The 72089-nt window shown below is 38.8% G+C and overlaps 2 protein-coding genes across 3 annotated transcripts; both read right to left on the bottom strand.

Moving 5' to 3' along the window:
• Nucleotides 1-2158: 2158 nt before the first annotated feature.
• On the bottom strand, nucleotides 2159-4298 carry LOC104600871 (transcription factor MYB30). Its single transcript, XM_010264018.3, has 3 exons — nucleotides 4066-4298; nucleotides 3616-3745; nucleotides 2159-3104 (listed from the first exon to the last, which is right to left on the bottom strand). The coding sequence occupies exons 1-3, from the start codon at nucleotides 4196-4198 to the stop codon at nucleotides 2552-2554; spliced, it is 816 nt and encodes a 271-aa protein (XP_010262320.1). The 5' UTR covers nucleotides 4199-4298; the 3' UTR covers nucleotides 2159-2551.
• A 19993-nt stretch (nucleotides 4299-24291) lies between these two features.
• On the bottom strand, nucleotides 24292-58679 carry RUS2 (root UVB sensitive protein (Protein of unknown function, DUF647)). Of its 2 annotated transcripts, XM_010264016.3 has the most exons (10): nucleotides 58499-58679; nucleotides 58292-58411; nucleotides 56369-56457; nucleotides 55798-55882; nucleotides 55381-55440; nucleotides 53014-53107; nucleotides 37465-37562; nucleotides 37018-37197; nucleotides 24962-25084; nucleotides 24292-24878 (listed from the first exon to the last, which is right to left on the bottom strand). In XM_010264016.3, the coding sequence occupies exons 1-10, from the start codon at nucleotides 58508-58510 to the stop codon at nucleotides 24453-24455; spliced, it is 1287 nt and encodes a 428-aa protein (XP_010262318.1). In that variant the 5' UTR covers nucleotides 58511-58679; the 3' UTR covers nucleotides 24292-24452. The 2 variants fall into 2 exon arrangements, with proteins under 2 accessions (XP_010262318.1, XP_010262319.1); XM_010264017.2 differs by lacking the exons at nucleotides 53014-53107; nucleotides 55798-55882 and having other exon boundaries at nucleotides 55381-55421; nucleotides 58499-58658.
• Nucleotides 58680-72089: the final 13410 nt, after the last annotated feature.

Raw genomic sequence — 72089 nt, 5'->3', positions numbered from 1 at the left:
GAAGTGTTTGTTTGCCATCTGAAAATAATAGCAACATAATTACCTAAACTGAGTGGAACAAAAAGGATTGGTGCCCCTAACACTTCTTGGTACAGAAAATAAAATTGATTAAAAAGAGCCAAATAGAGCGGTTGCGCATGTTTTATTAGGGTAAAATTGATATTTTCTTTTTTACTTTCTCTCAATTAAATTTATTTGAATGGATATTTTCATCTATATATATAGGATCATTTTGCATTATTGTTCGATGTGTGAACATTCTGCTGCATCAATTATTGGAAGCTCTTGGTGTGGCCATAGCTCATGCAAAAAGAAGAGTGATGATTACCAAGGGGATGTTCTACAACATGAATGTTTTTGTTTTCATTTGTTTTTGGAATCACCACATCAGCAAAAAGGGGCTAATTCTCTGGCTAACCAAATTAATGTTTGCAATATGGAGACTAGTTCTAAAGTCATGTTGAGAGATGATAAACTAGGCATTCCTTATTGGCTTGACATCAAGATTTTTTGAGATGTAATGGGTTGGGCTGAGGTTATAAGGGAGACGTTTGTATGTATGGAGGCAGGCTATCTCCTCTCCTGTAATTTTCTTTTTTTTTCTCTTTTGATAATAATCAATAAAAATTCAAGGTGGCTGTCCCTCCACCTGGAAGTTTGGGGTTAAAAAAAAATTAAAAATTAGAGTCAAGATTTTAAAAAGGCTAAAGGCAGAGATGAGGTGGTTGGATGTCAAAGAGGCTAAGTGTAAGTATAAATATAATTTTTAAGTTTTTATTACATATAAATATGTATGTATGTATGTATATCGACACAATTTTTTTCTTTTTATAGCTAATTTATATATTTTTTATTACATATATATTCTTTTTAACATGAACCTTATATTTTTTTAATTTTTATTTTCTATTTTGTTTTATGTTTATAACCTTCTCTATTAAATTAAATAATCCATACATCCAAAGTAAAATTATTTGTAATATTTTATACATTTAAGGATACAATTTATTTATTTTTGTATCAATTTTTATGTTTATATATACATATTTATTTATTTTAATATTAATCATATGTTTCTGGAATTTTGTTTTTTACTTTTTTCATAATTATAACCTTATTTACCAAAATAAAATAAGCCATTTATTTAATATACATAGATAAAGATTAGATATATTTTTTAATTTCTTTATACATTTTCAGATACAACTTATCTCTTTCATAGTTATGTTAATTTGTATATTTACTTTCTATTAAATTATATTCTTTTTAATATGAAACATTTTAAAATTTTATGTTACATTTCTAAAATTTTTACCTAAATAAAATAATATCTTTGCTTAATTTATAAATGATGAAGAATTAGGGGTTTGTGTCGATCGAATATGAAGGGATCATTATTTGGTGCAATGGTAAAATCTGAGGGATCGGAGGCTAATATAAAATGAATTAAATTAAGGGAAACAGTTGGTCAAAAAGAATAAAGATATTATATTAACAATTTTAATTGTATTCTAATTTGAATTGGGCTGATTCAGCCTTTCTTTTATTGTGTATGGCATCAAAAAGAGAGTCAGTCTTGTACAAAAATCCAAAATCTACGATTTGTTTTGATTCTGATGAGAGAGTAAATTTACTATCAGAATAGAATAAAATGGTTTGTATTTGATAGATAGAAAAAAAAAATTGCAAAACAACCCACGAGGATTATTTAAAAAAATGGAGCTTGATTAAGTAATCCTTCTGAATTGTTTTGCAGATTTTTTCTTTTCTATCATCATAACCCATAGATGTTAATTAGCATACTCATGATGCACATACATGTGTTTTTTGTGCTTTTTGCTTTTTACTTCATTTTTCTCCATTTTTTAATGCCAACAATATTCATAAATACAAGTTCAGAAAAATATTTGTCTTTTTAATCTAAATAAAGCTTTATATTTCAAGCAGTGAATGAATTCCATGTTCATACCCCCCCCCCCCCCTCAAAAAAAAAAAAAAAGAAAGAAAAAAAAAACATTCAATGCTGCATAGATGACCATGATGTAAGGGACCCTAGAGCCTGGAAGCCTTCTGACCAAGTCATAAGCGACAAAGTAGGACTATTTGAATTGAGTAGATTGGGTTCAAGTTCAAAGAATCATAAAGAAATAAAAGATTAGAAGAAACACTTTCCATTATTGATATGTCTAGAGCTTTGGGTCTAACAGCAAAATTAATTTATTTACCCAAAAAGAAAACTCAAAATCAGAAGCTAACATGAATTTAGGTAATGGAGATTTGAAGGGCTGCTTTGTTTTTTAGGGTTACAGAGAAGCAAAGCAATCAATATGTTAGTTTATTTTTATGTATGCAAGCTATACACAAGTTTCCGAAGTCAATTTTTCCTTTTCCCCCTAATTGGGCCTTGAGTGCCTTTTCGTTTCCTGGACGACCAAACTCTGTTTTCGTCAATGAGTCGAGCTTTTGAACAGAATTGTCCCCGTGAAACTCCTTTACTCTTTGCTTGCTAATGGTCAGATACCGGATACCAAGAACTACAAAAACTGTGTGATCAGAATTCTGGCAACTCTGGTAGCTCTCCTGCTTTTATAAAGAGGTTATACCAAAAATCCATGCCGTCGTCCATGTTCCAACCGTAAGCATAGACGGGTTCTGATGGGAATTGTAATTGTTGGTCGGTTATTGTTGCCGGATAATCATCGGACGTGCCGGAATTGTCTGCTGACAATGCTTCAAACCAGAAGCTTTCGTCGATTTCAGGGATAGTTTCCCAAGAGCAAGAGTCGACGTTTTCTTCCTTGATGCCCGTGTTCTGGTTCTCGCCCGTGACAACCGAAGATTCTGTAACCGAGGAGATGTCACTGGAGGATTGTTGTGGGGATACCGGCGGACAGGTCGGGCTCTCGAATCTTGGATTTGTTGGAAAGTTCACGAGATATGATTCTTCCAATTTGCAGGTATCAAATTCAGATATTTCAGTGGACTGCCGCTTGGTGTTCAGGGCGGGTTGATATTGTTTGAGCCTCTTCTTTAGGTGGGTGTGCCAGACATTTTTTATTTCATTGTCTGTTCTTCCCGGTAATCTTGCTGCGATTGTTGACCACCTGAAGATTAAATAAAGAAGATTATATAAGAAATTTGTACTAGTTTAAGGAAGAATCTTGTTTGATATTACTGTAATAACTACAATAAACCGTGTTTGTTCTTTATTAGTTCAGGTAACAATACCTCTCTCTCTCTCTCTCTCTGAAATGAGTAGAAAGAACAATAGCACATGCATGTTTGGACGTATGCATGTGGTTATCATCAATAGTTACAATACTAATTACAAACATACTCCAACTTGTTTTATAAAACTTACTGCACTTGAGAGAGAGAGAGAGAGGTTTCTTGGTATTGACAATTTAATCTTTTCTTTCGGGGTTGTTCAAGGCTTCAAAATATGTAAAGTTTCTTGATATCGACAACCCAGTTTTTTTCCTCTCTCTCTCTCTCTCTCTCTCTCATGGTCGTCCAAATTGTAAATTGTGATCACTCCATGGTATGTTTCATGTCTAATTAATGTTCAGAGATATAAGAAATGAATTTGAAGGAATCTGATCAATGAATACACACCTGTTACCAAGCTTTTCATGAAGCTCAATGATAGTTTCCTCTTCCTCTTTGCTGAAGTTTCCTCGCTTTATGTCCGGTCGCAAGTAATTTGTCCATCGAAGTCTGCAACTTTTCCCACACCTTAACAGACCTGGAGGAAGAAAAAAAAAAGGAGAATTAAATAAAACGCAATAAACGATTTTCTTCAAAAAAATGATGAAAGGAAAAAAAAAAAAAAAACTTTTTTTCTCTGAATTCTAAAATCTTTGAAAAATGAACCAGAGGCTCAATAACAATTGATAACAGAGAAAACCCAATTGTTTCATGAATTCCTCATTCACATAACCAAAATTAAGCATTTTATTGGTTCAACTATTCTATACAACTGCTTCCCTACTTTCCATTTCATGGTGTTCGATCGGAGGGAAAGAATAGAAAATTAAAGGCACCCAGTAAGGAACTTGCAATTACCAGCTTGTTTGGGAAGCGCCCTCCAGTTTCCATGTCCATACTGTTGAATATAATTGATGAGAATCCTATCTTCTTCAGGAGTCCAAGGCCCCTTCTTCAATCCCATCTTCTCACAGCAAGGAGCCCTCACCATCTTTGATCTCAGACTGAGACACCCTTTTCTCTCTTGTGGTTCTTATCTACCTGTGTCTCTCTCTCTCTTTCTCTCTCAATGAGACCTCAGAGAGCTCAGACGTCTTGAAGCCCACGAGTGTATTTATACTACCAGACCCTAAAACCAAAACGTGCAAGGTCCAGGAGCAGCTTGCCATTTCAAAGAGGCAAGGTCGCAATTTCTACGAAATGGGGGTCCCTCATCACTTTATTCAATAATTGTTTATAAAATAAGTATGGGGCATTAGAGATCAATTTTTCTTTAACCATCTTTTTTTCAGCTTTGACAGAAAACAACAAAGATGAGGGCCCCTAACAAATTTAGGGTTTTTTTGGGTAAAAAACAAATGAAAGGTTAGCTAACGATGATATATAAGGCCACATCTTTCCTACGTTCACATGAAAACTTTCGGGTGGTTTAAATTCAAGCATTCTGAGATGGCGCTGGGCAGGGAGTGAGAGAATGATATAGATAGATGATAGAGAGAGAGAGAGAGAGAGAGAGAGAGAGAGAGAGAGATGAGATGAGAGATGAGAATAGGAAAACGGAAAAGCAAAGGAAAAGAGTTCACATTCATACATGTAAAATTGTCTCCATAGCTAGGAAAGAGAAGGGGGGAGAGGGTCAAAGAAAGACGCTTATGAAGAGAAAAAAAAAAAAAAAAGATATAAGCCAAGCACATTGTTGCGTTACTTTGATCAAGTCAGATCAATAATGATTTATAGTATTGTGATCGTCAAACCCAACTGACTTTGGCTTTATGAAAATGAAAAAAAAAAGAAAAAATAAAAAATAACAACTTTGGTCAAACAATCTTATTCTATAGTTTGCCACCTAGCTGTTCTATATTATTGACAGAGACGTAGATGTGGCACACTCTATATCCCACTCATGCAATAAACGTCTTAATTTGAAAATGATTTGGCAACCTGTAATTGTATTTTTATCCTGAAGGATTGAGAAGGGAAGGATCTCTGTCTATTAAGACTACTTACTAGTTTGAATTATATGCAGAAAGGTATAGTATTAATTCCAGTTTGAATCCATTGAACAGTTCAAGTGAACATATATTAAAGTGTAGAAGGTTGGATTGGCAATGTCACAGTTGAACTTAATGGAGGCAATGCAAATAGATGTCTAAACGATCATGACTAATTAAAGCTTTTGACTGAAGGAAAAGAATTGAATGATTCAACCAATAAAGGTTGTAGGGTTTGGTGATGTGTCTATACCTTTTTTGGGATGAGCCATTGCGAACCAGTTAAATTTTAATTTTTCAGATATGAAGCGGTCAGTATGAAATGCTGAAAAAAATGAACAAATAATAATAAGAAAAATCCCTTATATGTTTATGAATTCTTTGCAACTTTTGTTAAGAACGTACTTAATTAGTAGATATTATTAGTCAAATTGGTGTCTTTGAATAATCAGAGATAGTTTGATCCCTGTTGTATATAGCCAGCTTACTGGGTATACCTAGACTGTAGATTCAGTCCCAGATCGCCGCGTTTTGAAATTACGTCTGAAGCTTGCCATGGTCGAAAGTCGAAACCTTCTTTATTCTCTCTGTTGAAAGTTCAGAACAAATGACTGAGCCAGATTTTTCTATTTTTATGGTCGCGACGAAGCACATCTCCATGCTTGTGCATGTGCAACTAGTGTCTTGTTGTTTTGTGGGTAGTATGCACATGGCTTTTAAAACCGACCCGGTGACCGAACCAGTCAGGGGTCCGGTTACCAAGTCGAATGGTCCGACCGTTCGAACCGAATGCTCAGCCCGTTCTGACAAAAAATAAAAATAAATAAAAAACGGTCAAAACTATTCAAACAGTTAACTGCCCGGTTCAGCAATTCGCTGACCAAAATCAATGGTTTTGGGGGGAAATCCGATTTTTGGGAAAAGCAGAACCAGTCACCTGACCGGTTCCTGGTTTTTCCGGTCCGACCATCCGATTCGGTCCGGTTTTGAAAACCATGAGTGTGCAACTATGAATTCAATCTGCTAATCATAATACATTGTTGGCCGCATCCATCCAATCGTACATTATCACGAACATCAGTGTATTTTACATCACTGATATTCCCGGCCTACAACTGGGTGTAGGGGTGTAAATGGATCGAATTTGATTTGGATCAAGTAATATCCAAATTTGAATCCAATTAAAATATTTGATATCCGACAGATATTGAAAATTAATATTGGAATTCAAATTCGATTAAATATTTGAATATTTGATTCGATTCGAATTCAACTAATTAATTATTTTAAGTAATTAATAAATCTATAAAATAAATATTTTATTTATATAAAGTATATAAATTATTTATATAATTTAACTATTATATATATATATTATATAAAACATTTAAATATTTTATATATTATATATAAGACTTAAATAATTAGTCAAATTTGGACATTTATCGAATCAAATCATGTCATATCAAATTCAAATCCGATTAGCTATTCAGTTGAAGAGGATATCCAAATTTGACTGATTAAATATTTGAATTATCCAAATTCGAATTATTATGTTGAATCTCGAATTCAAAATCAGATTTTCAAATACCGTTGACACCCCTAGCTGGGTGAGCATGACCAGCAATGTGTTGTGTAAGGGTGGATTTGAGCCGAGCCGAGCCAAATATTTCACTATTCAAGCTCAGCTCTCCACTAAAACATCAGGTTCGAGCTAGAGACTTGAGCTCGAATTCGGCTTGAGATCAATTGTGAGCCAAACATTTTATTAAAAAAATATACATATAAAAATTATTTTTTATTTGTCATATAAAAAATTAAGAATTATTAAAAATAGTTATTATTATATATAAAAAATAAAAATATTATATATATAATATTTTTATTACATATATTTTTTTATATTTATTATTATTGTACATATATATTATATATATTTTATTATTTACATATATATATATATATATATATATATTTTATTATTTTCATATATATATATATATATATATATATATAAGCTCGACTAAGCTCACGAGCCTCATGAGCTAAGCTTTTTTGGGCTCGAGCTTGGCTTGATTAGCAAACGAGCCTATATATTAGGCTTGAGCTCAACTCGAACAGCTCATCAATGATCCTAATGTTGTGGTCAGCAAATCCGGACTCTAATGGGTCGAGTCTGGTTCAGGATAGGGTGAATCAGTCTTAAATGATCCTAACTATATAAAATAGACCCAGAACCAAATCAATTAATTGAGGTAACTGGATTTGATGCGAATAAACCTGACTATATTTGACATCTTTTATATATAATTGAGGTAACTAGATTCGATGGTTCAACCATCTGGTTCGAACGAATGGCCCATTCTAACAACAAAATTTACAAGCAAAAAATTATGAAACCGTTCTAGCCACCGGTTTTTGGGTCAACAGTTCGACCATCTAGTTTGAACGGACGACCCATTTTAACAACAAAAATTACAGGGAAAAAAATTGAGTGTGTGAGGTTCATTAAGCAGTATCATACGTGTTATGTCATTCGAGTGTGTGACTCATACGACCCGAAAACGGAACCGTTCTGGCCACCGATTTTTGGGTCGATAGTTCGACCATTTGGTTTGAATGGATAGATGAACCGTTCTGACAACAAAAATTAAAAAAATAAAAAACGGCCAAAAAACAATGAACGGATTGATGGTTTGACCGCTCAGGTCAATGGGTCATTAACTAATTCAATAGTTTTTGGCCAGGGACCAGGATTGGGGTAAAATAGAACCGGTTTCCTAGACGGTTACCAATTAAAAAAATAAAAAAATGGTGGTTCGACCATCCGGTTTGATGGACGGCCTGTTCTGACAACAAAAATTACAAGCAAAAATTGAGTGTGTGAGGTCAATTAAGCAGTATCATACGTGTTATGTCATTCAAGCGTGTGACTCATACGACCCGAAAACATAACCATTCTAGCCACCGATTTTCGAGTTGACGATTCGATCGTCCGATTCGAACGAATGTCCAGTTCTAACAACAAAAATTAAAAAATAAAATAAAAATAATGGCCAAAAACCATTGAACGAGTCAATGGGTTGACGGTTTGACTCCCTGGGTCAATAGGTCGTTGATCGATTCAATGGTTTTTGTCTAGGGACTAGGATTGGGATAAAACAGAACCGGTTGCCTGGACGGTTCTCAATTAAAAAAATAAAAAAAAATGGTCAGAAACCATTGAATGGGTCAACGGGTCGACAGTTCGACCGCCTGAGTCAATGGGTCATTGATCGATTCAACGGTTTTTGGCCAAGGACTGGGATTGGAGTAAAATGGAACCGGTTGCTTGGACGGTTCCCAAGCCGAAATGTCCGTCCATCTAGGTCAACAATGGTTCGAAAACCATGGTTTCTTCTACTGTTGGCTTTATTCGAGCGTGTGCGGTATGTTCCTTTTTTTTCATTTTCTGCTTTTGTTTTTTGTTTTTTGTATTTGGTCTTCTTCTTCAAGATCCTCCAAAATAGTTTACGATTTACCACCATTTTATTTCTTCCCTTTTGTTTTTTCTTTGGGTTTTCTTGTGCAATGTTTTTTTTTTAATTTTCTTACAAGACGATTTGCTTTGTCTCTTTCTTTGATTGCATGTATGTTTAGCTCCGTTTCAAAGCGGAACTTTGAACTCAATTTTTTGATTTTTTTCTTTTGGTTTTCCAGTTTGGTGGATTTACTGCCATTTTTTTTTGTGTTTAAGGTCACTTTGGATTCATCTTTCAAGGTTTTAGAATCCCTTGCAATGTCTACCCTTCCCATGACTATGACTACAAAGTTATTTCGTCTAATTATTGACATCTAGAAAAAATGACCCAGAAATGGAACCGCTCTAGCCACCGGTTTCCAAGTTGATGGTCCGACCATCCAGTTCGAATTGATGGCCCGTTCTGACAACAAAAATTAAAAAATTAAAAAATAAAAATGGCCAAAAACCATTGAATGGGTTGACTGCCCGAGTCAATGGGTCATTGACTGATTCAACAATTTTTGGCCAGAAACCGGGTTTGGGGTAAAACAGAACCGATTACCTGGACAGTTCTCGGGCCGAAAGGTCCTACTGTCCGGGTCAACTGAGAGTTCTCGATGTGAAACATAGGACAACTATGAAGTAAAACTTAGAACTATAACTGTATGATCGTATTAATTCTTTTATATGAGATGCTTTGCTGAAACATATTTAAAAAACAAACACATGATAATCTCTTTTAAGTCTTTATGTGAATTTCAAGACTTAGATACTTATAATTGCAAGTTCCTTATTAAAAACCATTATCTTTTTTAATATAACAAATAACAATATTGTAATTCTAGCCCTGCAAAACAGGGCCCCTCTGCTAGTTTATAATTACTTAGCAATTTAAAACTAGTGGCAAAGCCACGTTATAAGATGGGTCCCCCTCCCCACCCCCACCCCCCAACCCCACCCATTTTTTTTTAAATGTTAGTTAAAACTTACAATTACAATCCTTTGTATAGGATACACTTTGGACGAATGTTTTTTTATGATAAAACTGTCCCCTTTTTTATCGGCATGCCATTTGAACACATCCCATAACCTTCTGGTCTTTTTTAATTGGAAATTTACTCTCATTACAACCAGTTATAATGAGAACACTCATTATAACTAGTTATATAACTTGGCTCCCTTAGGCTTAGTTTGGAAGAATATAAATACAAAAATGTACAGTGCAGATATATACAAAATATAAAATTTTACACTCTATGACTTTAAATCAGCCCCCCACAAGATTGTCCCCCACAATATCCCATAGCACATCCCTTCCGTGTGTTAGAAATATCTCTTGATAATAACATCATCATTTCTGATATTATCATTGAGAGATATTCCTAATACATGGCAGGAATATGCTGTGGGATGTTGTGGGGGGCAATTTCTAAACTGAGCCTTGAGAGAAAATTTCTAACTCCGCTACTGCTTGAAACTTTATTTTTGATAATATAATTTTAATAAAAAAGAAGATTGTAAATAGTAAACTGTTCAAGTTCATTTAACCAAAGTCATCTTGTATAATCAACATAATCAATTTGGTTGGTTTGGTTCCATCAGATAGACCTGATACATTTATAGCTGTATGAGCAGCAGATCTGAACTCCTAAAAAGAGAGTTGGTTAGTTTTGAACACACAGCAGTCATTTTGGGCTGAAACTTGTTTCATTAATATAAGGTGGGGACACTTGCATAGAAAAGAGGGATTGATTGATTGGTAGATTTGCCACATATAATAAACTCTCTGCAAGATGGGTTGAGGTCAACCCTAGCCTGTTAAAACCTCAACCCTATATATATTTAGCCTGGGAACCAATCCTAATTCAACACGACTCCATATTGGATTTGTCATTCTCAAGCTTTAACCCGACTCTAATTTTCTCTTGGGTTTTTCACTAGTGCACCTGCTCTAAGAAATGCTTCTGGGTCTTAATCAAGTCATTTCTGATAGCATGACAATATGATTAAACAAAGCTAAATGGTTACAAGGCGTGTTTGGAAAACCAGGTCGAATGGGACATTTCATTTAAGTTTACATTTGAACTTCCAAAGCATAAGTTCATCACCTAAAAGTGACAAATACAATTTCTTTTTCTATCAATTGATAAACCTAGTTAAGTCATTTTTAAATTTTGCAAAGTGAACTTTCAACCTAATTTACAATACAACTTCTCTGATACAGATAGAGAAATACACTTTCTTTCTTTTTTTAAGATGAAAAAGGTGAAATTCATCATTCATAAATCACTGCAATGGTTTCTTTCTATTAAGGTTCAAAAATATTGCAACATACCGGTTAGGGGTCTCTATCAAGGTTTTTAGACCCAGACAACAAACCGGTTAGGGGTCTGGTTCCTGGGTCGAACAGTCTGACTTTAAATCGAACGAATAGCCAGTTCTAACAAAAAATTTAAAAATTGATCAAAATCGTAAAACAGTTCGAATAGTTTAACCGCCTGAATCAACGATTTGTTGACCAAATCAACATTTTTTGGCCGGTTGCTTTGTCCTGGACCGAAATGGAATCCATTCTAGACCAAACTACTGAAGTATTTCTCCAATGAATAACATAAGTTCTGTGTGATTAAATTGTTACTAAACATATCAATTCTTTGGTTGATTTAATTCAACAAAGGTGATTCTATACCCAAAAAAATTCAACAATGGCGATGCTTGTGAGCCCCCTTCATAATGGACGCAATGAAAAAAAGAAAAAGAAGGAACCCATGTTGAATTTGAACCCAATTTTCAACATTCATTATCCAAGAACAAATGATAAGACATCTGCTGGTAAAAGGTCCACACATATCTTTGGTGCATGCATATGTCGGCATGACCACACAAGTGTTGGACAAGAAGTCTGCTTCGTATCCATGGAGGCTCCATTTTTGCCTCCATCACAACCCTTCCATCGCATACAGATACAGCTGCTCTCAAAGGCCTTTTCAGTTCAGCTTTTAATTTTTTTTTTCAGTCAAATAGTATTGATATTAAAGAATGATGACCAGAGAGAGCCAACTCAAATTATTTTGTGCTTGACTTTTATTCCCACCTTTTTTGTATTCAACTCTATTTTTTCCCAATTTTGACAGATATATATATTATATATTAATAATGTGCACGTGAGAGTGAGTGAATAATTACTAATAAATTTAAATTAATTAATTGAAATTATATGAGACTTCGGTTTGACTGTTTGTGTGCGTGTGGAGAAGGGCAAAGTACCTCCTACTTAGCACAAAAAACAAAATCAACAATGTCGACATCCCTCACTCTTTGAATGGTGCATCACTTAATCAGGACTGTTTATCGATCGTTTCTACGAAAAGATGGTCGTTGTTCCTGTTTGATAGCTCCGGCGATGATCTTTATTCTTTACATAACCCAGCCCCTCCCCCCCCACAAGAAAAAAAAATCGCCATGTCTTCGATTTATGTAAATTAAATATTGAATCTCATGCCTTTCTCAAGATAAAGATAAATTAAAAGATAAAAGAAAGTGTTAGAATTTGTCTGGTTTTAAACAATTTGATTTTTTTTTGAGAAACGAAATGTATAATTTAGGCTCAATTTGAAAGAAGTACAAATGCAAATTTGTAGAGTGTAAATTTAGAATGATTTATAACATGAACGTTTTTGTTTTCAATTATTTCTTAAACTGCTACATCATAAATACAAATAAATAAACAAAAACATGTTCTTTTAACTTTTGTAAAAAGAAAAGAAGAGAAACCTTATTAATAATAATCATGAAAATAGCTTAAGCGGATGTAACTTCACCTTTGAAAAGAAAATGACTTTAGCTTATATGCCGGATTGTGAAAAAGACTCTCAAGAAGAATACAGCATCCTAGATGATCTCTAAACTGCAGTACTGCTTCTGATTGATTTCCAAGCACCATTTTCCGTTTTTATTTTTGATCATCAGTTTCAATTGACGTAGCTTACTTGTTAAGTATTAGAGCGCAGTTCGGATGAGATCTGTTTCAATCTCCTAATTCTTCTCCAATTCCCCGTCTCTGTCTCCTAATCTTATTCTATCTCTTTATCTTTTAGTGTTGTATTTTATCTAAACACTTCTGTTTTGTTGTAACTCAACCATGATTATTTTATTATAAATACATAACGTTTGGTTCATCAAGAGACCATCGAACCATTCAGTTCTCAATCTATTATGAGCACTTAATCTCCTCATATATCGAAGAATTTGTTATTTTTTAGTAAATTTACTTGCAATAATGATCTCTATTTTGAATTTCATCATGATTATATTGTCTTGAAGGGTTATACAAAGAGACCAATACTGCAAGGACCCAATAGAGATGGGACTTATTGCTTCCTAGGTAACTTGTGCATCAAGAATATTTCTCCAATTGCTTTGGTAAGTGAACATACTACACTTCATGGTTGGCATCAATTATTGGGATATCCCTCTCTTTGAGTGGTGAGGCAAGTGATATCTAAGTTCGGGCTTCCGTTTTCTACTAGACATGTTCATGGACCAGGCTCGAGCTTGGCTTTTGCCAAAATTTGATTAGGGCCCAGCCCAAAGCCCGAGCCTGACACAGTGTAAGTCAGGCCCGAAACCCTGCCCGTGAATAGGTCTATTTTTTGCTAGCAGTGTTCCCCCTATTTGTGAGGCATGTCAATTAGGAAAGAGTCGTAGGTCGCATCTTTCTTCTTCCTATAGTTAGTCCAGTGATCCATTAGATTTAATTTATTCAGATTTTTGGGGCCTTGCCCCTATCGAGTCAAATGGAGGTTACATATATTATGTACTTTTTTATTATTATAGTAAATTTACTTGATTATTCTTGATGTACAATAAATCGGGTGCATTTAACATTTTTATTAAATTTAAGAGGCATGTTAAAGTGTTGTTTGAGAAAAAAAATAAATGCCTACAATCATATTGGGGAGGAGAATACAGACATGTGTTACCTTTTCTGGCCGAACATGGTATCACACATCGTCTTGTTTGCCCTAACACTCATGATCAAAATGGTGCAACTAAACGAAAACACCGCCACATCATCGAGTCTACCTTGTCTCTACTAGCTTTCTCAACTCTCCCCTTTAGTTTTTGGGATGATGCAGTTTCTACCGCCACTTATTTAACCAATCGAATTCCTACAACTACCCTGCAAGGAAAGCCTTTATTTGCAAAGTTATTTGACACAACACCTGTTTACAATCTGCTTTGTCCATTTGGCTATGCTTGTTACCCACTCCCCAGGCCGTACAATCGCAACAAGTTCTCCTTCATATCACTTTAATGCATATTTATAGGCTATAATGATTCTCACAAAGGGTACAAATGTTTTCATCCTCCTTTCGGTCGGCTCTATATCGTGTGCCATGTGGTATTTGATGAGAGTTATTTTTCGAGTGTTGCTACTCCACCTTCATCGACACCAACTGACCATACTAGTGTTATCATTAATGTACCACCGGTTCTCTCTCCATTGGTTCCTTACTCATAGGTGTCTATAGATCCTCCATAGTTTGCATCTCTGGCTTTATCTACTTCCAATGATGGTGCTTCTTCTTCATCCTCTCCAAATCCTCCACGAGGTACTCAGCTACTACAAGAGTTACTTGATGCCACACAACTAGTTCCATCACCCCCCACTCGCACACATACTATGCTCACTCATTCTTTGACTAACTCCATACTACCCCATTCTCACAGAACTATTCAGTACCCAATTCCAAGAGCACTATTGGCTACACTCCATGATGACTTAACAAAACCAAGTTGTTTTTCAAAAGCCTATAGAGAACCCTATTGGCAAGAGGGTATGTGTCAAGAATTCAATGCTCTTTTTTCTAATGGGATATGGACTTTGGTTCCATATTAACCACATATACATGCCGTCGGCACCAAGTGGATTTACAAGCTGAAACAAAGAGTTGACGGTTCTATTGATCCCGTCTAGTCACTCAAGGTTTCAATCAAGTTTTGGTGGTGGATTTCACAAATACTTTTAGCCAGTGGTTAAACCAGTCACCATTCGAACCATTCTAGCTCTTGCCACTACTCTTGGCTGGCATCTCCAACAATTGGACTTTAATAATGCTTTTCTCAATGGCTATGTATCCGAGGAAATTTATGTACGGCAACCTAAAGGTTTTGAGGACCTAACTTCACCTCATCATGTTTGTAAACTAAACAAAGCCTTGTACGGTCTTCGTTAGGATTCTCGAGCGTGGTACTCTCGACTCAACTCTCATCTCTCCACTTTGAGTCGAGTCTTTTCCTTAAAGGACCTCGGTTCAACTCACTATTTTCTAGGCATGGAAATCACGACACAGCCCCATGGTAGTGTTCTTACACAACAAAGGTATATATTATGTATCTTGAAGCGTGCTAACATGGCTGAAGCTAAACCCCTAACTTCTCCCATGGTCGTCAACTCTAAGCTATCTAGGTCCAATGGAGACTCTCTCTCAGATCCATCTAAATATCGGAGCATTGTTGGTGCACTCCAATACGTCAACATTACATGGCTAGACATCTCTTTCTCTATAAATAAAGCATGTCAAATTCTTCACTCTCCAACCACAGAACACTGGGCTGTCGTCAAGAGGATAGTACAGTATCTCAAACATACCACTGATCATGGTTTACACTTTTACTCCACTTTGGATCCTCTTACTCTCTAGGCCTTCTCTGGCGTTGATTGGGCAGGTTGCCTTGATGATAGGCGGTCTACTAGGGGTTATGTTCTCTACTTGGTGTGCAACTTGATTGCTTAGAACTCTAAAAAGCAACTTACCATCACACATTCTAGCATAGAATTTGAGTTATGGGCATGTGCCAATGCTAACACCGAGCTCCTTTGGGTTCGTTCTATATTGCATGATTTGGCTCAATCTCTTTCTCATGTACCTATTATTTGGTGTGATAACATTGGGGTGATGTACCTCGTAGCAAATCCTATTTTTCATGCTCGTACATGATACATTAATGTTGATTTTCATTTCTTACCTAATCTTGTTCTTAGACACTCTCTCTCAATCCAATTCATCTCTTTCGTTGACCAAGTTACAGATCTCCTCACCAAACTAGTCAGCGGTGCTCGTTTTGCTTCTCTTCAATCCAAGCTTCATGTCCTTTCCAGACATCTTACTTGATAGGGTGTATTAAAGCATTTTAGATGAGATCTGTTTCAATCTCCTAATTCTTCTCCATCCATCTCTATCTCCTAATCCTACTATATCTCTTATCTCTTAGTGTTGTATTTTATCTTAAGCACTTAAGTGTTTTGTTGTAACTCAACCATGATTATTTTATTATAAATACATAGGGTTCAGTCCATTAAGAGATCATCGAACCATTCAGTTCTCAATCTAATGTGAGCACTTAATTTAACTTTAAGTCAATCTCCATTATGATTGACTTTCCTAGTAAAAACATTTCTTGTTTTGGTGTTTGCTTCACCTTAAATAAGGACACTATTTACTCTATTATGATGAGATTTTTTTATTCATTTTTTAAAATATTTACTAACTCTCCTCCAATCATTTATGTTTTACCTTTCTTCTTCCATCTAAATCATAGCCATATCATCCCAACATCTTCATCTTCATCCAAGTTTCAAAGGTATCCATATGATACTCTTGTGTCAGGCATATTGTATCATATCTATGGGCACCAATATGGCTTTTAATGGGAGTTAGGGGATTGAAATGTTTTAAAATGTTAAAAGATGATTTGATAGGACCCCACTCAAAATATCATATCAAAAAGTTCAATAATAATAATAATAATAATGATGATGATGATATACTTGTGTAAAAGACTTAAATATACCTTTCATAAATTGACTTTAACCTACCTTAATTTTTTAAAAGCAGACTTAAATATACTTGTAACCATTAGATTTGACAAGAATCAACTAAAAGACATTTTAAGCCTTCACTATTAGTCAAATTTTCAAAGAGAACCAGATAAATATGTAATCCTCACTTTAGATGATGACCTAGAAGCTACTTAGTTAACAAATAATTATATTCAACAAATGGGATACAATCCTTCTCAAGGAAAATGTTGTCAATAATCAACATAGTTATCCCATTAAAATCTATGTAGTAATCAGATGTAGATTTTTTCAACTCAAGTGGGCCTAACAAGAAAAATTCAATTAAAAGAGTTAAATTAAGAGAAACTTGAAAAATACTAGACAAGTTAATCCTAGACTCAATGACTCATCATCTCAAGATTAGGTATTTTGTGTTGGATTGGATTTAGGTATTTATCATGTTGTATTGGATTTAGGTATTTTGTGTTGGATATAGGTATTTATCTTGGGCTGGTTTGCCTGAGCTTTGCATCGGATTCAGTGAGAAACTGCTCAAACATCTTGGGCTAGCTTGATTAAGCTTTTCAAAGGGAACTAGGATAATCCTTTATCAATAAAATCTATAAAAAATGGGAACGTCAGATAGATGGGTTTCAAACGAAGAAATGGGAGTTGTTAATGGTAAGGTGGAGAATGGGAATGCAATCCATGTCACCATCTCTCCTTCTAGCAAGACATCATCAAGATGATAGGTAAGTAGTATGCGGTTGTAGAAGAGAGAGCAAGATCTTTGAGCGTTGCCATTGTAGAAAGAGGGCAAGAAAGAAGCTATATTCTTTAAAAAGAGGTCTGATCTTTCAAAGGGCAAATTGGGACTTTTAGAAGATTAAAAGAGGTTAATCAAATGATAGGTAACATGCATTTTCTCAAAAGTTTTGTTTTTAAGGGGCAATTTGTTTTAAAACCAAATGATTTTAGTTTTTTTAAACTCACAATAAGAAAAAAAAATCACATTAATGAACAGCCCCATAAAAGATCCATTATTGCTTTGAAACAAGAGATCCATTATTTGATACAAATTTAGAATTTTTATAGAAACTTTGTTTGATCTCCAGCTGAAGTTTGTTCTTCATTAAAATAAAATATTAGTTTTAATTTATTTACTATTTTATTATCTATACAACTATTAAAAGTGTAAATGAGGTATAGGCTCTAGACGTTTTTTACTAAACTACCTTTATTTTTGAATTTGGTCCCTCTTTATTATGAAGGCAATGAATGTAATCTGAACTAATTAAATTCATTCCATTCCTTCTTATTAAGCCCTATATTTAGGGTATTAACTCTCATTCCCTCCCATTAAGTCAAAAATTTAAGATACATTAAAGAAATGAGTTTTGTGGATATTTCTTGACTAAAGCATCCCTACTTATGAATTTGGTCCCTCTAAGAAAATGTAATTTTAAGTACTATTAGTCTCCACTTCATTCAATTCCCTCTCATTAAGGTGTCTATTCTCATTCTCTCTCTTTAGATACTTTATTTGATTTTTTTCTCACCAATAAATTCTAGTTATCAAATCTATATCCAATATTTTTAATAATAGACGTGTTCAAAGCCAACATGAAAAATAAATCATCCTTTTGTCTGGGTGGTAGGTAAGTAGTTCAACCATTTGTGTCGTCAACCAATGGTCTCATAGCTAAATAATAAAAATATAAATCTATACTACTACTATTAAAAGTACAAATGTGTGAAAGTTTTCTTCTTGACTAAAATACCCCTATCTTTAAATTTGGTCCCTATCTAATTTTAAGGGCAATTAGACAACTACTTTTCACCTCATTGAATTTCCTCTCATTAGATCTAATGATTAAGGACCTTAAGGTATTAACTCTCATTCTCTCACATTAAATCCTATATTTAAGGTATTTTTCTTATCAATAAATTCTTCTAATTAGATCTAAATTCAATACTTTTAATAATATCATGTTTCTCTTTATTTAAGTTGACCCAAGAATAGAACTATTCTTCCATTTAGGTGGTCCATAAGAAATTCAAACATCTAGGTCAAATGGAATAACCCATTATGTCATAGTTAAACAAGAAATTTATTTAAATAAAAATAAATACAAACATTACAAAAACAAAAAATCTGTAAAAAAATTTGGACACATCTATAATATTTTCTACTAATTATATTAAAGAAAAATAATTGTGATGAAAATGATTTGTTTTTTATTAAAACTAACCCAAAAATGAATTTTTTTCTTGTTTGTTAGTGAGTTAAAAAGCAACCTTTTGGGTCAAATGTGTTAAAAATTGATTTATAATTAAATAATAAAATTTAAAAAATATCAAAATACAAAAATTATAAAAATTATAAAAAAATTATAGAAAATATTTGAGCATATCTTTAATATTTTATATTAATTATAACAAAAAAAAATAAGTGTGATAAATAAGATACCCTTTTATTAATGATGAAAATGAAATACAAAATTTAAAATCAAGCCAAAAATTAAAATTATTTTTCTATTTGGTGGAAGGTCAACAATTCAACCTTTGGGTCAAATTTGTCACCCTTTGATGTCATAATTATATAATAAAACTAAAAAATATTAAAATATTAAATAAATTATGAAAAATACATAAATTTGGTAGAAAACATTTGGGCACATATCTAATATTACATATTCATCGTATTAAGAAAATAAGTGTGATAAGAAATATAAAAAATTGTGGAAAAAAATTGGACACATTATTACTATTGTTATCATCATCGTTAAAATCGTAAAACACATACACATTTGCTAGTATTACAAAAATTTTGTGAATTTAAACAGAAATTAGTATGATAAATAAGAAGTATTTTTATAAATAATGGAAACAAAATACAAGATTTACAACTGACCCAAAATAAAACTATTTTCCTATTGAAGTGGTGGGTCAATGGTTCAAACTTTTAGGTCAAATGGGTTAACCCATGATGTAATAACTAAATAATACAATTTTAAAAATATAGAGAGACAAAAATTATTAAAATAAGAGTTTTTGTTAATGAAAAAATATAATAAAAAATTACACTAACTTGAAAAGAAAACCATTTTGGCATCTAATTGGTGGTCAATGGTCCATGGGGATGCCCTTGACCAACCCAACTCTTTGATATTATATATTTGTCGCATTAAACAAAAATAAATTTAAATCCACTAGCACACCATGCTTTATTAGTAAAGAAAGAAATTATCACACAATACATACATATTTATTAGTAAAGAACCAAATAAACAATCAAAGGTCTTAGTCTCAGAAATTGGCTTTATAAAGACAAATATCATGTGGTAGTGATACAATTAAAAGCCTTTTTGAAAGTTGACTGAAGTTATACCAGTCTGTATCTCTTCCATAATTATAACTAATTTCACACATCAGCTGGTTTGTTCTCTTCTCCAGCCTCATTACGAGTTGGATGATCTGCAAAAGCGACCTCTTCTGTTGTTTTCTTGCATTATTTTGAAATAACATCCCACCCTTGAGACCTTTCCCAATCATAACCACCGATCTGGTTCAATTTCTGCAGCTGTACATCGTTTTATTTTCAATTTGAACTGTGTGGATCACATAGAATGGTTATACTAATTATACCGTGTTTGGAAAGTTTCTATACGAAACAAACCATTACTCTTTAAAATTGCTGATCAATTAGACACTTTTTTCATCTTTTTGAAAATTAATGGATATAATATAATCCATAGGTAGAATGGCTCAACGGCAAATGCATGTATAATTGTTTTGAGTTCATCATGAGATTTAAGGAATTCCCAGAGCCCCCAATTCTAGTCATTTGATCACAATTCCCAAGGTAATGAAGTTGATAGACGACGACATAGAGAACAAGAGGGCTTATCCAAATTAGAGTAACTATTTTCACTTTTTCAGTAAGAAATTAATATTTAATTTGCTTTTGGAGATTTTATTTCTAGGACAGGAGAGGAGTGCACACACACAAGCTATTGCTAGAACTCTGAGAATTCATAATCCAGTTGCACATCAGGACCATCTCCCATAAACGGGGAGATCTTCCCAATGAGTGTACACAGGGTTTTTAATTGCTTTCAGAACTCAGAATCCAGCCATAAAGAGAGAGAGAGAGATGCATGTGAAGATAGTTTGCATAACAATTCTAATTTGTTTTGAAATTTCTGTACAATCTTAAGTTCTTAAGTATCAAAGAAAGTGATGATAGTCTTGCAAGACTATTGAAAGATTGTATAGAAACATGTAGCATACTGTTTTTAGTAACTGTAAAAAGACAGGAAGTCACCAAAAATATCTCATACCACACCTTTCCTTATTTCAAAGACATGGTCTGAAAAAGGTTTTCAAAAAAACACATAATCAAACATCAGGATTTCAAAGATGGCACTGATATGGCACCGTTTTTTTTTTTTTTTTTCCTTTTTCTGAAGAAAGGCATGTACCTTCGTTTCAATATGGTTCTTCTAAGGGTCCATTTGGTACACAGTTAGAATTGAAATTGAAATCAGAATCAAAATTCTTTGGAATCAAAATCAGAATGTTCTATTCCCCTAATATGTCTGGTTCAGATAAGAATTGGAATCAGTTGGAATCAAAATCAGTTCGAGTCTCTCTCTCTCTCAAACGGGACCTAAGTTCAATCCAATCCTTTGAGAGCAAGAAATCGATTCTCTCTCTCTGCCCGTTAATTTGGGTCGTCAGTAAAACAATGGCAGTAAAGTATATACCAAGCCAAGACGTTTTCTCCATTTACTCGTTCCAATCTATCAAATAATATATTTTTCATTTGTGTCGATTTCAAGTGAACGAAGACAATTTCAAAGAAACAATTAACCAACCCAGAGTACGGGTAGTATTCCAGGTTGATGGGCCTGCATGACTCCACCTTTTATGTTGGTCCTACGTGCATATTACATTATTTTATTAACCTACTAATTAATAATCCATGGTTATGCAAAGAGACAAAGGCTTCTTCTTCCTCATATTTGCATCGAGTCCTACTTCATTTGTCACGTAGAAAATTTTATTTAATTCGCTACCACACTCCTAATTACATAGACCTCGACTGACCTATGTCATCCCGTTAAAGCTGTATGTATATATAGGTTATTATTTATCTGAAATACTAGTTTTTTTTTTCGCTTCAAATCTGAAGTACTAGTTTTATCTCAACATTGTATATGATAGGTTAGAACTTCTTTTTAAGAATTTTATATGATTGTTTGGATTTAGTGGGTGAGGCCCAATTCCATCATGCAGTGTTTTCTGAGGTTGGGATGTAAACAGAGAAGACGGGGCCCTGAGTAGGTATAGATGGTCAAGTCAATCCCCCCCCCCCCCCCCCCCCCCCCCCCTCTCTCTCTCTCTCATTAGTATCATCTCCATTTTTTCAGAACCCATCTATCTATATTCTATATTAATAATTAAATGTTCTCACTGTAATCCATTTGGATTCATTCAATGAAAATGAAAACAATGGATTGGTTGATTAATGTATAAGATTGCTTTAACAAGACTCAAATTGAGACTATTGACTAGTTAATTGTATATTTGATTGATGAAGATACCCATTCAAAACTTGACTGAAGAATAAAATATAAATGATAATGAATGAACCTATAGTAGCCCTTTTTCTCAACCTTCATTACCCTTGATTAAAATCCACTGTACTCCTATCTTGAATAGACACTTTTTCAACCTTTTCTTTTGCCACCATTTTTTTTATATCTTTTACAACAGTCAAAGAATAAAAGATAGAATCCCTTTTTTTTACTTTCTCTCTTATCTTTTTACCTTTTCTTTATTTTACTTTTCTATTCAAGGTGGGCGATTTCATCTGTCACGGGCAACAACAGACCACATTCATATCTTCTGATCATAAACTTGCAGCCCAGGAAGACTACATTCATATCTCCTGATCACGAAGAGTCATAAGCGATGCGATACAAACTAAAGCTAGACTTGAAAAAGAGTAGAATAGGAAAACGCACAAAATGCAAAGACCATCATAACATTATCCCTCTTGTTTGGGCTATGGATATGACATGGCCCAAAGAAAACCCAGAAAGAATTAACCCAGGAGATACATCATAGGTCACCTCTTCTCTTACATTGAAATGCAGATTTTATGCTAGATAAAAGAGAAAACCACAGGTTCTGAATGGAGCATGTTCGTCCGTGGAAAGTGGAAGAACAATTAATTAAAGTAACGAGTTTTTTTTAAGCACAACCATGTTTAAACGTGCACCCCAACATCGTCAGGCCATTGCTCAGATGCTGTGCTGATTCAGTCCAACTGGCTTTCGTCATGGCCTGATGTAAATTATCTATGAGAATACTGAATACATTGTCATCCCATCCCATGTTCGACAAATCAAAGTTCGTTGCAAGTAGCACTTATTAACTGATTTGTAATTCTAAATTGTAATTCAAAGCAATCATCTGTACCAGTTTGACAAGGTCTTCAATTTGCGCATGCACATCTTGTCATCAGACACTTTCATTTGCTTCCCAGAATTTATGTACATGCAAATTTAATACACATACTTTATTTGTACAGTGATATGCTCAAACCTTACTCTTTAATTGTATGTGTCAAATATTGCATCATCTCCGAAAAGGTTGAATCTATCAAGCTTATCAAGAAGTTGAATCAATCTATCGAACTGATGGATCAGAGAAGGCCATTGGGACCAGGTTATAGCTGGCTGCTGAAAGTTGATAAGCAATAAATAAATAACTTCAAATTACATCTTTGCTCAGTCACCAAAAATGGTCAGCTTGATAATAGTACAAAATAACCTGGTTATTTTAGGAAGAAATATATATTTTAGAGTCTACTGTTTCGGTTACCAGTTGCAGCTCTATGTTTGATTGAGGTGATGGGGAAGAATTGAAGAAATCGATTTCTTATTATCAATGAAACCATCTGAGTGAATCTTGATAAGAGCTTACAAGCAGTATCTGGAGATTGATAGTCCTTCCCATCTCTAACATTCATTAAATTCAGATAATAAAGAAAATGAGGTGCTATGACAAGCTTCCAAAAAGACAACTAGAACCTAACCAAAACGGGCCAAAGACCTATGACAAACTTCCAAAAACATTAAGTTCTCTCTCTCTCCCCACAATAGGGGGCAACCCTCAGGCTCTCTGGCATGTTCTCTTTTTAACTTTTTAACACTAACCCTAACTCAGGTACAAGATTCCGCATTTGGGAGTGTTTTTTTACCTAGTTTTGAAATGGGCCTTTTAAAAAGCACTTTTTAATTTTGGCTGGTCACAAGCTTTTTTGTTCAAAATAGATTCTTAAGGTAAATGGAATTTTTTTCTGGTTTTTCAAATGGGCTTTTTTTATGCAAACTTTTTGAGCCTTTTTACTAAACAATTTTTTAACTGGTTTTTGGCTTCCTCACAGACACACCACCATCACAGCCCTTTTAGCCATGCATTGAGAACAACTCCCATACTTGATTTTGTCATTCGTGGCAAGATGTTCCCAATACATGGCTGCGATGTGCTGTGACGTTGGTATGAGGTGCACTATGTGAAGAGCAAATCCGATTTCATTGGAGAACACCTTTAAAATTTCTAGTTAACTCCCCTCGGTTCTCTTTCTCTTCTGTTTGATTAAATGCCAGAAGTGTTACAACATCCTAAATACATCGTAAAATAAAAATAAAAATAAAACTCAGTCCAACAAGTGCAATAAGGCAATTCCTAATAAAACCCTCCAAACAGTGAAAACAGGCCAACTAAAGAATCTGTAGATCAACATGCCACTCAAGCATTCATAAAGACCATGTCTGAGGAAGTATTGGATAACAGGAGTTTAAAACAAACGAATAAACAAATATACACAACACTACAATGCAAAACGGCTTCCAGTTCCATCAAGAAAACGATCAGTGTGCCACCCTTTGATCTTTAGTTCAGACAAAAATGATGGGAACAACTTGTCCATTTTCACATAAGCCTCTTGCAAGACTACATCGCTCAGCCCATGACCAGACTTCTCCATCTCTGCAGCATATCCAGCAACCAGCCACCCTCTCAACGCATCTTCACCTGTTGCACTGTGCTCCAACACCATGTCAGTCCATTTACTTCCACGGCTTATCAGAAACTTCTCCTCGGGGAACATTTCTCTAAGTTCATTAAATTTGGAAGGTTTAACAACCTTGCGTAACGCCCTGCCCACCTTCACTCTTCCAGCATCTTCTATAACTCTTTCAGGAAATAAGAGATCTTCTCTATATCTCAAGTCTGCAGGGCTCGATACATTTCCAGTCTAGTTTGGTCCAGCGAAAGAATAAGATGATATAACATATAAGAAAATACAATAATAAAAAAGGTCAGTGCTTGCAATCACACCTTAAGAAAATCAGCCACAACCATTGCTGTCCTCTGGGGATTCAATGTGTTAACAGGAGCTGCTCGTATTTCTTCAGCCACACTGTATATGTGTAGCACAGAAAGAAGAGGGCCAACCAGCAACTGAATAGCAAAATTAGAACCATTAGCTCACTTCTGAATCTCATAATTTATGATGCTGAAATAAAACTTATTTCTTCCTTTTTCCCAAGATAAAAGCTCAAAATGCAGTTCTGCTTGAACCATGAAAAGTATGCAACTTGGCCCTAGATAGAAATACCTAATTTAAAGAGAACAGAAGGCATTATTTATACAGTTGAGACTAATATCAAAGAAACACAGACTGTTCTAAAAATCATGATCAAGGGAATTGTCACTATCAAGGAAAATACATACTTAAGATCAGCAGATTGCCTTCAGACTCAACACATGGATTTGAACTGATGAATATCAAAGATTTGCTAATAAATGCATCTAGTTATTTCATAACATGATTAGATGCACTGCCTCCATTTGTATTTTTTGGGGGTATTCATACACATCAATGGGGACTCAGGGAGGTCCACCAACCATACCGCAAAGAGCCTTAAGTTCCACAGGTTTGATCCCCACCTCCATGTGGTGTTGAGAAAAGAGGTAATGGTGATATAAGACCTCTAATGGTTAATCTTTCCTACATGCATGTACTATTCTCTCTTTCTTCTTTTTCTACTCCTAAGAGTAAGAGGAAGTAACTTTATTGATTGTATTACACGTGGCAAAAAGTGATTACACGAGAGGAGGATGCAAATAGATGTACAAAATTTTTGACAACCCTTGCCATAAGAAAATGGCTGGTCTATCAAGGAATTAAGGCAGTTTAGGACTGTTTTGTGAGCTGAATCCCCATGTGAAGAGACTAACTTTTGCTTCAGCAGAGACAACATCCCCTTTGGATCCAAATATGGCTGAAAAGTGCTACCATCGAACAGTAGTCTAAGCTCCCTTTGAAAGGCATATGGAAGACCAGTCTTAGGTGATGCACTAGGAAAAGGCTGGAGAATCTCAACTTGAGGCTTCTCCATCACTATATGAGGTCCTTTCAACACCCTACAGTAAGAATGACAACGGGGCGGGTTCGGGGCAGGGAACATATTCCCCGTCCCCAACCCCGATTGTAAAAGTATCCCCTATCCCCATCCCCGATCCCCGTCGGGGATAAATTTTGTCCTCCATCCCCGATCCCCAACGAGGGGATTCCCCACGGGGACTCGAATCCCTGAAATTTTTTATATATAACAGTATTTATTTGAAAAATAAATTTACTTAAAATAAATAAATATTTTAAATTATAAATAATTTTTTAACTATGTTTTGATATATATATAATATAAATAATATAATATATATTTAATATATAATATAAATCAAATAATAATAAATATATATACATAATCGGGGTCGGGGTAGGGTGGGGACCTCAATCCCCATCCCCGACCCTGATCCCAATCAGGGATTCCTATTAATCCCCATCCCTGTCCCCGCCCCACCAAAACAATCCCCATCCCCGACCCGATGGGGTCGGGGAAGTCGGGTCCCCGCCAAGGATGGGGAAAATTGCCATCCCTACCCTACAGTAGGATTCCTTAATTCTTTTTCTTTTTTTTTTTTGAAGAAGAAGAAGGTAAGGTAAAGATTAATTTAAAAAGGGAGGGGTATACAAGGTGTATAAAAAGAAAAGCTTAACACAACCCCCGCAGGCCCAAAAAACACGGAAAAAAAAAAAACAAAAAAAAAGCTTGACCACAACTACCAGACTCCACAAGAACCCAAAAACAAAGCCTGCCCAACACCTCAGCAGGCCCAAACAGGACTACAACAACAATGGCACTAAAAAACTGAATCTGGAAGATCAAAGCAGTTTACTTGCTATCTTCCTCTTCCTCTTGTACCCCTCCGGTGCTTCATGTTCCTCTAGAGTTTGGTTTTGCAACCACCATGTCATAGAAGTCCGCCAACTGTCTGGATTTCCTGCTCCCAAGGAGATAATGCAAACTGTCAAAGGAGTACCCCGACCAGATGCAATCCAAATCCGAATCCAAACCCAAACCAGAACTTAGATCCACAACTGGACTGCGGGCCTTCAAAACTTCGCTCTCCTTAGCTTTAAGCCATTCGTGCACTTGAACCTCTTCACCAGCTACAAAAGACACCCCAAGCAGCCTGCCAAAGACAACCCCACCTCCAGTTAAGCTTCAGATGCTTCCAATCACTAATGAGAGGATAGGTCCTACACCACCATCTCCAGTACCTTCCTTCCTAGACCCAGTGTTTTAAAAGCAAAAGGCGCAAAAAAGGCGCAAGGGCCATTTTGCACCTGAGGTGCAAGGCACAAGGCGAGGTGTGTGCCTTTTTGAGGCAAGGCGTACAATTTAAAAAAAAAAAAAAAGTCAAAAAAATTTCAAAAAAAAGCCAAAAAATCAAAAATTATAAAAGATAATTAATAAAAATATAAACTTAAATTTTGAAATAAATGTTTTAAAAAACATATTATCTAAAATTAAAATACATAAACATAATATGTAAAGCATATTCAAATGAGAATTTAAAAATGAGATCAAACATAAAAAACATTTTCAAGCATATAAATCCCACAATCTCTTTTTTCTCAATTAAATCAAGTAGCTAATGTGACATATTACATTTCTAATTCTACGAGCCACCTTTGTGCCATGCCCCTCGAGGCAAGACCAAACAAGTCCATGTTAGGGTCTTAAATTCTGAGTTTTCACACAAAAAACTAATGACTTTATAGTTTTAATTGCTTTTAAGAAGATATGTTATTAGGCTGAATGAATGGACAACATTACCAAATATCTTCTTAAAAGCAATTAAAACTATAAAATCATTATTTTTTGTGTGAAAACTCAGAATTTAAGACCCTAACATGGACTTGTTTGGGCTGGCCTCAAGGGGCATGGCACGAGGGTCCGAGGGCAGAGACCCTGGCCCAGCCACTAGACTCAAAAAAATGAAAACGCATCGAATTTTCAAAAGGCGCACGCCTAGGCTATGAATGGACTGCGCCTAGGACCTGGGCGAGGCGCCTACCCTAAAATGCACTTCCAAACACCTACCCATTGTTGTGAGGAAAGTTAAGAGGAAATGTATAGCTCATTGCATTTCCAAACACCTTTCTTACATCTTGTTGTTCCCTTCCTACTATTCTTTCCTAGCCTATATTTCCTCACAACCCATTCCCAAGTACATAACTAAAGCCTTGGCCAAACCAAAGTGGACTGATGCTATGAGAGCTAAACTAGAAGTACTTCATAAGAACAATACCTGGGACATTGTTGACTTGCCTGTTGGGAAGGAGCCTGTTGGTTGTAAGTGGGTTTACACCATCAAGTATTATGTTGATGGGACAACTAAGAGATATAAGGCACGACTTGTTGCCAAGGGGTATACCCAAGTGTATGGGTTAGCTTTGGCAATGAGTTGTGATTGGCCCCTTTATCAATTTGATGTTAAGAATGCATTCTTGACTGGTGAACTAACACCAAAAGTAGATATGTCCATTCCCCCTGGTTCAGTTTGGTTACACTCAAACTCAATCAGATCATACCCTCTTTATTAAGACTAGAGATAACAATTTGACCCATTCCCGTGGGACTCCACGCCACCACCTGCCCCGCCCTGGTCAGGGTTCAGTGCAGGTTTCAAGAAAACCCAATACTCTAGGAACCGGGGATGCTATTTGTCCACCCTGACTCCAGCCCTAAACACGCCCCAAACTATATTATATTACATAATAAATATAACTTTTAATATATGGTAATATATATTATCTTTTATTATAATATTATATATTATATTATACTATATTATATTACAAAATATAATATAGTTCTAGCCTTCTAGGTAGGTTTCAAAAAAATAAAGAAAAAACAAATTTGTAAGTATGCAAGTAGGAATGACCAGGGCAGGGCGGGGCAAATTTGGGGATCCCCATTTCCTGCGAGAACGAGGATAGGGTTGGGATTTCTAGCCCCAGTGGGGTTCGGGGTGGGGCATTTGTGTTCGGGGTCAAGGACAAGACATGCAAAATTTGGCCCTGCCCTGCGCCATTGCCATTCCTAGTTAGGAAGAGAGATACTCAGGTTGCCTTCCTTACTGCTTATGTGGACGATATTATTTACTGGCAAAGATATACAACAAGTTAATGATCTCAAGAGGTTCCTTAATTCTGAGTTTGAGATCAGAGGCTTAAGGGAGTTATGATATATCTTGGGAATTGAAGTTGCTAGATCTAAAGAAGGCATCTTCATCTTCTAACATAAGTATGTGTTGGATCTTCCATTAAGACTAGGAAGCTTGGTGACAAACCTGCCTCCACTCCTATTGATATGAATCATAAGCTTTCAACTTATGGAGAACTCTTAATCGACAAGGGAGTATTTTAGAGATTGTTGGGGAAGCTTCTATACCTTTGTATGACCTGGCCAGACATTTCTTATGTTAAGTGTGATTAGCCAATTTATGCATGCCCGCATGAGGGAAGGGTTTTAAGAAGAGGGAGGGCCTAGAAATTGGCTATAGATTTGCATATCCAACAAATTGGAGATAAATATCACAACATATATGGTTTGCCTAGTCATTGTAAACTGCATGGAAAATGGAGTTTCTTATTTTTCTTTATGCTTATATGTTATTGTTTTCCATACTTAGGTCAACCTGCAGCTGCAGCTGCAACTGCAATAAAATATTTCTTCTAGATCTTCTAGAAAACCAACAATGATGATGGAGGATGAGAATTGGTGATAAAAGCCATCGATAGTGATAAAGGCACTTATAAAAAAAAATAGTGATAAAAGCAACTGATTTTCTTAAGGTTTCAGCTCCTATATTTTTTGAATTTTCTTTTCCCTCTTTTTTTTTTGATAAATGAGAGTAATTTTATTGAAATAAATATCAGAAATACAAGCAGCCTAGGAAGAGGCACGAGATGTTACCTCCCCCAAGGACTGAATCATAAACACTAAACATGCCCAAACCTTGGATACAAATTACAAAGTAGCCCAAAAAAGATCACCCCTTGACACCCCTTGCTTGGCCAGAGAATCGGCCATTACATTTGCTGATCTGCTAACCCACTGGAACCTAACAGTCATATTTCTTGTCATCCATTTAACTTTCTTTAACAGATCCCTGTAGCCCCAACAAACTGTGTCTGGGCTATTCAGCCAGCCCACTACTACCTTGGAATCTCCTTCTACTAACAAATTGTTCACTCCTAATTGACTAGCCATCTGTATACCTTGTACTGCTGCTAGTAGCACTGCCCTTACAGAATCACCTTCACCCACTGGTCCTGAGAAAAGAGACAACATATTGCTGTCTTTATCTCTCAGAATCCCTCCAATTCCGGATGGCCCTGGGTTACCTTGGCAGCTGCCATCAAAGTTCAATTTTACCACCTCCATCCAGTGGGGGTTTCAATTCAACTTGTAACTTGTTCTTAGTGGAGACTGTAGAAGCTACTGTTTCCCAATTTCTCCTTAAGTCATCAAAGGAGAAATCTGCCAACAATTGTGAAGATTTCAGCCATGAGATTGTCTTTGTCAATATACATTCCTTGACTTCAACAATTCTTTCCTTTTCTTGAAATATTCTAGCATTTCTCTCCTCCCATAAAATCCACAAGGTGGGGGGGGGCTCTGATACATTTCTACATTATCTTCCCCCTTTTTGTCAATCTCCCAAGAGCATCTGGAGTGAACAGCAGCTTTACTTCAGAGGGCAAGTTCCACCTGCACCCAAATAAAGAAACAACCCAGTTCCAAATATTGGCAGCAAAGGAGCAGGATATCAGCAAATGGTTACAGTCCTCACCCTTCACTTTACACATAAAGCACCAATTTGGGGACAGACACAAAAAAGGTTTCTTCTTTTGCAAGTTTTCCACAGTATTGATCTTACCATAATAGGCTTCCCAACAGAACACTGCTACTTTGGGGGGTATTGGCCTTGACCAAACCTCTTTAACAGGGAAGATTTGAGGGGAAGGGTTAGAGCAAAGTGCTTTAAAGAAAGATGCGCAAGTGAAAGAGCCAACCGGTTTTAGAGCCCAGACTCTTTTGTCCGGGTTAGTGGGGTCTAGGCACACCGAATCTAGAAGCAACAACAGCTTTGAGACACAATGAAATTCTTCATCCCTTAACCCTCTCTGAAACCCAAAATCCCAATTTAAAGCCAAAGGGCAAACCGGGGGTGAAGGAACCAAGAAATGGGTTTCTTTTTAAAGAGGGAGATAGAATAGAGAGAAGGGATTGAGTGTTCACCCAAGTATCTTCCCGAAAATATGTTGATTTTCTATACTTTTCCTTCTTTTTATTCTCATTAATATGTTGATTTTCTATATTTTAACATGAACTATACTTTTCTTATGAAAATTATAAATAATTATTAAGGAAATATGGTTATGGTACCTAGGGAACTACCCTAGGATCTATGTTTTCTACATAAAAAGCCCATCGCCTAGGCAACTAGGCGACAAGGAACCCCCCTGTCGCCTAGCCTCACCTTGGCACCTTGAAAACTACTGATGACCCCAAGGACTTTTGACATCTTATCCCTCAGGGTAGGATTAGCATTCGCGGTTTAATTCCTATCATGTTATATTTGAAATATTTATTTACTATTATGAAATCATAATGATGTACAGATTGACCCTCAAGTTAACCAAGTAACCCTGGATCCAGTTCTTTCTATAGGGTTTGGAGCTCTTTAGCATTGCCTCAAGCTCTTAATGATGCACTTAAATTAACCACAAACTCTTCCCTAGCATCCAAGATATGGTTATGCACAAGGTTTCTAGCTAGTTTTTCAACATAAAATGCAAAACCCCTAAAGAGAAATAAAAAGAAATGAACACAAGTCTATTATAAGGTTATCAAGATGAATATAGAAATTCAAGCAACCATTCTGGAACAACAACATATGGTGGATGTTGGACATATAAAATGATGCAACTATATCAAGCTTCATGTTCCCACCAAACGTTCAAAAGATAAAATTAAAGATTAATATCAAAATCAAATGGCCATCTTGAACGTGAATGTTTATTATAAAAGGGAAAAAAAGTTGACTTAGAAGTAGAAAGATTACTTTGGGGATCATCTAAATATGATCAATCTGCAAAGGACTAGGTAACAGATCCTTCATTCACCAGGTAATGACTTAGTAAGAAAACCAATTCGCTTGGAAAATTCGTCCAAGTTACATGCAGATCAGCAACCCAACATGGTAAAATTTTCCTTTTAAAGAGTTAATTCATTTTGTGGAATGTTATGGTTATCTCTAGAAGGAATCTTCTGTGTTGCTAACTATCAAAACAAAAAGGCTTAGGATTTGAATACCTAAGTTGTAATTTAGGAAAGTATGAGAACTTTGGAAACCACCAAATATACTGTAGGTATTTGTAAAGATTCTAGAATTATCTATGTGAATTAATTAGTATTGAACCTACATCTAAAAATTGGAAATGTATAATAATTATGTAGGAAGTTGTTAAAGCCTAGATTCATCCTATGGGACCTATATGTGCGTGCTCTTGTAATGGTTTGATACTTTGGTAGAAAACGAAATCATGTAAAAGAAATAAGTGGAATAAAAATAATTCAAGAGAAGCTTGTTTTCAAAACTAGCAGTTGAAGTCATTCATATGTCATATCAACAATGGGGCCTAGGGAAGCCTTATGGGAGATGGAATTGGGTATGGTGACCATGGTCACCACTTGGGACAGTTTTGATTACTGTACATATCTATGTTAGGACAGCCCTATACATGTTTCCAGAGTCATACATCCCCAAGTTTCCACAGCCTCGTATTTCCCAGCTCTTATTAAATTAAGCTTTTTTATAATAAATAAAAAAGAAAATTTATTAAAAGAAAAAAAAAAGAATTACAAGAGAGGTGATAAGATATCACCCACAGGCAAGCAAAAAGAAACCCAGCAACTTTCCCTCTTCTATGCAATCAATCTAAAGCCCAAACAAAAGAAAAAACCCAATCCCACACCAAATATAGATAAGACCATAAATGGGGAAAAAAACACATGCCTAAGATCCATCCTCCAATAGGGATAGGTATCGCCTGTCCTCCCTCTTTGCCCATCTCAGTGCCCTACTAATAAGGAAAAGACACCTGCCCCATTACACAAACTACTACCTCCAATGTGTGAAGAAACATCCAATCTCAACATTTTTATTCCCACCAATTTTCATTTATATTAAGAGAATAAATGACAATAAAAGTTAATGTACTATCCTGTTTATCTATTCCACACCCTCTAAAACCCTTCTTCCTTTGTGCTTTCTCCCTCTCTCCCAAAAGGTTGGGAGATGCCAGTGTTTTAAAAGCACAAGGCGCAAAAAAAAGCACAAGGGCCAATTTGCACCTGAGGCTCAAGGCACAAGGTGAGGCACATGCCTTTTTAAGCAAGGCACAAAATTACAAAGAAAAAGAGCTAAAAATTAAAAAAAAATCAAAAAAAATGCCAAAAAGGTTTTAAAAAAAATCAAAAAATATTAAACATAATGTTAATAAAAAACATAAACTTAAATTTTAAAATATATGTTTTAAAAAACCTATTATCTAAAATTAAAATGCATGAACATAACATGTAAAGCGTATTCAAATGAAAATTTAAAAATAAAAGCAAACATATAAAGTATTTTCAAGCATGTAAAACCCACAATCTCTTTTTTTCCTTAATTGCATTGCTTCGAGTAGCTAATGTGATGTAAAACATATTGCATTCTTGATTCTATGAATTGCCTTTGTACCACTCCCCTTGAGGCAAGCCCGAACAAGTCTATGTTAGGGTCTGAAATTCTTATTTCTCAAATAAAAAATAATGATTTTATAACTTTCATTGCCTTTTAAGAAGATATTTTATTGCAATGAATGAATGAACAACATTAGCAAATAGGGGGTTCTCGGAGCTTCGATGAGCGAGAGAAGCGCGAAGCCCTCGGCCCAACCGTTAGACTCAAGAAAAAGCAAAAAGCACAAAGTTTTAAAAAGGTGCACACCTTGGCTGAGGCGCAATGCGCATTGAAAGGGGTGCGCCTAGGACCTAGGCGAGGCACATACCCCAAAATGCACCTCGCCTATGCGCCTAGGCATGCCTTTTAAATAGCGTGCGCCTTTTGAAAGGGGTGCGCCTAGGACCTAGGCAAGGCACATACCCCAAAATGCGCCTCGCCTATGCGCCTAGGCATGCCTTTTAAATCACTGGGAGAAACAAAGAGAAAAGAACCACTTTGATTGAAAGATTTTTAGATTCTACAACAAGAAGAAACAAAGACGAGGACCAAACGTTCTCATGGGTGACGTTTTGCAATGTATACTGACTCAACTTGGAAGCTGCAACGTGCGATGAAGACCCATATCGTTCATCTCTTATTCTTCTGGCATTCTAGTTAGAAGTACAGAGGAAAGCATGCATCTTGCATTTTCAAACAGCAGACCTGTACTGTCAAGGAGACTTCAAGGTTGGGTTTTGCATGAACAAAATCAGATTTAGACAGCCCCCTGCAATATAAATTCGCTTGCCTAAAACTTCTTAATCTATTGAACTGCCATCACCAAATATGAAACTTTAATTAACGAGTTTATGCTGATCATCGATAGACAGGTCTGAAACCCAGGTCAGAAATAGAAAGTTTTCTTTTCTTTTTCTGTATTCTGTATTCTGTGGTGGTCTAAACTAAACAGCATCTTGATGATGGGGTCTGTGGAAATAAAGTTTTGAGTGTCCTAATGGTGAAGGGGTTTCAGTCGCAAAGAAAAGGAACGGAAGTTTTGAGTTTATGTTTCATTCAGGGAAGGAAAGAAAGGCAGTTACTATTTACCTTTCATTTTATTTAAATATTATTTAAAATTAAAACATTGTGTCTCCACCTTTGAACATTGATGTGGGGGCTCATGTAATAACACACATGTCATTCCCTAAATGGAAGGACAGAGACGGGCACAGGGGGGTGACAGATGAACCTAACCCCCCTCCAACAAAACCTTACCACCCTCCACACCCACTAAAAGCCCATCCACATCTCCCAATATCAATCCCAATTAATCAGATTTTCCTGAATGTTGAACGCAATCCTTTCTGCTTCTCTTATTAAGTTTCTTCATTTTCTTCACTTTCTTAATGGGCCCAATCCCAAACAATCCCATCTTCAATCTAGCAAAAACCTTCAACACTTGAATAGTGCATTGATTTCTTTGAGGTGTGAACTTTCTGACTGCATTAGGAATTTTCTCAAAATCCTTCGGGTCAAAACATTTGGCATTAATCCTTTCTATTCCAATACTGAATTCCTTTCAAACATCTGATCTGCTGCCAACACACCTCTCCCTTCAGGCCCATCCCCCTTCAGCTCCAACTGCTCTCACAACCTGTCTTGAACCTCATTGTTAGTGCAAACTGCCACATGAAGCGACCTTTCCTTTTCTTTACCCTTCCAAGGCTCCAAAGGTCTACCAAATTTTTCTTCCATTTGCTTAAAAGATTTCCTTGTACTTCCTCCTATAAAAAACAAGCCCAAAGATTCACTAACCTCCACCTCAGTATTAACTATTGCTTCCAAGTAAATAGAACCTTCAACTTCATGAGTTTCATCAATGACAACACCTTCCTCCAATTAGGACCTTCGATTCTTTCTTGCATTTGTCTTTTGATGACATTTGGAGAAATTGGGAAGTGATGGCCAGAAGCTCTTCCAAAAAAGAAAAAGAAAAGATTTTATGGAAACCCCCAGCCAAAGACTTTGTTAAACTAAACTTTGATGGGAACAGTCAAGGCAACCCAGGCCCTTCAGGCATAGGAGGGGTGTTGAGAGATAAAGAAGGAAATATCATTGCAATATTCTCCGGTCATGTGGGAGTGGGGGATTCCATTAGGGCGGAACTGCTTGCTGCTATGAAAGGGGTACAGATTGCAAGTGAGTTGGTTTTGATAAATCTGGAGATTGAAGGAGTGACTCAAAACTGGTGATAGGATGGTTGAAGCATCCAAAGTTTATAATCTGGTGCTTTAGGGATGAGATGAAGAAATTTAAATGGCTAATCAGAAACATGAATTTGAGAATACTTTGGGTTAGGAGAATGGCTAATGCTATGGCACATGTGTTGGCTAAACAAGTTGTAAATAGGGATAATTTGTATTGGGCTCAGCTGTAATTGACTTTTGTAATTTGCTTGTCGTGTGAGAGGTGGCACCTTGTGCCTCTCTATGGAATGCTTGTACTACCTATTTTCAGTTTTCTTTAATAAATATTTACTTTTACTTATCAAAAAAAAAGGGAAAACACCTTCCTCCAAAGACTCACTCAAATTATCATCATCATCTTCAGCCTTTGTGTTTCCACCTTCAATTCCTTTTTCTTCATGACTTCACCCTCTGTTAATGGTTTTGTTCTGCATTTCCTTTTTTTTTTTTTGCTTAATACATTTTTACCTCTTTCTTCTTGCAACCACAATACCCCAGCTCCAAACCATCCTCCAGATAGTCTTATTAAACTATGTCGTTGAATGCTTACTGAGATAATGTGATCAACATAATGCTTGAAGACTTGGATATACCGCAAGAAGATTTCTGTCAAAGGCTTCCATTGTGCACTGATCAAAAAGCTACAATGATATGAGAACACTGTGAAAGTGTCAGGATCCAAGAAAAAACAAAAAACTATCTGGTTGTATTGCCTCAGGAGTTACTAATCTATTCAACTTAGCAGATTGGTGCACGAGTCAAGTTCTTGATCTTTAAAACACTGCAAAAGTGATTGCCTGCACACTTAGTACTTTCAGTTACATAAGAAAATACAAAACTGAACACTTACAACTTAACAGGCTAATCATTAGCAATCTGCATGATTTATAAAGCTGGCCATTAAATCATCATCTACCATTAAAATATCATAAGATGGTACCCATAGAGGAGTATTTTGGACATACAAAGACAACTAGTGTCAGCATCATAAAAGTCCACAAACCAGATCATGTGTACCTTTCCTTGCATTGAAGAACAAACAGTAGATGCTAATTGAATGCCCACTCCTAGTCCCACAACATTAAAAAGAGTTGAGATGGCCTCTCCTTTTGCAAACAGGTCACTGAGATTGCCTTCTTTGGCAAAAGAGGAGTATATAGGTAACCTTGTTGCTCTCGCAGCCACAACTGCCATACCCTGTAATGTTCATAAATAGAGAAACATTAAAGTCCATTAATATAAGTTATTATAGAGAAAAAATCCGAAAATTCAAGTGACTGATGTAAAAAGTGAAGATGACAGAAATCAAACAAGTCATTTTCTTTTCTTTCAGAGAACATCCAAATAGCACAGGTTCTTAACAATCCAAATGAAATTTCAAGAAAACATGATAAAATTAATCAGCAACTGACAATACTAGAGTAAAAAAAGGAGGAAAGCTCAAGTACCAGAAATCCTGGATACCTTTGCAAAATTTCCAAGGCCAGCCATTTCAAGGAAAAGTTGTGGACACAATGGAGAGAGAACCTCTAAGCCAGTACCAAGATCATAGAGCACATCAGCTGCAAGTGAAAAGCGCATTCACTAGTAATTATCAGAAAAAAAAAAGCATGTTCATTAGTACATACATACATATGTATGTTATATATCAATGATATGACCAAGGTTTTTAAAAGGATACAGATGAAGGCAAGTTAGTTGGGCCTGGAGAGACAAGGCATAAACCTCAAATTATTCAAAAATAAATAATAGATAAATAAAGTTACTGACCATAAGCCTATGCTAAATATCAGTAACAAAAGATTTGATGGTGTATAAATTTTCCATTTAACATTCATGTAATACTCAAATACTCAACTAAGCCATGTCCCAACATATGGGGTTGGATACATGAATCTTATTCTGCCATTCCACTCTATTCACTTCTTCAGTGCCATAAAAGGCCATTACTAATGTTGGTTCCGGCTACTTGGGGACTGGATATGGTCCTAACCTTTGGCTTTTTTTGGCACAAAGTGGCCGCTCTCAGACTCGAACCTGGGTTCTCACACTAACAGCCCAAGAGATTTTTTTCACAAAAGCCGTTATCAATACTTATCGTATCCATTGTTAAATTATGGGCCCTCAAATCATTTATCACCACTTCAATACATGTTTTTCCTATCCTGTCCCTATCTCTTCTAGACCCTTCAGCTAGCAACAGATTACTTCTTCTTGCTGGTGCTATAAATGGTCTTCTTTGCGCATAAACAAACTATAACCTGTTGGGGCCTCAAATCATTTATCATTACTTCAATACATGTTCTTTCTAGCCTGTCCCTAGCTCTTCTAGACCCATCAACTTGCAACATATCACTTCTTCTCGCTAGTGCTGTAAATGATCTTCTCTACACAAACCAACTACCACCTGTTGGGGCTACTCCTAGGTTCCTATGAATATGTCCTTTTCTAGTTTTCCCACTTATCCATCTCAACATTCTCTTTTCTGTTACACTCATTTTTTTTACATGCTATTTCTTAATTACCCAATGCTCTGGCTCCATTTTTTTGGTAATAAATAAAAAGAAAACTTTTATTAAAAGAAGAGAGAGAAGCAAACAGGTGACAAGATATAACCCCCAAAATAACACCCAAGGCCCACCAAAAACAACCCTTCTGCCCTAGATTTTAATTACAGAATAAAAAGACCCAATACCTTTAATAGACCAAAAGAACAAAGCAAAACCCTAAACCCAAATCAGACCCAAATCCTTTAATAGACCCCACCCCGAATAAGGTCCTTGCCATAGCATATCCCTCAGGAACCTTCTCCATATCTTTCTTCAATCAACGGATACTTTTCCTCCAGGTCCTTGAACAGCTTCCTTGTCATTTCTTCCCCTCCCAACACCCAGAGTCCTAAAGCCTTACTTACTTGAACTGCACTTTCTACTACCTTGTCCACATCTACTTTCTTCTCCCTCCTCTTCCAGCTCCTCATCAAAATTATCTCCCTCTGAGAGATCCTCCTTTTCCCCAGCTAACTTCTCTTTGTCTATGTTGTTTTCCCCTAAGCCAACTTCCTATTCCCTTCCCTCCGCCTCTCTTTGTAAGGGTTTTTCTGATTGACTTGTATGGATCCGTCCTGCAACCTCTTTTTCAAACTCAAGCTTTGACTAATCACAGGCGCTACTTCCAGCAAAGATCTTTTCTTTACTTTTAGTCTTCAAAACCTTTCTCTTATATGTTCTCTTGAATTTGCTACAAGGTCCCCAAAAAATCCTTCATTCAACCAATGAAAAACTTCTGTTACATGTACTAATTGTTCATTGTTTGGACTTTTGACCTTTCTCGACCCAGCCTCAAACCTCAAAGGTTTTAACGTTCCCTTCTAACAAAACTGGAAATTTTCCTTCTTTTTCCATCTTCAGGTCACTGGCACCAGAGATCACATCTGGATCTTCAGCGGTCAAAACTGAAGTCATTTTTAACTTAAGTAATGGTTTCCTAGTTTTCCTCCCAAACATTTGCAACTTCCTGCCCCAAGTGCTTCTCTTGCTCTATCCTGTTGTTATGTCCCTCCATTTGCATCTCCCCTGAAGTATCTCTAGTGGATGCACAACAATTCACCTCGAGCAAAATGCCAGGAGACGGGTTTTTGTTCATGGGCTCCAGAGATTCAACCTTAACTCCTTCGAGCTTCGTAGAAATGGACTTTTTGAATTCTACAGGCCTTCTCATCTTCAACACCAATGAAATCCTTTTTTTCTTTCCACACAAGGTCCTGTTTAATAGTCTTATCCACTGTAGGCTCATTCTTGCAATAGGATTAGAAGAAGACGATGAGAGACCCAAATAAAGTATCATGTAGCCTTGTCACAACTTCGGCCTTATCAGGCTCAACAATAGAAGGCCCACCTCTTGAATCAACCGGCCCATTCCCATAATCCAGCACAAGTAAACCTGGTTTCAAAATTACCGGTTCAGTACCAACTGACCCAGTGGAACTGACTCAAGTTAAGGCTCCATTTCCAATCTAGGCATTAAATGCTCCTCCTCAACAGCCCTTTGCAACTTGGAATTAGACTTTTCACCTTCCTTGTAGCTGGCAATCTGGGACTGAAAACCACTACATGCAACCTCTGCAGCCCTTTCTAAGTAAGGTTCCTCTCCTCACTCCTTTTTTTTAATAAGTAAAATTCATTAGAAAGAAGGCAATACAAACCTAGCCCGGTGTTAAGGCAACACCTACAAACAAACTCAAGCATTACAATTTGCCCAAAGGCAAAACAAAATAATTATCCAAATTACAAATTGAGCCCTAAACTTCCAAAAAATGACCCCAACTATCCTCTTGATTAATTGTCAAGCTTGCCTAATCTACCAAGAAGACTTGCAACCAATTCAACCTCCTTCATCTTTCTTCTCTTAGATCCTCTGACATTTCAAGGCACCATCTCCATCTTAAATTTTCAGCCTTCTCCCCCTTTCTTATTAATTCTTCTCTGACCTCCCTTCACTCTTCATCAACAAGTTCTTCTTCCCTTCTCCTTCCTCCCATACCTCACCCCCTTCCCCAACAGATTTCTTTTTGTTATATTCTTCCCTTCTCTTCTTTCAAATTGTTCAATTGCCTTCCACACCAACCCGTCCCCCCTAGAATGAAGAGGAAAAGAGACTTCCCAATCACCACCTGTCTATCCACTAGTTGATCAATACCCACCTTCCTTTTTCTTAGTGTTCTCTTCCCCCGTAACCTATATAGTTTCAGCCCCCACAATCTCCTCACCCCCCTCCCTCTCTTCCTTTTCTTCCTCCTCTTGCTAATTCGAACCTTTCCTTTCAACCTTTTCCCCTAAAGCTCCTTGTACTACCAATCTTCTCTTTCTATGTAAACCCTCTGTTGATTGTCCTCCACTCTTTTTCTCTTTAAACTCCTTCCTCCTTCATCCACACCATCAAACCCCCCATCACCCAAATCTTCTTCCCTACCAAAGCCACCCCAACCCATCGAAGCAAGAGGAGAAGATGGAAGACCATTAGAAACCAAGCAAACCTTACCGTTCAGTTGCGCGATAATTTCCAAAGTTTTCACTCCAATGATTTGTCTGTCAACACTCTTTGATGTCACTCCAGATATCCCTAGACTTCCACTTGTAATCTGAAGAGCTATACTCAAAGTAGCAAAGAAGAGAAGAGAACCACAGAACTGAAGAGAATGTCGAACTATACTAGGCAGTCGACCAGTCTTTTATTTATAGAAGAATATAGTACAAGGTACAAGAAATTACTGGGATGCCCCTGATTAGTGATGGGACACCCAGATGACTTAAATCACTAAACAGGATTAGGCCCATTAACACAGGCCCAGTTACAAGATAAGTTAAACATAAGACTGGGCTAATAAGAACTCTTATCAGCCGAACATCACTCTAACATTCTAACACTCCCCCTCAAGCTAAGCATGGATATCAATCATGTTTAACTTGCCAAGTATGTCCCTGAACTTTGTTGATGCTAGCCATTTTGTTAATACATCTGCAATCTGCATCTCTGATGGAGTATAAGGTACACAGAGTTCTCTAGAAATAATTCTCTCTCTGACAAAGTGTTGATCAATTTCAATATGTTTTGTCCTGTCATGCCATACGGGATTGTTGGCAATGTTGATAGCAGCTTTATTATCACAATACAGCTTGAGAGGACCCTCAGTCTTGATACCAAGCTCATTAAGGAGAGTCCTAAGCCATAAGAGTTCAGCAACCCCGTGTGCCATAGCCCGGTATTCTGCTTCTGCACTTGATCTAGCCACAACATTCTGCTTCTTACTGCGCCATGTGACTAGGTTTCCTCCCAAGAATGTACAGTAACCTGAGGCTGATTTTCTGTCTCCAACAGACCCAGCCCAATCAGCATTAGTGTAGGCTTCAATTTCAAGTCTGCTGTTTTTTCTGAATAGAATTCCTTTCCCTGGGCAAGTCTTCAAGTATCTGAGGATTCTTTCCACTGCTGTCATATGAGGGGTCTTTGGTGAGTGCATGAATTGACTGACAACATGCACTACATAGGCAATGTTTGGCCGAGTAAGGGATAAGTATATCAGTTTTCCTACCAACTTTTGGTACATTTCCTTATCACAGTATTCTTCACCCATTGATTCTTGTAATCCATGGTTTGGTTCTATTGGAGTGTCTGCTGGCCTGCACCCCATCATGCATGTTTCCTCTAGGAGATCTAGCACATACTTTCTTTGACATATGTAGATTCCTTCTCTTGATCTAGCAACTTCAATTCCAAGAAAGTATCTCAGATTTCCCAGGTCTTTGATCTCAAATTCTGAAGCTAAGAACTCCTTCAGCCTCTTCATCTCTTTCACATCATTTCCAGTAATCACCATATCATCCACATACACAATGAGTGTTGTAAGTTTGTCATCTTGTCTCCTTGTAAACAATGTATGATCTGCACTGCTTTGAGTGTACCCTACTTTCTTCATGGCCAAACAAAGTCTCTCAAACCATGCCCGGGGAGATTGCTTCAAACCATATAATGCTTTCCTTAGTTTACATACCTTCTTTCCAACATCATATCCAGGTGGGGGTTCCATGAATACCTCTTCATGAAGATCACCATTTAGGAAGGCATTCTTCACATCCAGTTGATAAAGTTCCCAAGAGAATTTTGCTGCTAGTGACAGTAGAACCCTGATTGTGTTGAGCTTTGCTACTGGGGCAAATGTTTCCTTGTAGTCAATTCCTTCCTTTTGTGTAAATCCCTTTGCCACAAATCTGGCCTTGTACCTCTCAATTGACCCATCTTCCCTGTGCTTTACTGTGAATACCCACTTGCACCCAACAGTGCCTTTCCCTTCTGGCAGGTCCACCAATTCCCACGTCCTTGCTTTCATTAGGGCTTTCATCTCCTCATTCATGGCTCCTTTCCACCTTGGATCAGATGCCGCCTCTGAATACCTGGAAGGGACACATATAGAGGAAAGAGCAGACACAAAGGAATGATAGGCAGGAGATAAGTGTGAGTAAGAAACATAATCATCTATGGGATGCCGAGTGGTACAAGAACGAACAGGCTTACGGAGAGCAATAGGAAGATCCAAATCTGAATTGAGTGAGTCAGAATTACCTTGGATTGCAGAGACGGATTGATCTGAGTTCAACTGGTTGTAATCATGAGGTTGAGGGGCCTTCTTCCTTCTACTGTATGTAAGTATCTCTTTCTCTTGTTTACTGGAACCTTCAGAAGCATCAGCCGAATCTGGAGAAGCAACTGGCACAGTGGAAGTCTCACTAGGTTGACCCGGAATGTTACAGCTAATAGTAGTGGAAGGTGATGAAATGGGAACAAAAAAGAAGGGAGAATGAGAATCCTCTTCCAACCCACTACTCTCCCCCTGAAGAGGATTCAAAGAAGACTGGAAATAGGGTTGAGACTCAAAAAAGACTACATCCCTGGTGACATATTTTTTCTTGGAGACAGAATCATAACACTTATACCCCTTCTGCGTAGAAGAGTACCCCAAAAATATTCCCTTTGTAGCCTTAGGATCCGGTTTTGTCTTCTTTGGATCTTTCACATGTATGAAGCATGTACAACCAAAAACCCGCGGGGGAAGAAGAAATTCTGGAAGAGTGGGACACAAAACAGAGAAAGGGATCTTCATACCCAGTACCTTGGATGGCATCCGATTTATCAGGTATAATGCAGTGAGAACAGCTTGAGACCAATATTGCTTGGGCACATTGTGCTGGAAAAGAAGCGCTCGAGCTATCTCCAATAGATGCTTGTTCTTGCGCTCAGCAACCCCATTTTGCTGAGGGGTGTAAGCACATGATGATTGATGTAACATGCCTGCATCTTCCATGAATGAGTTCAGGGATCTTTCAAAGTATTCAGCTGCATTGTCTGAACGGAATTGCTTGATCTTTTTATCAAATTGTGTTTCAACCATTTTGCAAAACATCATAGTTATCCGGGGAACTTCATCACGTCCTTTCAATAGATAAATCCAAGTGCACCGAGAATAATGGTCAATAAAACTGATAAAGTAACGGAAGCCATCAATGGAAACAATGGGTGAAGGACCCCAAACATCAGAATGAACCAAATCAAAAGAGGCTTGGATTTCATTACTAGAAATTGGATACATTGATCTACATTGTTTTGACATTTGACACACATCACAAATTAAACTCTGACTCGGAATGCCCTTACATAATTCAGGAAACAACATTGCTAAGGAAGAAAAAGACAAATGACCTAGCCTAGCATGCCAGAAGCTTGCAAGGCTGAGCTGACATCTTCATCAAAATAGTAGAGGCCCCCATACTCATGACCACTCCCAATCGTTCTCCTCGTCAATCTGTCCTGGAAGACACAATGAGAAGGAAAGAAAGTTATACTGCAGTTCAAATTTTTCGTAAGCTTTGAAACAGACAACAGATTTGAGGTAAGACTAGAAACATGTAGGACTGATTTAAGAGAGAGATCCTTGCTTAGGTCAACCACCCCCTTTCCAGAGATGGTGGAGAGGGACCCATCAGCTACTCTCATCTTATCCTGGCCAGACAACAAATGATATGTAGAGAATAAGGAGGACATATGTGTCATATGGTCAGTGGCTCCGGAATCAATCACCCAAGAGGTAGAATTAATGGAACTAGATGCACTAAATGCAGAGGTTGTACCTGATTTGGCAAGAGAGGTGGAAGCTAAAGAATTGTTCTTCAGACGGGCTAATGCCCAACTGAGAACCTCTACCTCACTAGCTGTGAAGCCCGAAGTACTTGGTCCAAAGGAGTCGGCAGCCTGCCTTGCGGTGGAAGATGACACTGTCTGAGTACTCTATGAGTTGTCACTACTGTTGTTGGTGGCAAGATTCCCACTTGCTGTGTGGCCCTTATGTTGCCTTTTGTCCTTTCTCAGAGCAGCTGGCTTCAGATGAGGGTACAAGACCCAACATTTCTCCTTTGTGTGTTTCTCACCACCACAATGTGTACACTTGAGAGACTTCTTGTCTGAAAATCTATTCCCCTTAGTGGAGACTAAGGTTGAATGTTCTCCAAGTAGTTCTGTTGACTGTGTCTGGGAGTCAACTTGCATCTCCTTTCTCCTTACTTCTTCATTCCTCACCAGGTAGTAGACATGGTGAAGTTCAGGTAATTCATCTCTCCCTATAATCTGTGACCTTATACCTTCATATACAGGGTCAAGTCCTGCCAGAAACTTGAAGGCTCTGCCCTCCTCAATCTGCTTGTCATGCCTCCCCTTATCATTAGCATTTTCCCAATCCAAAATCAAATGGTGGTCAAGCTCTTCCCAGAGGCCTTCCAGTGTTGCAAAGTAGGTTGCCACAGACATGTCTCCTTGCCTTAGGGCTGCAATGTCTTGGTTCAGCCTGTAGATTCTAGCATTGTTCTTTTCCTGACCATATGTCTTAGATACTTTCTCCCAAATTTTAGCAGTTGTGGGGAAGTGATGAACAGTTCTGGCCACCCTAGGAGTCATAGAGGCCAGCAACCAAGACATGATTGTGGCATTTTCCTTGCGCCACACGGTGTATTCAGGACTGCCAATTTCTGGTTGTTTCTTGTCTCCATCCAAATAGCCCGTGAGCTCACGAGAGGTAATGAACAGCATTGCTGAGACAGACCACTCTCTGAAGTTATACTCATCTAGCAGCACACTTGTAATTTGCAAGCTATGCAGATTAGGGTTTTCCAGGTTTGAGGACCTTGTAACAGGTCTGTTATCTCTAGAGGAAACTTCACCGAATAGTGAGGACATCCTGACTTCAGTCCAAGAGTTGTTCACAGTGCTGATAGAAGTGTTCACAGTTCGGGTACTGTGCAGTGCTGTTTAGGACTGGCCGAAGTAGCAAGTAAGGGGCTGTAACTGAACCAGTTCACAGTGCTAGTAACTGAAGTTACTTCAGTTAGGGCTTGTTCTGCGACCTGAAGTAACTGTGCTGTGCAGTGCAGTAACTGAAGTTCACAAAGTAGGACTGATAACCGACCTGAAAAAAATTTGTAACTGAAGTTACCACAGTTCTGCGCAAGTCTTGCTGGGGCACGAAGCTGCAACTGTAGAGAAGGCTAAGTCTTTACCACTTGTTCTGCGCAAGTCTTGCTGGAGCACGAAGCTGCAACTATAGAGGAAGCTCTCCCCCTTTCGGCTAGTGCTAGGACTGCTAAAATCAGTCCTCAACTAGGTCTGTCCTATACAGACCTCTCTTAGTAGCCCAATAGCTACTATTTGCTGGAGATAATCTAGTAGGACATCTACTTTTGGGTCTTACTTCCCTTGAGTCCTACAACCAAGAGAAACCCTAGGTTCAAACTTGCTTTACTCTCTTACACTCCTAGGTCTTCACTGCAGCAACCCAGAAAAGGAAGAGAGAAGATGAAAAGACAGCAAGAGAAGAGAGTGCGCCTGCTGAAACCAGGAAGGAGCTAATGCTCTGATACCATGTAATCTGAAGAGCTATACTCGAAGTAGCAAAGAAGAGAAGAGAACCACAGAACTGAAGAGAATGTCGAACTATACTAGGCAGTCGACCAGTCTTTTATTTATAGAAGAATATAGTACAAGGTACAAGAAATTACTGGGATGCCCCTGATTAGTGATGGGACACCCAGATGACTTAAATCACTAAACAAGATTAGGTCCATTAACACAGGCCCAGTTACAAGATAAGTTAAACATAAGACTGGGCTAATAAGAACTCTCATCAGCCGAACATCACTCTAACATTCTAACACCACTCAATGATTCTCTTTCAACATATTCTTTTTCCCCATAGCCACACTTCTCAATTTTGACTAATCTTTCAATCGATTGATTCTTCTACAGAGAAGCATCCATGCATGGTGAGATCTGCTTCTTACTCTTCTGGATTTTATACTTGCTTCGATCCCGCCCTAACTTTACATCTTCTCTAGTTAATGTGTTCTCTAATTGCTAAATCTCATCCAAGTGACAACAATTATATGGAAAAACCCTTATCTCCCCTCCCTCTGTGACCATCACTTTCCTTCCATTTTCGTCCTTCGCAACAACCCAGACCCAATTGTTCTATGCTTCTCCCTTCTCCTTTTGATCATTTCTAGTCAGTGGAGCCCCACCCCCTTAGGGCTAAGATTTATCTTTCCAACAATGCCCCTCACTACTCGGAATCGCCTTCTCTAGTTTCCCCCCTTAAAATCTTTGCCTAATTTCTTAAAGAAGTGGTCACCGTTTTTATTTTTCGGCACCTGGACTAAGTTTCCCCTTTGAAGGAAACTCCTCAGGAAATTTGAATTGGCCCAATCCTGCTCTACCACGTAGCCAATCATCTTCAACCTCTAGATCTTCCATTTTTCTGGCTTCCGTCCAACTACTTGCTTCAATGGAAGTTGCAAGCCAGACATAATAATAGTGTTATCAGTCCAGACTTCCACCAACCTAGGTATGCCTCCTGGTTCCACACCATTAAAGGAGTATGGTTGCTGAATGAAAATCGAATGTAAAGACCCCCGCAAGTTTCCCTGCACAAGTTAAGGTGATGGATAAGTAAACTTCTTGCTTCAAAAGATGGAAAGGAAGCCTGGAAATTCTAACAATGACACCATCTTCAATACACAAATACTTTGCATTGGACATGGGGGCCAGCTCAAAACCAAGATATTCCATAACTCAATTGTAAATTTACAACTCCCAAATCCAACACTTCTTCAACCAAATTAATGAAAGCTTTACATTTTTCAAAAGGTGTGATGATCATTGTTCCCTTTAGTTTTAACCCTCTACTTACCACCTCTGCAATCTTCTTCCAATCTCAAACCTCTTGCTTCACTTCGGCTACCAACATCTTAGTCTAGGTCTTCTTTCCTTCTTAGGCATCCATCTTACCCTTCCAACATCCTCTTGCTACGATTATAGTCTTCCCTACATCTTTCTCTTCTATAACCACATTTTCTTCATTTGATGTCTCATTATCTTTGGCTGTTATGCAAGCTCTCTCATGATACTTTAAGAAACCCTTTAAAATTTTGGGGATTAAACCCCACCCTTCTCCTTCTCTTCCTTCAAGGAAGAATACCAACTACTTTCTTCCTTGCCCGAAAAATTCAAGCAATGCAATGAAGTTACCCCTTCCATTCCTCCTCTCCACTTCATATCTTCTTCCTCCCACTTCCTTAAAACTCTTCCATTCCAAGCTTTTATCCCTATGCAAGGCAACCTCAATAAAGTTCTAGGCCAATCAGACTTTGAACCTACCAAAAATACCCAAGACTTGTTCAGCTCCCTAATCTTTAAAGGGATCTCCACACCTACTCTGGCCTCTTCAGAAATAAAATTTGTTGCTTCAAAATTCACTAGCCTTCTCCACATCTTAATGACAGAAAAGCATCCTCTACCAATGCTTTGCTCCATATGACATTGATAGTCTTATAACCATTTTATAAAATTTCACTTTTAGCCCAATCTTCTACTACCACATGGGACTCAAATGCACCCCTCCATTTTGCCCAACCCACTCTAATTCTATGGGTGGCATCCTCCTCAATCTATCCCTTTTTATGGATTATTAAACCAAAGTAGCAAAAGAGGTCACATTGAGATATCTCTTGATCTCTAATCCTAATTGCACCTTGATTCCCACTCCTATCATTGCTAAACTATACTGGATACATTCTAGTTAAGTCCTACCTTGCTTAAAACCTCTTGTTTCTAAGGCATATGCTCATTAATCTAATTCTGCATCTAATCCCTCTATAGTCTCATCAATTAATACTAAGTCATGAGCAAATAACATACACCATGAGACTTCCTACCAAATATGTTTAGTCAATTCATTCATGACAAATGCAAACAAATAAGGGCTAAAAGATGGGCCTTGGTGAAGTCCCATTGTGATAAAGAATACCTCATATCTCTCTTTCAGGTGTTTTAATATTGCCTCAAGTATTTTTTATCTAATTACTTTTGCTATTATTTATTAATTCATATCAGCTTATTCCTTTGTCACTTGTTAAGTTGAACCACAAAATAACCTTTTTAATATTGTAATAACTTTTTTGTGTCTACATCATTAACTCAATAGTTTTTTTTCTTTTTTGATCAATAACAAAGGCAAAATACTATTAAGACAAATATTAAGTAGAGAATAGGGTACAAGGGGAAGGGATACACTCTTAGCCCCTCCCCAAAAGAATTACATCATAGCCCAAAATAAACTGTTCCTTCCCACCCCTTGTTTGGCAAGTGTATCAGCAAAAGCATTTGCATCTCTCTTGACCCACTTACAAGTCACCTCTATCCCTTCTAGCCAATTAACAACCTTCCTCTTCTCATATATGTAGAACCACCATCCAGCCTCCTCTTCTTTCTGAAGCCAGCTTATAACAAGCTTTGAACCTCCCTCAATTAGCACCTTCCTGATGTTCAGCTCCTTAGCCTTTTTAATCCTTAACTCAATAGTTAGGTTACAGGCTTATAGACGAGTTGAATATTCATATCAGCTTATTCCTTAGTCACTTAAATAAGATGGACCACAAAATAACCCTTTTTAAATATTTTAATAACTTAAGTCTAGACCATTAACTCAATAGTTAAGCTACACTTATAGATGAGTTGAATCCATTAAATAAAACTATAACTCATTCCATTTACAAGGACCAGCACAAGAGTTCCAAGGACCTCTTTATTCTACATTGGGTTTGACAAATAAGATAGTTAAAGTAAACATGGCCTAGAAAGCCTTATAAATTTGGAAACCAAACTTGATTGTTAATTGAGTTGTGTTATAATGATGGTACCCCTTATCATATGAGAAAATGAAGTTCTAGCTTTCATTTTACAGACAGATAAGCCTAACCAAAGAATGGGCTCTATATTGAAGATACGGGAAATGTTTCTAACAGAGGAAGTTTTAATTTCATAGAATCACCAATGGGGTGATGACCGGTAAAGTGCAAAGAAATTGCAAGTCAATTCAAACATGAGGTGTGATTAGAATTTGACCTCATTTTCTTTCCTATTTAACAAGAGTTAAGAGAAAATTAATTTTCAAAAAACAAACCTCACAATAAATGCTAATAGAGAGTTAAATAGGAAATGGTAAATCTTGAGGGAAAAAATAGAAACCTTTAAGGATTTTTAATTGGTCTTTAAGGATTGTGATTATGGCAAAAGATATTAACAACTCGTTTTTTTTTTTGATAAATGAATGAAGATATTAACAACTCTTCCATGCAACTCATTCAACAACTACTAAATTATCCTATAATTGATCCAGTGCCCACTAGGATTATGACCATGGCTTGAAGTATCGATACGCACGAACAGGCATATCGTGTGTTTCAATGCTTTATAACTTTTCTTTTAGTTTTTTTCAAAAATGTCTTAGGGGGTCAGTTTGAGGCTTGCCTACCCCTGAAAGAGCCAAAATTCCAAAACACCCCTTATTTGGGGTGTCGAAAAGCTAACAATACAATACAATACGCCCAATACAAGGTGTATCATATCAAAATTTTGAACCTTGATTAAGAAAATGTTTTTTGTTGGCTTTTGGATTGACCAACTAGAGTCCATGCCTTCAATAATTGAAGCAAGGTGTGCAAAGACATATGCCCCTCAAAAATTGAGGCTGAATGCCTTTTAGATCATCCCTGAGGCTGATACAATAAGCATGAAGCAAAATTGCTCCACTCACCTTCAGGCTTATGCCTCTCAGCTCACCTCTACTGCCCTTTAAAAATATGGGCATGACTTGACAAAATATTTGACACACAGATAAAAAAGGAAAAGAAGTACTATTTCTTAAAGAAATTAAACACTTTTGACCAGTGATTTAAAAGGAACACCTCAGGTGCAGCCTAGGCACACAGGCGAGGCACATTTTAGAGTATGCGCCTCACCTAGGTCCTAGGTGCGCCCTTTCAAAAGTTGCACGCCTAGTGCGCCTAAGCGTGCGCCTGATGCACCTTGCACCTCAGCCCAAGCGTGTGCCTTTTGAAAATAACGCTTTTTTGCTTTTTTTTAACCTAGCGACTAGGTCGAGGGCTCCACCCCCAGATCTCCGTGCCACACCCCTCAAGGCAATCCCAAACAAGTCCATGTTAGGGTCTTATATTCTTAATTCTCACACAAAAAATAATTACTTTTTAAGAAGATATTTTATTAGGATGAATGAATGAACAACATTAGTAAATAGGGGGTTCTCAAAGCTTCGATGAGCGAGCGAATTAAAATTATAAAATCATTATTTTTTGTGTGAGAATTAAGAATTTAAGACCCTAACACGGGACTTGTTTGGGCTTGCCTCGAGGGGTATGGCACAAAGGTGGCTCGTAGAATCAAGAATGTAATATGTTTTACATCACATTAGCTACTTGAAGTAATGCAATTGAGGAAAAAAGAGATTGTGGGTTTTACTTGCTTGAAAATGTTTTATGTTTGATTTTATTTTTAAATTCTCATTTGAATACACTTTACATGTTATGTTTATGTATTTTAATTTTAGATAATAGGTTTTTTAAAACTTAAGTTCATATTTTTTATTAATATTATGTTTAATATTTTTTTTATTTTTTTGAATTTTCTAACATTTTTTTATTTTTTAGCATTTTTAGTATTTTTAACCTTGCTTCAAAAAGGCATGCGTCTCGCCTTGTGCCTGCACCTCGGGCGCAAATTGGCCCCTGTGCCTTTTTTGCGCCTTGTGCTTTTAAAACACTTCTTTTGACCTATTACAAAAGAACCAGGGCGGATTATGTATTTCGCCTCATATCTGTATTTATGTCACAGTGAGGGAGAAACAGCTGAACATATCCTTCTCCATTGTCAGGAAACCAGGAAAATCCAGTATCACTAATTTATGCAATTTATGGGTGGCAAATTTTGTAGAGTTTCAAGGAATTTCAGTGGGAGAATTGCAAAGAAATTTACTGAACATCTTATACTCCTCACATATGATTCTAACTGCCAATCTGGCCCAGTCTCTAGACATGTGTGGGTGACAAAATTAAACTTTGATGGAAGTGCTTTCAGAAACCAAGGTGATGCTGGCATTGGGGGTGTGATCAAGACAAGTTAGTAGTTGGCTAGAGAGATGAATGTGGACAGATTGATAATAGAAAGAGACTTTAAGTTGGTAGTTGGTTGGCTAGCAAACCTAGACACTGTTATTTGGATATACAGGGAAGCTGTTAAAAGATTTAAATAGCTAACATCCAATATGGCTGTAAGGATTCAGTGGAAAAGGAGGTCAGCTAATGGGATAGCTGACTTCTTAGCTAAGCAATGGTGCATAGGCAGCATTTGTTCTGGGCTCAATTGTAATTTGATTAATGTTGAGACTGCATCTTGCACCTTTTCTAGGGAAGACTCTTTGTATTATCTTATGTTTTGATCTTAATAAAGTTTTCCTTCATCTATCAAAAAAAAAATTTGCTGGGCCTTTAGTGGCCCAATTGGGACTGCTGAGTATATAAAGGTAGAGGTGCTAGCTGCCCTTACTGGAATTAGAATTGCTAGAAGTTTGGGTATCTTGAGTTTGGCCATCAAAGGAGATTCTGTAACACTATAGACTGTTTTTTTTCTTTTTTTTTTTTTTTTTTTTTGATCCTTGGAGACTGGTTAGGAGTGAAAGATAGTGATCCTTGGAGGCTGCAGGCTAGAGACATTTCGGAATCAATGATTGTAACTTTACATTGGTTCCCTAGAGAATTAAATTCTTTGGCTGATAGTCTAGCAACAGAATTCTGCCAATGTAATCTGTGGATCTAGTTGTTCTGATTTTAGCTGTACATCATCTCATATTATACCTCTTTAATTTTAATGAAATTACTATATTCTCTCCAAAAAAAAGAATGTGTTTTCAACTCTCATGCAAAGAGAGAGGGAGAGAGAGAGAGAAGAAAAGAAAAGAAAAAAGTCATTGGTTAGGTCCATATCTGCCAGGACCATAGATAGTTGGGATGAGCATTAGGTAACAGCCCCATGCAAAAAGCAAATGAAATGGAGGACAACACAAACCTAGTATCCTCCAACTCTTTGGTTCAGAATCCATTCTTGCACCCATGTTGCTGCATATTAGCTTGCCCACATGTTGCATACCATCCTTTAAAATCTGCATTTCATCAAGATGAACAATAAGGGGACTAAACCAACCTCCCCACCCAAAAAAACGAAAATTACTTAACTACCCTGAGGGTTTCTGATAACTACAGTACCCCTGAGGTTTCTGAAATATATATACTTGTCAGAATGTACCCCCTTAATTATTCTTTAAATTTTCAAAATACACCTTCATAAACAACATGACCAGATGGGTAGGGCCAAAGCTACCTTCCTCTTGTGCCCCTGCAATCTCCTAGAACAGACCAGATCTGTAGGGCCAGAGCTAACTGGTGTTCATCCCTGCGACCTAGCATACCCAACAACTGTAAACCAGCACAGAAAACAGATCTAAGAAAATGAAATACAAAGAATTTCTTGAAAGAAAATCAAAAACTGCTCGCCACTAAAGCTTCCTTTTGTCCCTGTGTAACAACAGAAATACCAATTTAATCTCGCAGTTCACCAATTTCAGCCAGCTGGTTGATTTTATTTTAAGTTATTTGACCATCTTTCCAATGGAGAGCAAGCAGCCTTGAGTCAACTCAAGATTCAGATGAAAAAATTATGCAAAACAGTGACTTGAGTTGAATCAATAATCAGATAAAGTTTCAGATGTCTGAGGACTTCACATCAACCATTTCCTTATCCTTGAATTCCCCTCATTTCTTCTGAGTTTCCATAGCTGCAAGTGCATCCTTCTTCAGCTCCTCTGACTGGGCTTTTGCAATTAAGTCAACTGTTTTTCATACTTTGGCCTCCTAATGCCAAGCTTCTTATTGAATGGAGATGTGTTTGAGAGGAACCATGACAAGATACAGTTTGAGTTTTGGGGAAGCATTTGAGGTAAAGAATTAAGGATTCAGGCAAATATTTATGGTAACAGAAACACAGGTATGGATAGAGAAGAGAGATACAGTCTCTGGTTCAATCCTTCCAAAGAATTTCATTAGTACACCATCCTCTACATTGGCATCATGTAAACATCAAACACCTCATCTTCTTGGTTTCATCTTCAACCTCTGCAAGATAAGGAGCATTGTGTGCAGAGGATAGCTAAATCACCTATTTTGAAGTCTCAGTCTTTTGGTGACTTAAACAATTTAACAGAAGAAGGGGACAGAGGTTCTTCCAGAAATTCTGGGCTGTCCAATACGAATCATAACTCCTTGCAACACCAACAGAGTAACATAGAAAACTTTCTCAAGTCAAGTTCTGCCTCTTAGGAGTAGAAGGCTATGGTGAAAGTTGTTTCACTTCTTCTTGAGGCACAGGCACCTGCACAGTAAATCCAATGTAAAACTGAGATCTGCTAGCTCATCCCCTTAAAACACCACACAAATGTGATCGCTGCTTCTCTTTTTCTAAAATGTATGAGTTTTGTCTTCAGCAGCGGAGTTGGCATCTTCTCCATCATCTCAGAAGATAACTTGAAGATGCAGGTTCCAAGAGAGGAATAAGAACATGCACGTGCAGACATCAAAAGTGGCTTCTTGATCTCTTTTTCAACCTTCTCCACTGCATCCATCATCACTTTTTTGAAGAATAAGGTAATTCATTGAGGGTGGGCCTTGCACAACAGTTGGGTTGCTCTATTGTGACCTGGCTGACCAGGGTTCAAATCTTAGAAACAGACTCTTTGTATGTGCAGGGTTAAGGCTGGATACATCTGTCCCTCCCCAGATCTCACATTGGCTGGAGCCTCGTGCACCGGCCTGCCCTTTAAGGTAAGGTAATTCGTTCAAAAGGAAATCAAATACAAAAGACCCTACAATGAGATTCTGTACCAGGAAAGAAACAGACCAATACACCCAACCCAAAACACAAAACAACTATACATTTCTTACAAAAGGAAAAGTTTGATAAAAAAAAGGAACTTGTGTGCCTATTTCTGAATAGAGAGTGATCTGCCAACCATGAAAACAACTTTCCCAAAATCCATTATCCAGCATCATAGATTCTGCACCAAGGTCATCAGTGAGGCCTCTGTTTAAATAATAGGGAAAAACTGGGTTTTTGAGATATTACAAGTCACGTAATGTCACATTCAAATGGAATGTGACAGAGAACTAACAGAGGGGAGGTATTTGTCCTATTGTCAGAAGCCACAAGGGTAGTTTAAGTCATTTCTGAAACCATAAGGGTACTTTAAGTATTTGCCAGAAACCCTGGGGTATTTTAAGCAATTTTCCCAAAAGAAGAAGAGGAAGAAGAAGAAGAGAGAGAGAGAGAGAGAGAGAGATTATCATAAAATATCTGCTTTTGGACCAAATATTTTGTTCTTACCCAACTTACAGCTGTCGCCTGTGCAGGGGTTGGTCGCAAGCCTGCAGCAAATAACAGTGACTGCAGTGGAGTAAGAACATTAAGAAGCTACTACTCATATTGATGTTGTCAGATCAAATGCACACTACAGAACAATAAAGATAATAGCTATAGAAGAAAAAAAAAACAATCCTGTAACTTGAATAAATAAAATGATGGTTCAAAATAGTTGAAAATATGAAAAAATTATCTAAAAAAGATGAATGGATGAATGAAAGATAGCTATAAATCGTAGAATTTAACAGGGAAATTCAAAATGCATGCCAGATACAACCTATTTCTTGAGAATTATAAACGGAACAAAACTAATTCTACATGCTTTTTTCTAGGCTACAGTCCCTCTATGGGTGTGCAGATGCACAATAGGAAAAACAAGACCTGAGTTGACAACACAGATAGTGCTGCACTTGTTAGGTGTTGAAGTGCTCGGAACTGAGTATATCTAAGGTAGCCCTCACTCACACTGCACAACAAGGAAAAAATAGAAAGTCAAAACCCAGAACACAACCACCATAAGGCAGGGAGTCTTCTAGTCAGATCATAAACAATGCACATATCTTCAACAAGGCAATCTAGTTGGGTCTCCATTCATGGGGCAAATGTCAGCTGTGAAACACTTGCCACCTGTCCACAACAAGCCTTTCTTTGTGGGGTAAGTTTTATAGTAAAAGAAAGAAAAAACTAAAACTTTGAACAAACTATTTTAGTTTGGGAAACCACCAAACCAGTACAAGGTGGGTATGGGGCTGATGTTGCTGAAGATTGAACACCTGACCAAACCAGAGGGCCCTATAACTGGTGAACTGTTTGGATTGGCCATAATCAGTTATCAGTCTATGTGGCATAAATGGGATAGGTCATGCAAGGTAGCTCCTTACTTAACTTAATTAGGAAACCGTCTCCCATGTATATATACTTCAAGCTCATGATAAAATTATGGTGCGGTTACCTGTAAGGGTATCCTGATGGGAAAAATTTATTGAGAAATGATTCAACCATTTTATGGATCACAGGCCTTGACTCATCAACAACCTTCACCTGCAAAGGATATCCAGAGATCCAGCCCAATCAGTTTGTATAAGAGCATCACTTCTGTTTAAAAAGCAATGTTTCTAGAAACAGAAGAACAAAAATGACATATGTACCCACCTGTTTAACCATCTCACGACCATTGTATATCTCAGTCCAAAAAGAATCAATAGAAATATACAGAAAAGCCAAATATTTCTCTATTTTCATGAGAGCAACTCAAACAACATAAGCTTATCAATCAATCATGGTGTCACCAATAAATCCTAGAGAAAATGAATTGAACTAAATATGATTCCTTACCAGATTTGGTTCATGTAAAAAGCAAAAGACACATGCAGAAAGAGTGTCTAAAATGTACTCCCATGGACCCCAAAAACCTTCAATAGTATCTTGGGATAATATACTAGTGCCACAAAGCCATGAACTCAAACAAATAAAACATAGAAGAATGAAATATACTTGACAAATGAGTTTAAACTCTCTACAAATTTTTTGATAAGGAAAAAGAATATTTTATTAAAAAAGAAAATGCATATACAACCTCTGCCGAGACTCTCCACTGCTTCTATATCCTATACAAGAAGCAAGCGTAGGTATCCATACCAGACCAGTTCAACACGATTTTAATCCCCCTTGATTCCTAAAAATATGTCTAACCAAGATGGTTCCATGTGACCGTTTTGTGCAAGGTGCACATACAATTTAGTTTCATAAAATTTGGATTTGACTGTTACAATGCTTTGCTGATAGGCCCCCAAAATACATATAGCCAAACACCAAAAATCAGATGTTTTCAGCTACAGGCCTACAAGTCTACAACTAAGAAAGTGAACACGTTCACCCCAATGGATCAACACTGCAGCCTATAGAGCTACCAAACATGCTCATTTTCAAAGTGTTATTGTGACAAGAATGCCTTCTGATGTCACATACTGATTCACCCAGCAATGCACCATAGGGCAACTATTATAAACCCGAGGAGGTGCTAAGTCTAAGATTTTATGGACCTGTATTCCCTTTTCTGTTTTCTGGGAGATCTGGAAGGAAAGAAACAGAAGAATCTTAGAGGAGAAAAAGAAAAGTGTGGGAGCGGTGGTGTCTGTCATCAGTTCGACAGTTATTGGTTGGGTGTTGTTGATTCCAGAGTTTCAAGGGCTGAAGAAAGAAGATTTTGGTGCTGATTTCTGGAATTCTCTGAATTCATAAAAGGATTGCTGATGTCTGTTTTGTTCCTGAGGCTCAGTTTGGAAGGAGTACAAATACAAATATATACAGTGCAAAACCTTGTATTTTGAACGATTTTGTGTGTATTTGCACTGTACATATTTGTATTTGTACTCTTTCCAAACTAAGCTTGAGGCTCAGTTTAGAAGGAGTGCAATAATGTACAAGTCAAATTGGGATTTATTGTTTGCCCATAACTCCAGTAATATCAATAACAACAAAGAAGAAACAAATCCGGTACTTGAATAGATAAGTGTTATGTTACTCAAAGCACCAGAAAATTTCAACATATATTGAAAGCTGATAGACACAAACTTCAGCAAGTTAATTAGATCTTTTTTTTTTTGTCCAAAAGCACGTTAATTACTTTATATGATGTTTCTATAACCAAAATCCTATTCATAATGAAAAAAATAAATAATAACAATAAAAAACACCCAAACTCGCTCACCCAATGTTACCTCAATGTAAAAATAAAGTAAATAAAGAAAAAAGAAACTCCTACCAAGAATTCCACAAAAATTAAAAAGAAAAGGTGAAACAAAAATGAAACACAATAGACACTAATCTTCGAAACAGAAAAATAAGAGAGAGAGAGAGAGAGAGAGAAACACACAGAGAGACGACCGTCCGCTTGAAACTTATACAGGCGCGAAACATTGTTGAAGGTTTCAATCCAGAAATCAGGCCCTTTTGATTCCTTATCTGGTTCTTTCTTCTTCGGTTGAATCATTGCCTGTGTATAAAAAAATTAAAGAGAGAGAGAGATAGAGAGAAAACAGAAACAAGAATTGAATGTTTAGGATGAAGAAAGTAGAATTACCAGTAGATTCATGGTGGAAGGCCAAGTGAGAAACGACTTGGCAAGGGAGAGGATAATGTGACACGTAAGAGGGTCTTTGAAATCAAGGGATATTTATAGGAGGACAGCTGCTGTTCTGAATCGCGCTCTGTGCGTCATGCGCACCCACCACCTCCGTTCTTCTTCTCTTCTCTGGACTCTGGGTATATATATATATATATCCGGTTAGTATAACTCTCGAAATTATTTATCTATTTTTTTTATTTTTTTATCTTAAAAATATAAAATAGTAATCATTAAACCAATGAGATGCTCTCATTCTCCACAATCTCTTCTCCTAAAATTTATCTTAAACTACCTCCCCCATTTTATCATAAATCATCTCCAATTCTTATTTATCTTCTAACTTATCCCTAATTTATTAAAGAATTTCTCTCCAAATTATCTCTAATTTCTACTTATTCTCTTTAAAACTTTTTATCTAAATCTATCTAAAGAAAGTTTAAACTAAAATTTTAAAATTTATTTAAATATTTAAACAAATTATATAATAATTTTAAAATAATTACAAACAACACAAAAATAATTATAATATATTTAATAATATTCATATTATTAATAGTTTTTTATTTTCACAAAATTCATCATGAAATTATATACTAACAATATAAATTATGATTTTCTAGATTATTCAAATAACTTTAAAATAATTATTTCAATATATCAATAACTAAATATCATAAATAATAAAATACTAAAAATAGCTAAATAATTATAGAGAAAATATTTAATTATTTAAATATTTTAATAACTAAATATCTTAAATTCAAATGAGTATTTTTAAATATTTTAGATATTATTTAAATATTCAAATGACTAAATATTTAACATAATTATATTTTGAATAGTTAAACTAACAAAATTATGAAATAAAATAAAAAAATCATAACATAATATTCAAATTAATAATAATTTAATATTTTTACAAAATTAATAATGAAATTATGTAATAATTATTAAAAACACAAAAAACAATTCTAATAGATTTAATAATATTCATATCATTAATAGTTTATATTTTTACAAAAGTCATCACGAAATTATGTACTAACAATATAAATTATGATTTTCTAGATTATTCAAATTAAATGTTATTCAAATAATAGAGTTTAACATTAAAAAAAAACAAAATATTATTTTGATATTAAAATAACTAAATATCATTAATTCAAATAATGTGTATTTTTAAATATTTAAATAACTAAGTGTTTTAAATAACGAAATATTTAACATAACTATTTTTTAAATAGTTAAAATAAAGAAATTATGCAATAAAAAAAACATAATATTCAATTTAATAATAATTTAATATTTTTACAAAATTAATAATGAAATTATGTTGAAGTCTAGTTTTTCCAATCCAGTTCGGTTTTGAAAACCATGATATAAATCAAATAATATAAATAGGTTAAGGTTAAGCAATCAAAAAATTATTAATTTAAAAATCCACTAAGCTTTCATTAAAAATAAATATTAACAAAACTTAGTAAATATTAAAAATGTGTTTCAATTCCACTTAAAAATCCAACTTAACAAACACTAATAAAAATAAGAAATTTAACTATAAAAATATTAATTAATAGCTTTAATAATATTATAGATAATTTATGAGTTGAGACCTTAATAAATGCTAAAAAATATTAATTAAAAATCTAAAAAATTCTGAAAAATCTAAACATAATTAAAATACTAAAAATAATTAAAAAATATTGAAAATTAATAATATTTTATATTAAGAAGGGTATTTACTAAAAATCTAAAATTATTGAAAATTAGTTGTATTTTTTATTAATTATGGTATTTATTTAGTTATTTAATTTATTTTTACTGAAAGCAAATGCAAATTATTTTTGTAGTGACTAATACGCAAAAATAAACAATGAAAATACTCATATGCAAAAATTACTGAATAATAATGAAAAAACACCAAAAATTAATTAAATTTTCAAAAATTCTGAAAAACCTAAAGCTTAATTAAAATGTTAAAAAGAATTAAAAAATTAAGTTAACTGTATTTTATTACAAAAAAATACTGAATAATAATGAAAAAATAATGCATTTTAATTATTAATAGTAATTGATGGAGCGCAATCCGACTGGTCCTAGCTGTCAACGATTCTGCCTCTGGGCAGAGATACGGGGAACCTGAAACGGAGAAGATGAGGAAGCTCTGAGGGGAACCCGGTATGAATGCTCCGAAGCTCAAGTTAGAATTCTCTCAAAGGCAGGACAAAACCAAATGGCGCAAAGTTCACATACCTTGTTCTCGGGGGGGTGGGGAGCCTTTTATAACCACCTCGCGCACTCACTTCTAAGCTTCTGTCAGGTCGGGTATGATTACCCCTGGGCCCCTGTCAGTTCGGGTGTCGTCCCCTCTGCTGGACAGGACCGCCACTGCTCTCTTTGTCGGAGCCGTCTCTACGACTGGCGATGACGGTGGCAGGTGGCGGTGGCAGGTGGTCGTTGAAGTGTGGCTGTCAAGTGTCAGATCCCAAGTCAGTCAGGTGCGCCGCCCTTGGATACGGGCCTCCTCAGTGTCAGGTATGGTACGTTTGTTCAGCTCGGCATTCTGGAGGCAAAGTGCTGGAGTGGTGAGCGAGGTGAAGTTTTGAGTTCGGATAGGGGAGTGTCGAACTGTCATGAGGCGGGCCAGTTCGGGTCACTGCCTTGTGTGAGGCTCGGGGCCTAAGGGAGAGTTCGGGCTCCTAATAGGGAGTTCGGACTACTGGTTCCTCCCTTCGGTGCTCACGCCTTGGGTGCGCTGCTGTGCCAAGCTGTTCATCTTTGACACGTGGAGTGATTACGAGGTCGGGCCAAATCTTCCTTCATCAATTGCCCCCCATTCCTCGCGCTAAGGGTCTTGCCCTGGTGCGGGGAGTTCGCAAGCTGGCAGTGGATTTGTCCCGTACTTCGAATCTTGGTTGACTGAAAGCGCGAAAGACACGCCGACCTGCCTACAAATGCTGATAGACGTGGCAGCATGCTCCTTATTTCAAAAATTCAAAAAGCGCGCCGCTGGGAGATGTGACAGCAGGCGTCTTTTCAAATTTGAAAACGTGCCGCTGCCGCCTTTAATGTGAGGAGACGTGCACTGGCGTGCTATCAGTTTCAAAAAGACGTGCGCCGGTGCATGTCAGTTTCATAAAGACGTGCGCCAATCACGTCTCGGTCTCAGGGGACGTGCGGTCAACGCGACTGCGGGCCATCAGATCGGCTTTGATCTGCGCCGTTGCTTCTCGGTCACTGTGGTTATAAATAGTGGGGGACCCCAGTCGCTTTGTCACTTCTGTGCTGCCTCTTGAGCTCGCGTCCAGGTTTCAGCTCGCGTCTGGGCTTTCAGTTCGCGTTCAAGGTTTTTTGCTCGTTCAAGTTCTCCTAGTCTCGTTCAAGCTTTTATCCGGGTGAGTACCTTCCTGGATTCCACCTTCTTTCTTTGATGTCTAGCTCGGATAGATCAGGCAGCTCTTCCGGTGAGTCAGATGCAGGTTCCACGAACCGAGTAGCATCCCTTGATAGTTCCAGTGAGCCGGAGGTAGAGCTCGATGAAGAGTTCGAACCCGTTGGTCGAGTCGCCTCGGGTAGTTTGGCGTCCACCTCTCGTCGAGGTCGGTCGTTAGACAAGTTTGGCCCCTCGACCATGACCCCCGAGGGGCTCCAATCCCTTATTTCCTATTATAATTTGCCCGGGGAGTACGCTTATTTCATACCTTCGGGTAGCTTTCCTTGGTAACACGGTCCTAATGAGATCGTGATATTCCGGGAGCAGCTCGCTGCGGGGCTGCGATTGCCTTTCTATCCCTTCCTTGTCGAGATCTTGAATCACTTCGGCATTACAGTCGGACAGCTTCACCCGAACTCAATTCGTAATTTGGTGGGGACCATCTCTCTATTTTGCGAACAAGGCTTCCCTTTAGATTTGGAGATTTTCTCTTCCATCTTAATGCTTAAGAAGCAAGCGGGTCTCATCCCCGGGCGTAGGCGAGCGTACTACCTGTCTCCTCACCCGGGTTTTAAGCTTTTACACGAGCTCCCTAATAAGGTCCCGGCGTGGAAGCGGGACTACTTCAGGGTGCGAAGTGTGCTGGGGTGGCCGTTTCAGACCGGGTGGGGAATGGCCGCCCCTGACTCCGGGGTTACACTTGACAAGGAGACGGCGAAGGGCCTCCAACAATGGGCGCGGCTTGGGCTAAAGTGCCAATAGTATCTGACGGAGGCCAAGCTCATTGCGGCCGGCCTGAGTTTGGGTAGGTTCCTTACTTAGAGGTTCTATTTTGCTGTCTCTTGCTTCCTTCTGATGTCGAACTCTTTTTTGCAGGTGTGATGGACTCAGGAGGGGCCCGCGGTGGGCACTTGTTTCAAGGCATGAAGAGGAGGAAGCGAGTCGCCAAGCGAACTCGCGTCGAGCTGCCCCGGGATGCGGAGCCCAAGGTTCTAGACTACCCATCAGAAGATCCGCCCAGGGAGCCCGAGATGGCTCCTCCAATGCAAGAAGCAGCAGGGGGCCCGTATGTTGAAACTACTTACACAGGGGCTCCCACCTACACTAGGTCTGCTTATACGCGAGCTGGGCCCTCGGGCTCGGGGGCCCTAGGGGAATTCAGGAGTGTGTTGTCGCCGACCCATGCTCTTCAGAAGAGTAAGGAGGCCATTTTTCCCGATGAGGTCACGGCGTGGACTGATCTCCCTCTGCACCAGGTGGCCTGTCGTGCTGTTACTCATGCCATGGTGGTAAGTTTGACTTTTTATTGAGCTCTTCTGCTTTTATCCTTCTTGCTGTTGGTTCTTTTAATCACTTGTTCTTTCCTTTTGGTAGGTGAACTCTTCTATTCACGCCTTGGCGGCCCAAGTGGAAAGGAGCTCGAGGCAGGTGCGAGCTACCGAAGAGGCTCCTCGCGCTGCTGAGCGGCTGCTCGTGCTGCATAGTCCAGGCAGGTGAGGTCTCAGAGAGATGCCGAGGCCATGGGAGTCATAGTGAAACATATGGCGGACTTGAGGCTGGATCTGCAACATCAGGTCGAATATCTTCAGGAGGACATTAGAAAGAGGACGCAGATCTTCTCTTAAGGTATTGAAGATGCCAAGAAGAAGGCTGTCGATGATTACATCGCCTCACCGAGCTTTGACGACCTGATGGTGGATTCGTACCGAAGGGGTTTCAAGTTAAGCCGGTGGATGATCCGGAATACGTCCCCCGAACTTGATATCAGTGCCATATACACTTCGCGCATAACTCAGGAGATGGCCAATGCTGCGGATGGTGAGCCAAATTCCAAGGGCGAGGCGGGACCTTCGGGTGTTGTTGAAGTGCCTTCTGATAATGAAGAAGTAGCTCCGGGCCTGTAAATTTTTTTTTTTGAAATGTACTCCTTTATTTTGAAATGGAACGTCTTTCCTTTTGGCTAAGTGTTGGTTGTTCTTTCTCCCAAACTGAACGTATTTGTCGAACTGACCATACGTCTGGTCTGTCTCCTGCCTGGTTTACCGCACTCGCACGGCCAGTTTTGGTGCTCTAAGACGCTGGTCCCCATTAGTTTGTTCTCCTTTTCACCTTTGGCTTTTTCTTGGCTTGCCGATGCCGAGGTTCCTTCGTTAGCTCGGCATCCTAGTTGACGATGTTCCACTTCGCTTGGTGGTGTATAGGTAGTATCGCCTTAAGTTGACGATGTTCCATGCTCGGGGTACTTGCTTACCCTCTAAGGTTTCGAGCTCGTATGCCCCCCCGAGTGCTTTCTTTACTCTGTACGGTCCTTCCCAATTTGGTCCGAGTTTGCCCACGCCGGTTCGGGTACCATGATCTTACGGAGGACCAGGTCGCCGACGCGGAAGCTCCGCTTCTTTACTCTGGCGTTGTAGTACCGAGCTACTTGTTGCTGGTAGGCCGTTGTTCGGATGTGCGCGATGTCTCTTACCTCATCCAGTAGGTCGAGGTTGGTGCGTAACTCGTCTCCGTTTGTCTGGTCATCATATGCCTATAGTCGCAGTGTAGGTATTTCAATTTCTGCCGGGATTACCGCTTCGGTGCCGTAGGTGAGGTTGAAGGGGGTCTCTCCTATGGCAGTTTTTTCTATGGTTCGGTGAGCCCATAGAACACTTGGTAGCTCGTCTGCCCACAACCCTTTAGCTCGGTCTAGTCGTACTTTCAGTCCGCGGAGGATGGCTATGTTCATTACTTCTGTCTAACCGTTTGCCGGCGGGTGTGCGACCGATGTGAAGTTCTAACGAATTCCCATATCTTGGCACCATTCTTGGAACTTGATATCCTCGAACTGTTTGCTGTTGTCGGAGATCAGTACCCGAGGTAGCCCGAAACGACATACTATGTTCTTCCAAAAGAAGTCCTGTATGTTTCGGGCTGTGACTGTTGCCAGAGGTTCAGCTTCTATCCATTTTGTGAAGTAATCTACTGCCACCACTAAGAACTTCCTCCCCAGGCGGGAATGGCCCCAGGAGGTCGATGCCCCATTGCGCAAAGGGCCATGGACTGGTGAGGTACTTGAGGTCGACGACAGGCTGATGGTGGATATTGGCATGCTTCTGACACTTGTCGCATTTTCTGACGAGCTCGATGGCTTCTGCCTTCATCGTTGGCCAATAGTATCCTTGTTGAAGTGCTTTTTGGGCGAGGGCTCTGCCCCCCAGGTGTCCGCCGCACAGACCTTCATGAGTGTCGCGGAGTACGAGCTCGGCTTCGACAGGTCGCAAGCAGCGCAGGTAGGGGAGCGTGTAGGACCGTCGGTACAACCGTTCGTCTATCATGACGTATTTGACTGCCTGGCGCTGCACCCTCTTGGCTGCATTGCCGTCCGCAAGGAGGGTCCCATCTATCAAGAAGCTCGTGAGTGGGTCGATCCAGCTCGGCTCTGCTTCAAGGACGGGAGCGACCTCTGCCCCACCGAGAATGCTAGGCCGAGGTAAGTCCTCTATGTACACGGTTCTCATGGTGTTGTGACTCGTGTTGGCTAATCGAGACAGGGCGTCGGCCTCAGTGTTCTTTGACCTCGGGATTTTCCTGATGAAGTGTGACTGGAAGTTGAGCAAAGCCTCCTTTACTTTGGCCAAGTATGCGATCATAGTGAGCTCGCGCACTTCGTATTTGCCCGTAACCTGGTTGACCACGAGATGGGAATCACTGCAGATAACTACGTGCTTTGCTCTTACCTTGTGCGCTAGGTTCAGTCCGGCTATCAGTGCCTCGTACTCCGCCTCGTTGTTGGATGCCGCGAACTCAAAGCGTAGTGCGTATTCCAATTTTGTGCCACTTGGGCCGCGTAGCACTATTCCAGCCCCGCTGCCCTGCTGGTTCGAGGAGCCATCTACGTGAAGGATGCAGGGCTCCTCATCCCAGTTCGCGTTTGGCCTAACCAGGAGAGATGCCACACTGGCTGCTACTTCATGGGGTTCAGACTCTATTGGCTAAGGAGCTTCGGGCTCGCCCGAGCTGGGGATCTCGGGCTCAGCCGGCCCAGGGGCTTCGAGGCTAAACGTGCACTCGGCGATAAAATTTGCTAAGGCTTGGGCCTTAATAATAGTTCGAGGCTTGTATTGGAGGTCATACTCGCTGAGTTCGATGGCCCATTTCGTCAGTCGACCGGAAACCTCGGGTTTGAGTAAAACTTGCCTCAGAGGTTTGTCAGTCAAGACGACGATAGTGCGAGCCTGGAAGTATGGGCGGAGTTTCCGGGCTGCTATCACCAGTGCGTATGCTAGCTTTTCTATCTGTGGGTACCTTGTCTCTGCTCCCTGCAAGATTTTACTAACATAATAGATGGGTTGTTGGACCCGATCTACTTCTTTGATTAGTACCGAACTGACCACCTCGTCGCTTGCCGAGAGGTACAGTTCCAAGACTTCGCCCTCCTCGGGCCGGACTAAGGCTGGCACACTAGAGAGGTAGCTTTTCAGCTCGTCGAATGCGAGCTGGCAGTCTCGGGTCCACTCGAACCCTTTGCCTTTGATTGCTTTGAAAAAAGGCAGGCAGCGGTCTGCAGACTTGGACATGAAGCGGCTCAGGGCGGCTATACGACCGTTTAGCCTCTGAACTTCTTTTACTTTCCAGGTGGTCTCATGTCTAGGATGGCCTTTATCTTGTCCGGGTTGGTCTCAATACTGCGCCGGTTAACAATATACCCTAGGAACTTGCCCGAGGTGACACTGAAGATACATTTGTTAGGGTTTAGTTTCATGCTAAATCGACGCAGGATTTGGAAGACAGAATCTAAGTCTTGTATTAATTCATGTGAAAACTGCGTCTTAACTACCATGTCGTCTACATAACATTCTAATTGCATGCCAATTAAGGGCCGAAACAAACTATTTACAAGTCTTTGGAAGGTCACCCCAGCATTTTTTAATCCGAAGGGCATGACCTTGTAGCAGTACAGGCCGAACTCGGTTATGAAGCTGGTTTTTTCCTCATCGGTCCGATCCATCCTGACTTGGTTGTAGCCCGAGTAGGCATCCAGGAAGCTTAGCAACTCATGTCCCGAGGTCGCGTCTACTAGGCGGTCAATTCTGGGAAGGGGGAAGCAATCTTTTGGGCAAGCCCGATTTAGGTCGGTGTAGTCGACGCACATGCGCCACTTGCCGTTTGCCTTTTTCACCAGCACTGGGTTGGCTACCCAGCTCGAGTAATGAACTTCCCTTATGAAACATGCTGCGAGGAGCTTTTTGATCTCCTCATCAACCGCCCTCCAGCGTTCTGGGGCTAAGTTGCGTTTCTTCTGTCTAACGGGTCTGACTACAGGGTCAGTATTAAGTTTGTGAGTTATAAGGCTGGGGTCAATACCGGGCATGTCGGCCGCAGACCAGGCAAAAATATCTAAATTTTGAAGTAAGAAACTCACCAGTTTGGTTCGTAGCGGTTCCTTGACGGAAGCACCGATCTGTAGTGTGTGAGTTGGGTCTGTAGCCGAAGTCGGGACTGCGACCGTTTCCTCTGTGGGCGAAGCTCGCTCCTCGCCTTGCTCTGTAGGCCGCTCCAGTTCAAGGTCGTCGGCCGCCTTGGTTTTTCCCTTCAGGGCAGCAACATAACACTTGCGGGACTCAAGCTGGTCGCCCCGCGCTACCCCCACACCGAAGTCTGTAGGGAACTTCATTGCCAAATAGTACGTGAACACCGTTGCCCATAGGATATGCGTAATTGGCCGCCCTATTATGGCATTGTATGGGGAGGGGGTCGCGACCACCAGGAAATCGTGGTTGAGTCTGACCGGACAAGGCCATGTGCCGACTTCCACAGGTACTGTTATCTTTTCGATAGGCCTGACTTCCTCTCCGCTGAAGCCCACCAGAGGAGTGCTTGCGGGCTTCAACTCGCTTTTCCGCAATTGTAGCTGGTCAAATGCCGACTTGAAGAGGATGTCCGCCGAACTACCCGAATCCACAAGTACGCGCCTGACTTCGAAGTCGCTGATCCTGAGTTTTATGACGAGCGCGTCATCGTGGGGGTAGTGGACACCTCGCGCATCGTCTTCAGTGAAGAAGATCGGTTCTTCTGTCTTTGGCCTCTTGGGAGGGTTTTGTTCTTCTCGGGCTGCCTCGCGAACTGACGTCCGGGCTGCTGCCGAGGTACATTCTGCTACCACCGAACCTCCCACTATCACATGGATGGTTCTCTGAACTGGCCTCTCTTCCGGAGGTTGTGGCAACACTTCGGCTGGTCTGTTGCTGGATTCGGGGGCATCCTTTTCGTGCTCCCCTTGCCGACCTGCCTTATTGTTATTATTGTTATTATGCTGTACAAAATTTCTCAAGTATCCGCGACGGATGAGTCCCTCTATCTCATCCTAGAGATTATTACATTGTTCGGTACTGTGACCGTGATCTCTATGAAAACTACAGTACATATTTTTGTTTCTCTCGTTTGGATTCCCTTTTAGGCGAGGTGGCCACTTGACGTATGGGGCGTCTTTGATCGTCATCAAGATCTCAGTCCACCTGGTGTTTAACGGCGTATAGTCCGTCCGAACTGCTAATGGTGCTCAGGACGGTTGGCTTGGCTTCGCCTCCCGGGCCGTGTTTCTTCTATCGCCTGGGTTGGAGGGTTCACCCACCCTTTTCCTTTTCTCGACCCCGCCTTCGGTTTTTTGGTTGATCTCTTCCTCTGTTCTCATGAACTTGTCTGCGAGCTTGAAAAATTCGGCCACGGTCGCGGGCTGGCTGGCTACCATGTGCCATTTAAACTCCTTGTGCGCTACTTCTCTCACTATCACATGGATGGTTCCCCGAACTGGCCTCTCTTCCGGAGGTTGTGGCAACACTTCGACTGGTCTAAGGCTGGATTCGGGGGCATCCTTTTCGTGCTCCCCTTGCCGACCTGCCTTATTGTTATTATTGTTATTATGCTGTACAAAATTTCTCAAGTATCCGCGACGGATGAGTCCCTCTATCTCATCCCGGAGATTATTACACTGTTCGGTACTGTGACCGTGATCTCTATGAAAACTACAGTACATCTTTTTGTTTCTCTCGTTTGGATTCCCTTTTAGGCGAGGTGGCCACTTGACGTATGGGGCGTCTTTGATCGTCATCAAGATCTCAGTCCGCCTGGTGTTTAACGGCGTATAGTCCGTCCGAACTGCTAATGGTGCTCGGGACGGTTGGCTTGGCTTCGCCTCCCGAGCCGTGTTTCTTCTGTCGCCTGGGTTGGAGGGTTCACCCACCCTTTTCCTTTTCTTGACCCCGCCTTCGGTCCTTTGGTTGATCTCTTCCTCTGTTCTCATGAACTCGTCTGCGAGCTTGAGGAATTCGGCCACGGTCGCGGGCTGGCTGGCTACCATGTGCCATTTAAACTCCTTGTGCGCTACTTCTCTCTTGGCCGCCGCGAGCTGAACTGCGGGGTCTAATCGTGGTATCTGTAGGCACGCTTCATTGAACCGCTTGATGTAGCCCCGGATGGATTCTCCTTCTCTCTGGACTACTCCGAAGATGCTTTCCTCAGTTCCGGGGCACCGCTTGCTGGTAACGAAGTGCGCGGTGAAGACCTGCACGAACTGGGTCCAGCTTCTTATTGACCCTGGGGCTAGGTTCCTGTACCATGTGCGGGCTACCCCCCTGAAGGTGGTGGTGAAGGCCATGCACATGCATGATTCACTGGCCCTGGCGAGGTGCATTTGGGACTGGAAAGCATCGACGTGGTCGTTGGGGTCAAAGGACCCGTCATACTTGTCCAATGGTGGAAGCTTGAAGCCTCTGGGCATGGGGACTGCCAGGAGTTCCGATGTGAGGGGGGAAGGAACTGAGAGAATCGGGGCAGCTTTTACTCTGTCCGAGCTCGTCTCTTCCTTACCTCTGAGTTCGGGAAGGACACGGGTGGCAGTTCGGCGACTTCGTCGGCGCCTGCATTGTTGGGTGGGCCTGGTACTGGCACCGCTGGCCTCTGTGTTGCCGAGCTCGATGGGTCCAGAATGTTGGTAGTCTGCTGCTAGGGCGCTGAATCGGTTCTCTGTGAGCGGGAACTCAGGCTTGGAACGCCAAGGTGCTGATTTCGCGGGTGAGGTTCCCGACCCGCCTGCGAGCTGCGAGGCGGGGGTGATTCTTTCCCTTCGGTCTGGGGATGAGGCCTGGCTATTGGGGGAGTTCTGAGGTTGGGAGGGTTCTCCTCGGCGAGGGCGTCCATCCTGAGGGGAAGCCTTAACTGGCTTCAGAGCGGGGTGTCGAGGTGGAAGTAGCGGTTGGTTTAGAGGCAGTTGGGGGAACTGCTACTGATAGTGATACTGGGAGATGTTGTGCAGTACTTGGTGCTGTTGGAGCTGATGTTGCTGGAATTGTTGCATTTGGGGTTGCATTGCCTGCATGCATTGCATCAGGTCGTCAAACTGGTTCTGGCGGGTCGCCAGGGAGACAGCAGTTGTTTCGATAGGGAGTGGAAGGGGAATGCTCATGGCAGGAAGGCTTACGGGTGCCATTGTTTGTGGCGCATTCAAGCTAGGGATCCCATCCACCGGAAGGGGGATGGTGAACTGCCTGACGCACACCACGGGGACTTGAAGTTGTTCCCCGGTGGTGTTTGTTTCCGTGCCATGTCCGGCGTTGCTGGAAGAAGCCATGAGTGTTGGAGCTTTTGGAGAAAAGAGGTTATGAGAGTTTAGAGGGAGGCTTCTAGAAGCGTATTGCCACAGACGACGCCAATTGATGGAGCGCAATCTGGCTAGTCCTAGCTGTCAACGATTCTACCTCTGGGCGGAGATACAGGGAACCTGAAACGGAGAAGATGAGGAAGCTCCGGGGGGAACCCAGTATGAATGCTCTGAAGCTCAAGTTAGAATTCTCTCAAAGGCAGGACAAAACCAGATGGCGCAAAGTTCACATACCTTGTTCTCGGGGGGTGGGGAGCCTTTTATAACCACCTCGCGCACTCACTTCTAAGCTTCTGTCAGGTCGGGTATGATTACCCCTGGGCCCCTGTCAGTTCGGGTGTCATCCCCTCTGCTGGACAGGACCGCCACTGCTCTCTTTGTCGGAGCCGTCTCTACGACTGGCGATGACGGTGGCAGGTGGCGGTGGTAGGTGGCCGTTGAAGTGCGACTGTCAAGCGTCAGATCCCAAGTCAGTCAGGTGTGCCGCCCTTGGAGACGGGCCTCCTCAGTGTCAGGTATGGTATGTTTGTTCAGCTCGGCGTCCTGGAGGCGAAGTGCTGGAGTGGTGAGCGAGGTGAAGTCTTGAGTTCGGATAGGGGAGTGTTGAACTGTCATGAGGCGGGCCAGTTCGGGTCACTGCCTTGTGTGAGGCTCGGGGCCTAAGGGAGAGTTCATGCTCCTAATTGGGAGTTCGGACTGCTGGTTCCTCCCTTCGGTGCTCGCGCCTTGGGCTCGCTGTTGTGCCGAGCTGTTCATCTTTGACACGTGGAGTGATTACGAGGTCGGGCCAAATCTTCCTTCATCAGTAATATAATTAACAATAATTATTTTTAAATAGTTGAAAATTACATTTAATTACCAAAAAGTTATATTTAATTTTCAGAAAATTACATTTAATTAGTTTTAGCCAAGAAATTAGCAATATTTCTAAAAATATGAGAATTTCCAGAAATTACTGCATTTTAAATAAATACAATAATTTAATAATTACAATACTTTAATGATAACAATATTTTAATAATTAATAGAAGGTAACAAATCGTTATCAGGGATGTGCACCATGCCCACACATATCAGGGATAATTAAATTCAAAGTCTAATTAGGTATCAAACTTTTGGGGTCCAATGATGGTTTTAGTGGATAGGGCCCAAGCTAAACAACCCCTAATAAGCTCATCTTGGAAGTTATATGCCTATATGGTAAATAACAAATTTTATATTAATATCTATAGAAATGTTATATATTCATTTAAACTAGACTAAGATTAAGTAAAAATTGTTTTATAATTAACACGGGCCTCTTTATCAATAGAAAATGTGCAAGCCCGAGCCCAAGCCCGGCCCGACCATCAGGTCTAGATCTTGAGCTCGAGCCTAGCCCTTATATAAAGCCCGAAGTTGGAGCCCGAACTCGAAGCCCGATCTCTACACAAAATGTCTTATTTTTAGTATACTTTTATAAACTAATATTACAT

The sequence above is a fragment of the Nelumbo nucifera genome, chromosome 3, assembly GCF_055504915.1.
Source record: "Nelumbo nucifera cultivar China Antique chromosome 3, China Antique-T2T, whole genome shotgun sequence".
Taxonomy (NCBI): Eukaryota; Viridiplantae; Streptophyta; class Magnoliopsida; order Proteales; family Nelumbonaceae; genus Nelumbo; species Nelumbo nucifera.
This window is presented reverse-complemented; position numbering and strand designations above follow the sequence as displayed.

Coding starts and splice junctions, on each gene's coding strand:
- LOC104600871 (XM_010264018.3), bottom strand. CDS start 4,198: ATGGTGAGGGCTCCTTGCTGTGAGAAGATGGGATTGAAGAAGGGGCCT. Junction 3,746..4,065: donor GGCGCTTCCCAAACAAGCTG/GTAATTGCAAGT, acceptor TTCTTCCTCCAG/GTCTGTTAAGGTGTGGGAAA. Junction 3,105..3,615: donor CATGAAAAGCTTGGTAACAG/GTGTGTATTCAT, acceptor TTTAATCTTCAG/GTGGTCAACAATCGCAGCAA.
- RUS2 (XM_010264016.3), bottom strand. Junction 53,108..55,380: donor AGGCGACAGCTGTAAGTTGG/GTAAGAACAAAA, acceptor GATGAAATGCAG/ATTTTAAAGGATGGTATGCA. Junction 24,879..24,961: donor TTGTGGCTGATTTTCTTAAG/GTGTGATTGCAA, acceptor GGACCAAACTAG/ACTGGAAATGTATCGAGCCC.